A 72,089-nucleotide genomic window follows, 5' to 3' on the forward strand; every position below is an offset into this window, starting at 1 on the left:
ATTAGAGTACACAATATAAATCAGCTATACAAATGAAGAGTTATAAAGAGCCAAATATCAGATGTCGAGGATGCAATGCAATATACAGTTCCGGATGAGTTCACGAATACCATCAGCCATATCTAAATACTGAAACATAGTAACCTGAAATGCTAAATGTTACTAATGTAATGCAATATGTGGTGCGAATGAAATGACCATGCTGGTTTGAAGTCGGGATGATAGTACGTAGTATCGCAGACTATGGGGTCTATCACAAAGGACTTCTATCTAAACTAGTCTCATACCTAATTTGGATAGTCAGACTCAATGTGGTAAACTCCTGATCTCAGGTTAGTCGCGTGCCCCAATCGAAATCCTGGTCATTACGAAGGTACACGTAACAAATAGTTGTGCACCACCAGCCCGAGTGGATCGTGAATGAATGAATGAATGAGTATGCAACTCCTGATAAATAAGTCCACATATCAGTATAGTTCATCTCTGGGATCATCACCGAGGTTTAGTACACTCCAAATGGCACTGTCTCTCTCCCAGCAGCATAGTCCAAGTGAGCGTAAGAAACCTCACTATCCGCCTGGCTAATAGTCTGCCAATACCTATCCGGCACGTCGATAACAGACCCATTCACGAGCTGGTCAAACTCAGCCTAGTAATGCCCCCTACCCTCGGGTGGGTAAGGCCACACTCCCTCCCAACCGACCATGACATAGTGGGAGACGCGACCTCCTGGTATTCGGCACTCGAGCGCTCATGTATCCACTCAGTCTCGACGTTGGGGTCTCCTGGCCTCAGAGGTTTAGGAATTTTCACCTAGGGACATTTATGGTGCTCGTATGCTAGAACCAAACATTTCTGGTATCTCATCTGGCCATCCACGATATGCCTGTGGAGGCTATAGCCCTGATGTCGCTAGGGCACACATTGCAAGATGCATGAGTCATACAATACAGTCATGCATTAATCCTATGCATACCGTACACTCATGTGAGATAACCTCCGCCTATCGGGGAGTCTCATAACAATCTGCCCAACGACATATGCAATGGCCAACCACATCTCATAACAAACATGTAGATGATGCGTATGGGCATGTATAATGATGCTATGCTGTCACATACTCATAATCAGTATCAATAACCGGCCTCAACAATCGGCTTCGACAATGTGGACGTTTAACCAACATTGCCCCCATGGAATGGCCCACATAAACATCAATACATACATCATGGTGAAATCACACATCACATCGGTCCTCAGATACATCGCTTTGGGTCTCACACAAGGGCCGCACATTCATCGCATTGGGCCTCACTCATGGGCCGCATATACATCACATTGGGTTGTATCATATGTGCACTACACATCGCAATGGGCCTCGGCTTATGGACCATGAATACACCACATCAGGCTTCACGACCCATGGGCTTCAAATACACAATAGGTGGGTCCAACACATGGGCCTCAAATACATCACAATGAGCCTCATCATATGGGTCGAAAATATATCTCAATGGGCCTATGATCAATCTGTCACAAGTCCTAAGTTCATGTACCCAGGAAGTTACACCATCGGCATAGTCCATGAGTCTGAGTAATCACACAATTTCTTATATGCCCACATAGTCTTATGGCCACTCCATTATCAGAAGTCTGTATGGTTGAGTGACCGCACAAATGTCACTCTACTTGTCATAATAAGGGACTTAAGGTGAGATGGTTACTTATTATTATTATTATTATTATTATTATTATTATACCATATTTCGCATAATGGGGCAACCGCTTTACTAAATTTTCACGTAGCCGGGCGGCCAGTACCACAATTTCACATAGTTTAGTAGTCACCAAAGCACTACTTGTCATATGGTTAGGCTACACATTCCCCATATACCCACATGATTTATGGCTATCCACGTCACGCATGATCACAAGATTTATGAGCTACATATTTAGCACCATTTTATCAAATCTAGTTATCACTCATCTCGTCAATAATCATATGGTTAATGGCCACAACAATCATAAATCTACTTAAACAAGTAGTCACATGATTGCCCCAATTTTCATACAGTTAATTGGGCTATAGAAAATCAAGCACTCTCATGTGGTGGTCCACACAACTTCCACCAATCCACACTACTAGTTGGGCCACTCGAGATCCCAAAATCCTATAGTGTAGTGATCCACATGATTCCTACCAACTGGCGGACTAAATAAGGAATAACTATTACAATAGGCACCATGAAAACGACTTAGATTGCCGTAAATATATAGGCAGCCCCACACTCTAAAATGATCTATTCAAAATAGATGAATGACTGGTAAAACATGTATATTAGGTGGTCCATGATCGATTAAAAGGAATAGATGGATAGATTTCTCACAAACATTACTGTAACTCTAGGAAATATTTAACGGCGGACAAGTGATCAATATTGCTCCCGTGGCATGAGATTTGGGTCTGACTAGTCTATGGAACCATACCCTAAAATGATGAGGATAAACCGATGAAAGGCATAGATCTATATTATACTACAAAGTGGAGTCCATGGCCAAGGAAGCATCCCAACATATAAGGGCATACTAGAGCCTAAGAATTTCTAATGGTTATTACATTGTTTCTACTTATAGCATGGCCTGGCCCACCTAAAATTGAGTTCTACTTCATCTCGTGTCCACAGGCAAGAGGTGGGCTCACTTCCTAAGTGACTGGAAAATACATAGGCAGTGTGGGTATACAACACATGCACCTAGGTGGGCTTCATATGCATCACATTATGTCCAGGGAAGCTTTCATTGGTAAGCATGCAATTTTCTTTTCTTATTATTATTATTTTATTTTGTATAATTATGGGTCTCATTGACATGGTGGGGTTCACCCCATGAACAGTTCATATAACAAACAACATCATAGCTGATACCACCCACTAGATGAATGACATGGATATAAGGTACATACGTCGAGTGGGACTTATGACACATGGATGGTCTAAATGATGGATGACTGGGATGTAAAATACATGTAACGAGTTGGCTCCATGATCTAATGGCTAACTCAACTTTGGTGGCAGTCACACGTCACAGTAGAACTCAAATGATTTAATAGTAGGGAATTTTATTTCCACTATTTCTTATAGTGTGGTCCACCTAAGTTGTGGATCTGCCTCATTCTTTTACTTATGACTTAAAATGGTCTGAAGGAGTGAATGAATGGCCCAGATATACCTTTCATCACCAAGGTGGGCCCCTGAAAAAAAATCTAAGTATTTTGTGTACAATTTCCACTGTCCAAGTGGCATGGCCTACATGAACTTCTAATCGGCCTGATTTTTGGGACCATACAATAAATGGTGCTAGTAAGATGGATGAATGGTGTGGATTTAGCACATACATTGTGGTATGGCCATGATCGGCCCACAAAATTTTACCCCAAATGTGGACGTCACTTCCTCACACCATTATTTTATTTTGATATTATTATTATTATTATTTGTATATTTTCTCATCAAGGTGGTTTACTTGAGAGATCCAGTCCATCCATTGTGTGTGCCTCACTTGGTGGAGGGGCAGTCCAAGTTTCAGATGTATTAAAGTTTCAGGTGGGCCCCATCAAGTACTTTAGTATATTTTAGCATGTCTTTACATGATTTTTGATGGTATGGGCCACCTGAGTTCCGTGTATGGCTAAAATTTGGAGGTGGTCCATTTTTAAATGGGACCTATCAAATGCATGGGATTGATGTTCGACACACATCATGGTGGGGCCTGTGGTGGGGCCCACCTCTTTCCAACGTCAGCAGAGACGCTGCTTGCTGTAGCATCAGACGCTGGTAGCAATAGCGTCATTGCTGTTTTGCATTTTTTTTTTGTTTTTCATATTTGGGGCCCACAACGGGACGATCTAATCCATCTATTGCGTGTGTCCCACTAGGTTAAGGGGTCATTCCAAGTTTTAGATACATCAAAATTTTAGGTGGGCCCCCAGAAAGTACTTTTATATGTTTTAGCATGTTTTCACATGATTTTTGATGGTGTGGCCTACCAAAGAACTAGATTGGCTTCATTTTTTTTGGTTCAACGCCTAAAATGATCTGAAAAAGTGAATGGACGGCGTGGATTTGATACATACATCATGGGTGGGGCCTGCTGTGGACCCACAGTCCAAACCCCTTCATTTAAGCAGCCAGGCGCTGCCTGCTTCAGCGTCCAGAGGACACTGCAGTGTATTCTTTTTTATTCTTATTTATTTATTTATTTATTTTGTTTGTTTTTGTGTTGTGTGCACGTGTGTGCATGGGCGTGTGTGTGTTTGGCCAACACAATGGGCCACACTTTGGATGATTTGGATGGCCTACAAAATTCTAGTGGGGCCCACAATCAATGGGTCCCACCAAAAATATATATATATATATATATTTTCTATTATTATTCTTTTCATATGTATTTTTTTCCATGAATCCACACCATTAAACACACCATTATCATCATATCATCACCATTTTTTTTATCATCTTTTTATATGTACTCTCCTACATATCCACACCATTGATCACATCATTATCATCAACATCATTTCCACCATACAAAAACACAATAAAGATAAAATAAGAATGAGTAGGGTGGGTGTACTCACCTTGATGAATTAGATGGATGAAAGGGATGAGATTGATGGAGTTGATGGCCCACCAAGATCACTCCTCTCTCTCTCTCTCTTATGGAAAATGGTGAAATACTAAGGGATGGAGGGGTATTTATAAAGAAATGGATAAAATTTTGGTTAAGTTAAGCTAATGTGATTAATATTAGTTTAGGCTAGGATTATGGTACTTAATTCATGCTTTGTAATTAATGGTGGATTAAAGGAGCATGGGATGGCATGGTGTGGTGATGTCATGCATAGTGTATGGCATGAAGAAAGGTTGACTTTTCATGCACATGAGAGAGAAGAGGTATGGGTATGTGACATCACGCACATGGGTAGAGATTCTCTCACCCATGTGTGGCATGTACATGTGTGCATGACATGTGTTGTGCACATGTGTAGAATAAAATATATGGTGTCATGCGCACATGATACACTTATTATTCTTCACGGCGTATCTCGCTAACGGAGTATCGTATAGACGCACGGGTGGTACCTCCACGATTGCGGCGACGGGGCGGTCGATATGAGATAGGTTTTGAGGTCTTGGGGTCCCGGTCAGTCGGGTATGTACTATGAATGGCCAGTCCAGGTTTAGTTAAGGGCGTAGATTATCATGTACATAAACATAGAAAGTCGTACGGAATAGACGGGGTCTTACACTTGTGGTGGGACCCATCTTGATATATGATTTGTATCAAAGAGGGGCCCATAGTGGCGGGGTCCCTCCACCATCCCACGTCCCTCTCTCTCTCTCATTTTCTCTTTCTCTCTCCCTCTTGTGATGCCATGTGGCCCACCTGATTTATGTGTTTCATCCAGCCGTCTAGCTGGGACGGTGGAGCCCACCTGATGTTTTTATTTTGCATCCACACCATCCATTACGGGACGGTGTTGTGAGGGACACCAAGATGTATGGGTTTTTATCTTGACCGTCCAACCACCTAGACGTGGTTGTGGACCCCACCATTAATGCGCGTGTTTCATCCGTCCATCCATCTGTGTGGGACACACCATGATGTATGTGTTTCATCATCAGCCATCCATCTGGACGCTACTTGATGGATGTCCAGCAGCTGTGAAGGCCACCATTGTGAGACCCGTATCCTAGACCGTACCGTTCCATAGGCTTCCCCAGTCCTCCCGGTCAAATTTTGGTGACCCGCGACGAGTAAATTGTATTTGCGCGTGACCCTGAGTTGCGTCATGTCAATCTGAGTTAGCTCAATCCGAGACTTGTACCTTTACACCGCATCATCATTGCGGTTCCAATGCTGCATTTCACGCACCGAAGCAATACCCTGGCCAAGAGATGTAGGCCTGCGTTCAATTCGAGAAAAATGTCGTGCAATTGCAAAAACCCAAGAGAACATCACATCAATCCCACTAATCACATCAATCAAGTACACATCACTCCTATCACTCACACCCATCCCCAAGTACAATCATCCTCCCCAAAGTTAACTTTCCCATCACTCACCTTTCACCCACCACCCTCTTACATCACTCACATCTCTCATCTCTCTAATTTTTCCCAAGCAACACAAACATCCAACATTTCCATGGGAGAGAGGAGAAGCTTTGTGTGGCCCACTCCCTACCACTCAATCCAACCTTCGAAACCGATCTCAACCATTAGATCGACCCCCTTGGAACTCTAAAGCCTATAGGTGGAAGGAGGAAGGAAGGAATTCAAGGGGGGTGTTTTCTAGAGTCGATTTGTGTGATTTTGATGGATTGAAGGTCCACTTGTAGTGGGACCCATCTTGATGTATGCATTGTATAGAGGGGCCCATAGTGGCAGGGTCCCTACACCATCCGACATTACTCGCTCTCTCTTTTTCTCTTTCTCTCTCCTTCTTGTGATGTCATGTGGCCCACCTAATTTATGTGTTTCATCTAGCCATCTAGCTAGTACGGTGGAGCCCACCTGATGTATATTTTGCATCCACATCATCCATTACTGGACGGTGCTATGAGGGACAGCAAGATGTATGGGTTTTATCTTGACCGTCCAGCCTCCTGGACGTGGTCATGGGCCACCATTAATGCTCGTGTTTCATCTGTCCATCTATCTGGGTGGGACACACCCTACACGTGGGGCCTATCTTGATGTGGGAAAGCAGATGGGCCGGTGTACCTACAACAGCTAAATAGCTGATGTACTAACGTCATCAATAATGGTGGACCCCATCATGCGGTATGTATTATATCCCTACCGTCCATTTATACGGACCCCACCATGATTCATGTGTTTTACCCACGCCATGTGAGGTGGCCACGTGTGTGGGACTCACCGTGATGTATGTAAATCCACACCGTCCAGCGTCTAAGGTCTGGACGCTGGCTTGTTTGTTAATAATAATAATAATATATTTTATATATATATATATAACATCCATGACATGCCCCACGTGGGACCCACCTTCCTGATTGGCTGGTGCATCTCACACCAGCCAGCTGATGAAGTGGCGTCAACAAGTTCTATGGGTCCCATCTGTACTGTGGGCATCTCATGTGTATTTATTTAGTATCTACACCGTCCAAATGATCTGGACGGTGCCATGTGGGATGCACCTATGATGTATGTGTTTCCGCACTGTCCAGCTGCTACTGGATGGTGGGGCCCACATTGGTATATGTGCTTTATCCTAGCCGTCCACCTCCAGCTACATGGGGCCTACCTTGAAGACGTGCTACCTCTAGCACGTGCAACTACTATTGTATTGGCTGGTGTACTGTGCAACTATATAGCTGTTGTATTATCATCTGCAAGTTTTGGGGGCCATTGTAATGTATTTGTTTCATCCACACCGTCCAGATGATTTGGACGGTGCTGGACAGTGTTTGGATGGTGCTAATTTACATAAATAATGTTTGGTTGGTGCTGATTTACCTGGATAATGCTTGGACAGTGCTAATCATCATTAGTGGGCCATGTGCCCCATGGAACGATAGTGTACAGTGATACACATGTTACACCTACAACTATTGAAATGATTTTTAGTGTAGTCCAAACCCATTTGAGGCCCACCTTGATGTATTTTGTGGCCCATCCATGAGGCCCATCATAATGTATATTAGGCCCATGTGTAGGGCTCACCTATTGTGTATTTAAAGCCCATGGGTTGTGAGCCATTGTGATGTATTTGAGGCCCATGGGTGTAATGCCCTGAAATTCAGGGGTCGAGCATAACTCAGCTCCCGAGTTTCAAAACATCACTTATGCAACATATTTAAGGATGGATGTATGTTGTCTATATGAGTGCATAAAACATGGAATAGATTAAGCCAAACTGCAAAAATAATTCAGGGATAAGTGAAAGACGCAAGAGGAAGACTTAAGGAAATATATGTGTACATGTGCAAGTCCCTGTAATATGTGTACTCTGCCAGGTCATAATTACAAGTGTCGTTTTCAAAATATAAATATCGAAAAGAAATCATTTATTATAAAGAAAACCTAGAATCCCCATAAATCAGGACATGGCTCACATGAACCCGCCTGAGAACTGCATAAAAGAAAACGCGTCCTCATCATCCTCATACTCCTGCTTTGCCTCCGTGGTCGCGTCATCATCTGCATCTAAGACAGGGTCTGGTTGGTGTTGAAACACCGTCCCAGAATGTGGGAGTGAGTGATCAACTCAGTGGAACTATACAGTAAAAGTTAACATGTTATCAAATCAATCAAGCAGTAATGATAAGACAATACAATCAAACACGTCCTAATTACTCTTGTTAATGCAAGGATGTATTTAGAAATGATGCATGCTCTCGCCTGCACTCCCTCAGCGTCTTCATCTTACGGTACGCATGACAACCTCCCGCAGTGCCAATGACTCCAACGCACATACATTGCAGTGCATGAACATGATTGCCAAGTTGTTAGTAGTTCTTTTCATACAGCAGGATTGGGAAGCTAAGGTACTTTCCTCATATCACTTTCCAAATAGTGATCAATTCTAGGGTCGTCAATCCTAGACAATCTCATACGATCATAGGGTTTTAGGTCGCTGCAAAGGGCTCGTCACCAATCAATGCATGCCTATCATACCTTAGTTACTACCCTAAGGCTCGTCACCTCAATGCAGTATCAAGGTATGCTCAAGGTCACTACAAAGGGCTCGTCACCAATCAATATAGGCCGACAACATGAATATAGTGTCCCATACCACCATAATCGGCTCACGAGTCAGGTTTGCTCACTGGTCACTACGGGGAGGCTCATCACCCCAGTGTAGGCCGACAGCTTGACCACGGTGTCTCATACCACCATGCCCGGCTCATGAGTCTTAGCGGATCAAGGTACAATGGTTAACGGAATTGCAATGGTAAGTTTGGTACCCTAGATTCAAGCAATAGCGTCCATACATGGTGTACATCCACCGGGACAATTGGGTTACTTGACGAACTCGACTAGCACGAGCGCACGTTGAGTTGAACGACATAGAGTGCACAAACACTCCGTGTAGCCAAACCACTGCCGATAACTATAATACGACTCAGGTTCGTCAAACACGTCCTACGTGGCGAAAACAACCTCGGCCATGAACTCAAGGTTTGTTACCGATTTTCTGGACTATTTCATAGTCTCAAACATCTTCAATTATAGCAGATATTCATACAAACAATTTAAACAGTAACGGAACAACAATTATAATCATACAATATGGAAGCATTTAATGAATATCAACTTAACATGGATTTACACATAAGTAGTACTTGAAGTTAAATAGCAGAGAATGTAAATTGCATGTAGGAAATCATACACACCAATAGGAGAGTTGAGAATCTCTTCTCAACACCCGTAAGCAGGATAATATATTACACCCTAAATCATTCAGACATTTCTACAAACACTTAGACTACATATTCCAACATACACGACGTATGTTGGTGATAACACACATTTGGACAATTCCTTTCGCCAAGGAGTTGACACACATACAACTACCACAAATACACGACAATTAATCATGGCAAACACATGTTCGTATTTCATATGTATACGAAACTTTCTACATATACACGGAATACACAAATCTCAATATATCTCATATATAGCAGGAACGCAATATAAACATTGCATTTAACATGTGAAGTTGCACCCACAACAATAATAAATCATTAACCTACATTGAAAGCCTTGAAAACCATAACCTATACGAATATAGTCCGCACCTTAAACCAGAAAAAGTGCACAAATCTGATTCAGACGATAAGTCTTCATTAACGGCGACTAGAAAACCTAAGGCACGAATAGAAATGAGCTACATCAGCACTTAGACAAGTCTAAGCTCTAAAAAAGGTTAGGGTTTGACTGACTTACCCAAGAATGAACTTAGAATTGCCGGAATAATGATTCAGAAGTGACGGTTTAGGTATGCAGAGTAACAAGGAAGAATCTCAAGATGATTCACCAACTTCTCTCTCACTTTCTCTCTCTTTTCCTCTCTCTTTCTTAGCTAGGGTTAGAAAATTCAAATGGAATAGAGAGTGAGGGTTTTAAGGTCTTTATATAGGCTTAATATGGATGAAAATAGCCCCAGGGCCAAGGTATACTTAGGTTATAACCAAATCAGGTCTATATTGGTTCAACAGAACACTTCTGGTGGTCCTTTTTCCACGTGCGGTCGGACTTAAGCTCACTGACCATGGATCTAGGTCAGGCTGAGTTTTTGTACCGATCGGATTTACAGATCAGCCGTGGCGGACCACTCTTAATTCAACGGTCATCGAAACTTGATCAGGTCCACAAGCACTAAGACATGCTTAGGCCATCTTCCCTGATCTGAGGGTGAAATTAGGTCAGAATCCAACAGTCAGAAAGCTTAGAATCGGCGCGCAAGCGACACGACTCAGATATCATAAATTCATATTTAATTTCTCAGCTTTCTCACACTCTTTACTCCGGATTCAAGCAAATCAACTCAGGACATCATCTGGTCTTGATTTTTGAGGTGATGGTCAACCCCAACAAAGAGATTATAATTATCTATGATCACCGCTATCGGACTTTCAACGCGCGGTCCAGGTCCGATACAAAGTTTCAAGTACTCCCGAGAGCAACTGGATTCAGCGTTGAATCCTAGATTTCGGGGTAACATAGCGCTAACGATTCTATAGGTTTTGAGTCCTACAGATCAGATTTAAAGTGATTAGTGCAAATTTCACAAGCAATTGAGTTTAACGCTAATTAACCCACATTAACTTCTAAGAAATTTCAGGTGGTACTCGAGTCTTGGCACGAATTTTTTCGGGTCATTACAATGGGCAAGGCCATAGTGATGCGTTTATGGCCCATATGATGAGGCTCATTGAGATGTATTTTCATCCCATTAGTGCGGCTCATTGATGCAACCCACTTGATGTATATGAGGCCATGTGCAGGGCCCACCTGTGATGTATATTTGAGGCCCACCAGTTGGATATTTGAGGCCCACCTGTTATCTATTTATGGCCCATACGTCGTGGCCCATTGTGACGTATTTTTAGCATGTGAGAGAGGCCCATGGTGTTGTATATTGGGCCATTGTGCGAGGCCATGAGCCCACTTTATGTTTGGCTCTATGTGGGCCACTCCTTGAGAGTAATGTTGGTTAAATGTCCACATTAATGGGCAATGATGGTTGAATGTCCACATTGTGACCTTCCCTTAGGCCCTTTGTTAGGCTGATTCCGATTGTTGAGGTTGATTCCGATTGTCGAGGCCAATTGTCGAGGCCGATTTCGATTATCGAGGTCTATTTCGATTGTCGAGGCCGATTTCGATTATCGAGGCTGATTCCGATTGTCGAGGCCTATTTCGATTATCGAGGCCGATTTTGATTATCAAGGCTGATTCTGATTGTCAAGGCCGATTGTATAGGCCGATTATCAATGTCGATTATCGGTGCCGGTTGTCGGTACCAATTATCAGTATATGACAACATAGCATCATGATACCTATACCTTAGAGCCCACCTTGTTTATATATTGGGCCCCATAGGGAAGTCCAGTTTATTGTGCGATAAAGAGGGTAAGGAAGCTCACTTATTATACTTAGACTTGGATCTACCCTCGGTGAGGGATATTGTGACGCTCCATCACTATGATCACATGTGGGTGGGTGCATGTGGGCGGACACTAAGTGGGCGGGGCATGAGGACCTGAGCGAGCTACCAGTGATTGGTAGGCTACGGTGCTGGTAAGCTACTGTGCACACAGTGAAGGCGGAACTTGTCTCACACCGGGAGCATCATCTAATATTGTGGTAGCTATAAGTTGGATTCTTTCCTTAACTATCATGACATGTTTTAAATCAGTGAGCTTATCTTGATATTTGGGCTAGATCCGCCATCCTTTTATGGACCCCATCATTCGTATGCATGTTATGATGGATGATTGATTAAAGCAGATGTTATTGGGTTGAGATGTTTATGGGACTCCTTGTGAGACGGAGTTATCCCCACATGATGTATGTCCTAGATGAGGTTGATGGTATTCGTGGCTCTTCAGGATTTGGATATCGCATTGCATCATCGACATCTGATATTTGGCTCTCTATGATTCCGCATTATATAGCTGATCTACATTGCTCCCTCAGTATATGATATTGACTTATTATGTTTTTAAATCGCATAGCCTAAACAAGGTTGATGATATTTATGGACTTACTAGCATGTTTCCGCATTACTCTGATATTGTATGACTTATGGACTTACTAGTATATTCCCGCTTCTCTGATATCGTATGATTCATAATCTTGTTAGTATTTTCGCTTATTCCGATATTATATGATTTATGGCATTATATTGCATACTTGGCACGTACCTTGTGCACACACTTTCACCACCCTCTAAGCTTTCTATAAGCTTATACACGATAGATGCGTGCAGGTGGCGTTAGGTTGCGGTGGCGTTGAGCTTGGAGCATGCAGCTATCTTCTAGAGCTTTGATTTTATTTCGACATATGTATTTCCCTTTCAGCATTGTATTCAAAGTTTATATTAATTGATATGTGATGATGATGTTGCTTTTGTGATTTGAGTAAACTCGTGGTTATGCTTCTTACGAGATAAATGTACGTTGGAAAATCTGATCCCAGGATCGGAACATGGCATATGGGTGCTGAGAGCCGAGATGGGGTACTATGGAGGCTGTCGGCACCGGATTCGGTGATCAGGATTCCTGTGAGTCCGATTTCAGGGTTTGGGGCATGACAACCATGATGTGCGCGTCATCCGCACCGTCTAACAGGTCTAGACGGTGGGTCCCACTGCATGATGTTATCGTGTTCTGTGTGTCCGTCTGACCATGGGTATGTGTTATATCAACACCGTTCATCTATGGGCCTCACACACAGCTACCGCTACTTTTGCGTCAGCAAGTGCTATGGGGCCTGCATGATGTATGTATTTTATTCATCGTCCGTCCAGGACGTGGCCATCCCATATGTGTGGGTGGGATCCACATTGATGTATTTATTATATCTGCACCGTCCAGATCTTCTAGACGGTGGCCACACCTTGATGTAAACGTTTTATATCCCCGTTCTCCATCTATTTTTGCTGGGACCCACCTCGGATGTATGTGATCTATTCAAGTCGTCCATCTGTTTTGCCAACTTAGGACCACCGTGATGTATTTATTTCACCACACCATCCAAATTATGTTGGACGGTGTTGGACGATGTTTGGACAGTGATGATTTACATGGACGATGTTTGGATAGTGCTGATTTACATGGGCAATGTTTGAGCGGTGCTAATCATCACCGTGCACCATGTGCCTAATAGAATGATGGTGTATAGTGATACACATGTTGCACCTGCAACTATTGAAATGATTTCAGGTGACCCACATCATAGTGGGACCCATCGTGATGCGTATGTTATCCAGGCCATCCTTTAGCTGGACCACTGGTAGGCCCAGCTGTGATGAGTAGGCCCACTTACTGCATGTGCAAGGCCCACCCGTGATGTATATTTGAGGCCCACCTGTGATGTATATGTATCCAATGTATGCGGCCCTCTTGATGTATAAAGGGGCCCATTGGTGTGGCCCACTATGATGTACATGAGGCCCATGTTTGAGGCCCAAAGTGATGTATACCCGGCCCACTGTGATGTACATGAGGCCCATGTTTGAGTCCCAAAGTGATGTATACCTGGCCCATGTGATGGGGCTCACCCGTTATGTATTTACAACCCATATGTCGTGGCCCATTGTGATGTGTATTTATGGCCCATATGTCATGGCCCATTGTGATGTGTATTAGGCCCATGTCATGCCATCCATTGTGATGTGTATTAGGCCCATGTCATATGGCCTATTGTGATGTGTATTAGGCCCATGTCATGTGGTCCCCTGTGATGTGTATTAGGCCCAGGTATGCGGCTCATTGTGATGTATTTGTGGCTCATTTGATAAGGCCCATTGTGATGTATTTGTGGCCCATATGGTAAGGCCCGATGTGGTGTATATGTGGCCCTTGAGTGAGGCCCAATGCGATGAATGTGTGGACCAATGTAATGTGTGATTTCACTATAATGTATGTAATGATATTTATGCGGGCCATTGCTTGGGAGCGATGTTGGTTAAATGTCTATATTGATGGGCAATGATGGTTAGATGTCCACATTGTGACCTACCCTTGCGCCCATTGTGAGGTCCATTCTTGTTATGAGTAAGCTGTCTAGGCCCATCCTTGATATGAGGAGAGTACACCATCATCTTATAACATGCTTAGTATAGCTTCATGATTCATGCCCATACGCATCATATGTATGCTTGATATGAGGAGTGATTAATCATAGCACATGCCATTAGGCAGATTATTATGGGACTCCATGATAGGAGGAGTTGTCCACATAAGTGTGCGGTACGCGTAGGATTGCTGTATGACTAGATAGTGTAGCTCATGCATCTCACATTGTATGGCATGACCATCGTACGCCCTAGTGACATCAGGGTCGTAGCCTCCATAGACATGTCGTGGATGACCAGATGGGACATTGAAAATCTATTCTACATGGGGTGTTATAGATATCCTTGGGTGAAATTCTCTAAACCCTATTGGTTCCAGATGTTGCTCCCACGTCTAGACCGAGTGGATGCATGAGTGCATGAAGGTCGTATACCATTAGGCTGCGTCTCTTACTGTGTCGTGGTCGGTTGGAAGGCTAAGTTTGACCAGCTCGAGGAATGAGTCCGCTATCGACGAGCCGGGTCCAATATTGGTAGGCGAAAAGTGAGGTCTCTTCCACTCACCTTGTTGCTGGCGATGGGAAGGCAATCTGGTTTGGAGTGTACTAGACCCTGGTGATGATCCTAAAGATGTACGTTACTGATATGTGGACTTACTGAGCAGGAGTGGTATACTCAGTATTTTACTCATTCAGTCATTCATTCACTATCCACTCAGGCTGGTGGTGCGTAACTAATTGTTATGTGTACCTTCGCAATGGCCACGATTTCGGTTACGACGCACGACCAATCTGAGATCAGGAGTTTACCACATTGTGTTTAACTATCCAAATTTAGGTATGGGACTAGTTTAGATAGAATCCCCTTATAATGAACCCCATAGCCTGCGATATTACGTACTATCATCCCGACTTCACTCCAGCTTGGTCATTTCATTCGCATTGCATATTGCATTACATTCGAGACATATGACATTTTGAGATGCTACGTTTCTACATTTATATGGCCTAGACGGACTTAGCAGGATTTGCATATTGCATTGCATCCTCAGTATATGATATTTGGCTGATTATGATATGCATTGCGTACTCTGATATCGTATGATTCATGATCTTGCCAGTATTTCGACATTGTATGATTATGGCATTGTATTGAATACTTGGAACTTATCTTGTGTACACACTCACACCACCCTCTAAGCTTTCTATAAGCTTATGTACGATAGATGCGTGCAGGTGGTGTTAGGTTGCAGCAGCGTTGAGCATGGAGCGTGCAGCGGTCTTCTGGAGCTTGATTATCGATATATGTATTTCCCTTTTAACATTGCACTCAAATGTTTATATTAGTGGACATGTGATAATGATGTTCCCTTTGTGATTTGGGTAAACTTGTAGTTATGCTTCTTACGAGATAATGTATGTTGGAAAATCCTCCTTATAGGATCCCAGGATCGGAACCTATTGTATGGGCATTGGGAGCCGAGAATTGGGTACTACGGAGGCTGTCAGCACCGGATTTAGCGATCGAGAATTTTATGAGCCTGGTTTTCGAGTTTGGGACGTGACATAATATCTTTAAAGCGAACTGTTGTCGTTTCAAACCATCCATTGAGAAATTTGATTCAGATGACATGTCCTTCCCTCTGATTGATCCTGTGTATCAAGATTGACCTTCTAGTCTGATGGATGTATAGTTACATTTATTGCTTTCTAGGAATTTAAGACTATGATAGTCTATTTCTAGTTTTGTTTTTTCCTTGCTAATCCCTTTAGACATTAAAGACTTCAAACCAATTCATTCTTCCTCATCATGTACTATCTCTCTAACTTATCCTCTTTTATTTTCATTGTCTAATGTTGATTTAATTATATATCTTTTACATTAAGGATAATGTAGATTTTAGGTTGGAGGTGAGATTAGATAGATCTAATCAGTATTTTCTTAGTTTTGAGCAATTTTTTTTGAAAAGTTTTCAAATTTTTAGTTTTAAAGTTCTTCTTTTGAAGATAGTCATGCTGTGTATCTAAATATGTTGTGAGTATTAAGAAAAGATATGTAATGAAAATTTTGAAAATCTAGAGTTTAGTTAACTCAATAAACTATTAAATAAGTTCCTCTAATGAATTGATTGATAGAAAGTTTAAACACCAATTGCGTCTAGCTTACAACTCATATTTAACTCATGTTCTGTGAGATGTACTTGAATTTCTGATTCTATCTCAATTATAACTTATAAGTGATTAGAAACCAAGTATGGAGATCCCTATCTACCTTAAATGAAAATAAAAAAGAAAGAGAACCAACTAGAAAATAGTTACTAATGGCTAATTGATATATATTCAATGATAAAGAAGGAAAAGAAGAATGAAAATTAAGTAATAGCCATTTGTGGAAAATTAAAAGCTGAAAAATAAGTGAGAAGGAGATGGGTTCAGAATAAGTTACTTGTGTTGATTTATTCACTTGGAAGGTAATAAGCATGGCTAACATCATGAAGGAAGGTTAACTTGTATAGAATATGAGTTGGGAACCACTGAACACACTAGGAACTTGATGTTTAACTCGATACTACTGATTAATTAATAAAGAGAACTTAACTCAAAAGGATTGCTAGGCATATTGGACTTTAAATTGATGATATTGCATTCATATGTCTTTGAATTCTACTCACATAGATAAAGTTGCACAGGATGTTATTTTTTAAGAGAGATTTGAAATTGAATGTTTGAAACATTGATTCTTTATATGTTTTGCTCAGGACTAGCAAAATACTAGTTGGGGGTGTGTTGAGTATGAAATATTGTATATTTTTTTCTTGTTATACACTGGTTTTGAGAACATGAAGGTGTTTAGTTGATCTATTTTTACATGTTTACTCTTGCGAGGTGATTTTGAGAGCTTAAGGTGAAAATGATACTTAAAGAATGAATTTAAAGCTCAAAGGATTACCAAAATGAAAAATGGATCTTTGGATGTCAATATTGAAGAATTCAAGAGTCCAAAATCCAATAAAACCAAGTGAAGAAGGAAGAAATTTAAAGTTACAAAGTGTAAAAAATCGAAAGTGCTGAACTTAACAGTTCGATGCCATCGATAACACCATCAATGAAATCAAAGTACGTATTCGATGGCTTTGAAGGATGTTCGATCCCATTGAAAAAATTGAAAAAAATCAAGTTTAATCGCTCGACACATTGGTGCAATTCTCGATGCCATTGAAGACCTCTTCGATCCCATCGAAGACCCGTTCAATGTCATCAAAGCCAGTTCGATGACATCGGAAAAATCAGAGAAAAATCAATTTTTTTGGTTGGACAGTTTGGAGCATTATGCGATCCCATCAATGACATGTTCAATGCCATTGAAGCCAATTCAATGACTTCAAGGGACGTTCAACGACAATGAAGGAATTTGCAAATTTAAAAGTTCGTTGTTGGACAATTTCCCAATATGAAGCAGATTCTTCGATGGTACTTCGTTGCCATCGAAGCTGCCATCGAAGTGCCATCAAAGTTGCGATAGCTGCATAAATTGAAGTTAGTTTTGAAGTTGGTCCAATCCAAGCCTATTTAAAGGGATATTTTAAGAGTTTCTAAACACAATTAGGGTAGAAGGAGTAAAGCAATGACTTGTGGAGCTTCAAGGAGTTCTTCTTCTTCTCCAATCCTTCGGTTATAGTTAGTTTTTATATTTTTCTTTAAGAGTTTTATCTCAATTATATCAATGGTTGGCTAATATCTTATTTAGAGGTAAGAGGCGAAGCTTGTAGTTTATTTTAAATATTTATTTTATTTTGATTCAAGTTACGTTGATTTTATGTTGAACAATTCATGGGTACTTGGATGCTTAGGAATGCTTTTAATATTTTCATACATATTTTGCAATTAGGTGATCTGTAAAATCAATTGATCCATCATTAACTCCAGATATGATAGATGCTTTAAATTCCCCATGATCATTACATTTATGCTTGTTGATGGAACTAATCCCATGTAGTTTAAAATCTATTTTGATATGCTAAATTATGATTTAACTGCTCAATCATCCAGCTAGATAAGACAGGACTTTGATTCCAATTTTGTTTTTGATTGAATAAGTAAAGTGATATTATGATGACTATAAGTGAATCCTTGGCACTGTAATCTTCTATTATCATTGATAATTTATTTACAATTGATCTCTTTTACTCCAAATTTTAGTATAGTGTGGATTTTAGTTCCAATTCTAATTGATTTAAGAAAGCACACAAGTAGAAAGTCGTCCCCATGGATTCAGCATCGGTTTCAACGAGTTATTACTGTATCACGACCGACCCTGCATTTGAGGTTGTTAACGCATTGTCTTTACAAATTTCAATTTATAAATGAGACCTAAATTTAGGATGACATTGACTTCATATCAAAGAAGCTGCTTATTTTTCGTTTTAATAAGCGGTGGAGTACTATGTCCGTGGTGGTGACTCATTCAATGTACTCAAAATGTCGGTACACGTACACATCAATTCAAAATACCCATACATGTGATTTCGATTGTTAATAGACGCGTCACCAGAATTGTTCTTACGAAATGATCCTAACCATCCAATTGCAGCTATTGAACATAAGGTTAAAGGAAAATTTGTCGCAACCAATAATTACGACCGCTGGATCAACTTGACTTCTGTGATATGCTTCATCCAGGACAGTGGTAACAACGTCGGTGGCCTGGTTTAGTTATACGTATGGTTGATGAGTCACCACCATATAAGAAGTTATGTGCAATGCCATGGTATACATTTCTCTACATAATTTTTTTGTTGTTTGGGTAGCTTTTGTAGGCAGGCAATTAATTCTCAACTCAAGAGCAGTTTGGCCACTTGCTGTTACTGTCATTATTTAATATATGAGGAGCGGCAACCGCACTATTTTGTATAAATTTGGAAAAATGCAAGAGGAAATGAAACAATACCCATGCATGAGATAATAAAGATACATGTTCCCCATATACACACACACACAGACACATTATATATTAGTACTTTGGGGCTGAGAGATAATGCACGGAGAGATGTGTGCACCACGTTCTCATAAAAGTGATAAAAGCACGTTCCAACCTATCTAATGTTTATATATATATATAGGAATGCTCACCTGCATGCCTTCTTATGTGAGTACCCGTCCACACCTATGCCCATGTGTCATGGGCAAAAAATCTGAATAATCCATGTGATTCAGCACCCTTCATAAGCCCAACTTTCAGCTCGATGCATAACTCTAGTGAGCAATGGAAAAAGGAAACAGTTTGAATCAGGCTTGAAATTGGGCGCCTGAAATTGGGCTTGTGAGGTTTCAAGGGGTACCACATCACCTGGACCGTTCAGATTTTGTGCCATGACACGTGTGCAAAGGTGCACATGGGTGCTCATGTAAGAATGCGTAGGTGAGCATTCCTCTCTCTCTCTCTCTCTCTCTCTCTCTCTCTCTCTCTCTCTCTCTCTCTCTCTCTCTCTCTCTCTCTATATATATATATATATATATATATATATATTCGCCGGCTACCCTAGTAAAATAAAAGCTAGAGAGATGGAAAGGGGCCTCAACCACCTCCTTTAGATTCATTAAAATGAAAATAATGAAAATAATACAAAAGGATAGATTCCAATGATGGTTAAGGATAGCCTCTTGTAATTAAAGGAGTACAAGAACCGTGTTACTTCGGTTAACTCGCTCGACTTGATTCGAAAAAGCTTGATAAACTTGGCTCAATATTGGGTTCAAGCCAACTCAAGATAATTTTTCGAGCTTGAAAATATTTTGAGCCAAGTCTAAGCTAGACCGAGCTCGAGTTAACTCAAATTGGAACTTGACTCGAACTTGATTTGACATGAATTGACTCGACTCGGATTATGCTCACTTAATATATATTAAAAATTCTAAAACTTAATTTCAAGCTCAGCTTGTAGGCTCGAATTCAAACTCGGTCAAAAGATCGAGCTCAAGTTCGACTTCCTGCTGGTCGAGCTTGGCCAGCTAGACTCAATTCGGCTCATGACAACTCTTCCGGTAATAGTTCATCACCAACTTGAAAATGTTAGTGCTCTTCAATAATACACAAGGCATAGTTTCTAAAGCAATCAATGCCTATCAAAGTCATTGACCCAACTGTAGATGCAAGAAAAAAAATATATACATTAAAAGATGACAGTAACCAGAGGATTTATCTCTTTGAACATGGACCACTCATTATTTATCTTTAGCCATCGCATGGATGATTAGGAATTTTTTTTTATTATCAATGTTGTTTGGAGACATGCTCCTTTGACGATGTGCCCACAATTTGAATACTCTGTATAACGTCAATTCCATGAATGCCATATAAGAGGAGATGATTCACCACCAGTTTTGACAATCGAAAATATCACAGTGGTCTACCCATGCAGACCTTAAAGAGCCACGTCATGGAAGGATGTGTCATGACTGTGTCACATGCCAATGATTTTTTAGCGTGGGACCACTTGTCCAACTTGTGATGATGGGACATGGACTTGTGGATTGGATGAGTAAGGATAGAGGTGACGGTACCTAAAATCCACAAATGCCTTCATGATTGGATGGACATGTAAGTGGTAGGCACGTGTGAGTTCTTATACGTGAGACCTTTTTATGGCATTTGATTCACACCCATGTGCTACCTCCATGAGATGGCTGATTGACACCCTTACACTTTTTACACCAGAGAAAACCTTTGGTACTCCAAAAGAGCGTGATGGTGTTTATACACGAGATTGTAAGCGTATGCATATCATCATTCAAATTAAGCCATCCCGATAGAGGGCCTCATTTTAAGTGGGTCATTATCCAAAAGATACCCCGGATTGACTATGCTGATTGAGATCGAGAACCGTGTGGCTATTGTACATACGGATAGGGATGCTTAATTACGTAAGATAATTATTTAGGACGCGGATTAGCTACTGACTGGTTGAGTAGCTATACTCGCTACTGAAATGAGGTCACCAAGTTGTGGGCCTCAAAATGATGTATGTGTTATATCCACACCGTCCATCCATCCGGAGAGATCATTTTTACACGTGACACAGAGAATGAGTCAGATCCAAAGCTCAAGTTGACCCCACCGTAGAAAACAGTGGGGAGAGTGATGAACACCTTTTAAACCTTCCTATGGTCCTCCATGATGTTTATTTGAGATCCAACCAGTTCATGTGTTAACGCACACATGAAAGAAGGGAAAACTTTTGTGGCCCTTACAAGTTTTTAATGGTGGGCGCCACTTTCCCCACTGCTTACTGTGGTGGGGTCCACTGGAGCTCTGGATCTGACTCATTCTTTGGATAATTCCTTAATTTGATCTCTCCAAATGGATGGTCGGTATGGATATAAAACATACATCATGGTGGGGCCCACAGAACTTGGTGACGTCACTTCAGCGGTAGTCTCGCTACTCAACCTGTCAGTAGATAATCCGTGTCCGATTATTTAATGGGAAAGTTCTCAAGTTCAATCGATTGCACGACAATTTGCGGTACACCTATAGAATAATTTCCATTGTATAATTTTATTTATTTATTATTTATTTATTTATTTATTATTATTATTATTATTATTATTATTTGTAGCATCCAACCCTTCTAATAGGTTGCACTGACCATTAGGATCTCCTAATTAAAAAATCAGTCCCATCCACTGAACAGCTGGGCCATACTGTAGAAAATAAGTTCCATCAATCGATAAATAACAAGATAAAAGTGTGTCCACTCGATAAGTAGACGTGGCTATTTTTGCACGAGCTGATCTTCATAGTAAGGAAAACCTATCGGGGGGTTGGATTTCATACATACGTGAAAGGTTCAAAGTTATTTGCTGGGTTACGGTAGGTTGCTTATATTTAATAATATCTCAAGTCCTTAAAATATGGCATGGTAGGTTATATGCTTGTGTATTGGTATGATAGAGGTTAGCTTGGATATCCGCTGTATTGCAAGAGGATGCATCACGCCTTTACCCACGGATTGCGTACCGAGTATACTCCGTGGGGTCCATTGTGATTTAAATATTTTATCTACTCCGTCCATCCACTTTAACATATAATTTGAGCGCGAGAAAATTACCACTGTAGACCCCACCTTTTATCCGGCATCTTTTATGAAGGATCCAAAACTTACCTTCCCAACTTAGACCTTACATGTATGCTGGATAAAAGGTGAGGTCTACAGTGGTAATTTTCTCTTTGAGGGCTTAAGCCCAAAAGTAAAGTATGTCTAATTCTCAAGTGGACCTCACCATGGAAACGGTGTGAATTGAAATTCTACCGTTGAAAATTTCTTGAGGGCCACAAAAGTTTTAAATCAAGCTTATATTTGTATTTTCCCCTCATCCATGTCTATGTGATCTTGTGAATAGATTGGAAAACAAATAAACATACTTATATTTTGAACTTAACAACTAAAATGAGCTAAAAAAAATGGATGTACGGCGTGGATAACCCACATACATTCGCTGTAGGCCCAACTGAGTTTACTCAGTATGATAAAAGCGTACCGAGTAACTCAGTACGCAATCCAATTCATTTACCCTTTGGATTGATGTGCTTTTCATTGACCCAAAGTGTTTATACGATGGTCTTGCATGTGGATACTAGATAACATAATAAAGTTTCCGATCGAAATATATTAACCTTTCAATTCTTCAAGGGTTAAGTAGACTGTCATATATTTATAGAAGGAGAGACAAATGTCAAAACATAAAAAATATTCCAGTGTAAGAGCTTCTATGTTTTTTAGATCCTTCGTCCAAGGTGAAGTACGTAGTCTAAATGGATTGAATCTGTTGCAGTTGAATCAGACATAAGCCTATATGTGTTAAATCAAGGACCTATTCCATCAAATGTACCTATTCCATCGAATGTGTACCATTAGGATAGTGTCGGGCATACTGGAGTTGTCCTCAACTCGAGTTCATATTTGGTCAAATGTGTTATTAAAATAGCATTGGGCATGGTAAATCAATAGTAGAATTAGACTCATGAAAGTTGACCTGGTTTTCTAGTCACCAATGTGCAGTGTTTAGGCAATTTAGAAGAGGAGAGTTAATCATTCAATGTGATCTTTCTGCCTCAAGCTAAAGATTTTACTTTCAATGGTGATCACAGTTCTTGGGTTTCACAATAATGTGATAATGAACGATTAAAATTAAAAATAAATACTGGATTACCGATTTTGTTGCTTTAGAAGTAAAATAATTAGCAAAGAAAACTAAAATAAGAAAAGAAAATAAAACATAAAATAACTACGACCATTCGTATGAACAAACAATCGAGGTGTACAACCTGTAGGAAGTGATTGGTGTAATCTCCCAAGGACTTGGTTGATTGGGGATCCGATGATGGATGTCGTAGATATGTAATATACTCCTAGGCTTACTGCAGCGACGACGCTAGATAATAGTGCTTTAAGCTATACTAAACTTTAAACATGATAAGGCAAGGGCTCGACAACTGGAGGACCGAAGGCTAAAATTAGGATAGAAGGTATTGCATTGTGAGAGAAATTATGTTTGCATTGGCAAAATGTTGCCTTAAACTCCTCATTGAGTGATACTTTTATAGGTTTCTGAGTGGCGATGGTCATATTGTAATTTCGTGTGAATCTTTGATTGCGCACTGAGTGTGCAAATTTCCTTGATTCTTCCAGATAAGCATAACCTGTTGTATTAGGCTACGTCCACATGAAAGATCCTATAGGCCTCTTGCTATTTTGGTCATGCAAACACCTGTAGAATGTTTTGCTCGATAGCTTTTGTAGTTGGACTCCTCCCTTTGCAGGAACTTGTTATTGCTGTACTCCTTACTTTGAAGATACTTAATTTTTTTGGACTTTAACATTAAACGCTTGGCATAGAGTTTCTTTTGTGGGACTCTTGTTATACAGAGAGTTGGTTCTCAACACAAACACGTTTTTACCAAGTTGCATCTTCTGGAATATTATGTATGGTCATGATCGGTCAGGTGTAAACAATATCCCTACGTCTCTTTACAGTCAAAGAATGTATTTGGAGAATACGAAGAAACATTGAATGTGTTGACAATTCTTCATCTAATATGCCGTTGGGATGGCCATTTTGGTCATTAAATCAGACATTTTGGCCATCAATTTACTCATTTTCATTGAATTGGCCATGAAATTAGATATTCTGGTCGTTCATATGATAATTCTGATTAAATCAGCCATTAGGTTGGTCATTTCAGCTGTCATTAACCATGGTCAGCCATTGAAATTTTCTTGTTGGCCATTGTGGTTTGCTTGTTAGCCATTGTGGTCGTGATGTTTCTGTATTCAGCCTTGAGGGCCTTGATGGTTCTCCATGTGGTTATTGGGCTTCGATTGGAGCAGTGAGTTGGTTTGCGGCATAAATCTTATAACAACATCATTCATATAACACATGCTTAGGCGAATAATCTTTTAACATGTTATCTTTGTGATACACTAGCTTTTAATGTGGACGATGTGGCCATGGTGGTTCATCGCTTGGCATATTTGAAGCATAATGTTGGTCAATCACAAGATATTTTGGTAGTATCGTTCGTATAATAAATGTCAGTGGCATATCTTTTGGAGGATCTTCTTCACGAGGGATTGGTTTTCGGCTTTCTGCCCTAGATGTCTCTGAACTCGACTTATTCATTTTATTCGGTTTTAGTGGAGGTCAGTTTTTTAATGTCGATCTACTACTTATTGTCATTGGTTATTTTGATTTTTCTAGATTTTTTATAACAACATTCACGTCCGTTGAGTGTTCAATAATCCTTTGGTCATGAGACTGAAAGTTTACATTTTGCGTCAATTTGATTAGATCTTTTTGGCATACTTGTAGTAATTGTGCTACAAGTTACAGAGTTCGAGCCATGGGATCAAGGACTAGTGGGTATCGAGGCATGGGAAGTTGCCCCTAGTTGGATCGACCCTTGCATAATTTTGTAATTTTCTCAGTAAGATCAGCTGTTGCCCCTTGGGGATATAGAGATTTAGGGGTTTGACAATTCCTAGTGGTCATTTTTTCGGCTGTTTTGGCTATTCCTCCATGCCATTGGTGGAGGTGGTATAAGACATCCTTGAAATTCATCCCAATTGATCCTTGTGAGGAGTTCAAGTGGCTGTTCTATTTCAAGATCCACTAGAGAACTGGTACCAGGTTAAAGGTTCATCGTCATCAAAAGTCTCTCAAAGAAGCTTTAGAGTGCTTTGGTGAACATCCTTGTTAGGGCCTTATTACCCTCTATAATTTGTTGTAGATCTCCTTGCATCTTGTCGAGTGTGAAATATTATATATTTCCCCCTATTTATTCCTTAGTTTTATGAACATGATGCTGCTTAATCGATCTATTTCTACATGTTTTGTATAACAAGGTGATTTTGAGAGCATAAGATGAAAAGGATGTTAAAAGCATGGATTTGATGCTTTAAGATTTCGAAAGCAAGGATTGGATATTTAGAGGTTTAGATTGAAGATTCCAAGAGTCCAATATCTAAGAAAACCAAGTGAAGAAGGAAGAAAATCAAGATTGCAAATGCAGAAAACTGGAATTGCTAAACTTGACAGTTCGATGACTTCAAACACAGCTTCAATTCCATCGAAGTAAGTGTTCGATGCCTTCGAAGGAGGCTCGACCCCATCGAAAAAAATTAGAGAAAATCAAGTTTGGTTGTTTGACAATTAGGAACAATTCTCTATCACATCGGATACATGTTCAATGCCATCGAAGCTAGTTCGATGCCATCAAATTTATCATGAATTTTGGTTTGAACTCACTGGATAGTTTTGAATGTTTTTTTATCCCATCAAGCATATGTTAGATAAAATCGAAGCTAGCTCAATGCCATTGAAGGTCGGGCGATCTCATCGAAGGTTTTACGCAGAATTAACAGAATACGTGCGGGACATTTTCCAAATTTGAATCAAACACTTTGATCAAACTTTGATCACATCGAAGCTGTGCAATCTACATAAATTGAAGTTAGTTTTTGAAGTCGGTCCAAACAAAGCCTATATAAAGTGGTTTTCTGAGTTATTGTAAGAACAATTAGGGTATGAAGAGTAGAGAAAGGAGTGTTGCTGATCCGAGTGCTTTCTTTCTTTACTAGTTATTTTTTATGTTTTTTTTAAATTTTTTTTTTAATTTTATAGTTTTAGTTTAATCATGTGTCTGGTTAACTAATCTCTTTACTATAGCTAAGAGGTAAGGATTGTAGTTTATTTTAATGCTTATCTTAGTTTGATTTAGGTTTATGTTGAACTTCCATTAATTTTTTAGATTGAATGAAGGAATATTTTTAGTTTTCTATGATCTATTCTTGACTCCGGTCATAGTAGATGCTTAGGAAACTTTTGATATTTTCTTACCTATTTTGCAATTGTGTGATCTATAAAATTCTATGATCCACCATTGTCTCCAGGCATAGTAGATGCTTTGAATTCCGAGTGATCATTACATTGGTGTTATATGAGAGAACTAATCTAATGAAAGTTCAGAATGTCATTATGCTTTAAACGCTCTATCATCTAACTAGATAGATTATGACTTCGATTCCTATTGATGTACTGATTGAATTAAGTAAGGTAACATTAAGATAACTACAAGTGGATCCTTGGCGCTCTAGTTCTCATTATTTTTTACAGATTCAATTCACAGCACCTTCTCTCTAAATTTTTAGATTTTAGATTCTAGTTCTAGTTCAAGTTCTAGTTTATTTCAGAAAGAACACATATAGTAAGTCCTTATGGATTCAACCTTGGTCTCACCGAGATTATTACTACAGTGTAGCCCTACACTTGGGGTTGTGAGCAGGTTTTTGGCACCATTGCCGGGGACTTCAGTTGTGTTTTAATGAAATTGATTAGTATTGGAATTAGTTAGGATTAGGATTACTTTCTACTGTGTTCTTCTTTGTTTAGATTCCTGACCTTATTTTCTGTTTTGTAGTAATCAACGTAGAAACTCCAATCTAGTAACTTCTTTCCAACCTTCCCTCTTTTCAAATTTCTTATCTCTATGGTTTTTTTTAAAGATATTAATTTAGTTTTAGAACTTGAGGGCTGAGAGTGTTTCATGCCCAAGTGGGTTCGCAACAACACTCTATGTCTCTTAAGTGAAGGAGGATTGGTCGAAGGATTACCTAACCATCACCGGATTAGACATCATATGAGATCTCCTAAGCCAACAAAAATCATAGCTGCGAATCAACCATATCATCCTATTGAGGAACATCAAGATGAGAATGAGGTGCCCAATGCCCCTCGACTAAGAATGCTGAGAGATTATCTTCAACCAGTGAGGGCAAGTACACCTTCCTACAATGTGTTCTCACATAATGTAGGAAACGTGGACTTCAAACCGGGAGTAATCTAACTACTTTCGAAGTTTCATGGACTTGATTATAAAAAGTCCATATTTATATCTCAAAGAGTTTGATGAGATCGTAGCAACCTTGCACTTCCCAAACGTGCAAGTGACACTGTGAGACTTAAATTATTTCATTTCTCTTTGAAGGAAAAGGCTAAGTCATGACTACATCCCTTACGAGCAAGATTGACAAGGACATGGGCTGAGATGACTTGGGAGTTCCTTAAAAAGTTCTTCCTAATTCATAAGAACAACACCTCGAGGAGAGCAATAATGAATTTCTCCCTAAAAGAGGAAGAGACCTTCTTCCAAAGTTGAGAGAGATTCAAGGATCTCTTGAACTCCTGCCCACATCAGCGATACAAAATTTGGTGGGTTATAAGCTTTTTCTATGATGGACTGACTTTGCTTATGCACTAATTTGTAGAAATGAAGTGCAATGGAGAGTTTATGAACAAAGAAGCTGTAAAGCCCTGAAAATCGAGGGTCGAGCAAAGCTTAACTCCTGATTCCAACGCATCACTTATGAAACATAGATAATGATGATTAAATGTTATTCATATTAGTGCGTTAAACATGAGTGGGATTACACTAAAACAACATATCATACTCCAGAGTTACTTAAATTGAGCAAGCAGAAGACTGAGATGAATATCTAAAGTATGTAAGTGTTTATCAATCCCTAGAGTATGAGCATGTTACCAGGCTAAATAAATACATATATGGTTCTAAAATTTACAAAATATCAAGTGTAAAGGTTTAACTAATCCATAGTCCCAAAATCCCGGTGATGTAACTCTAGATCTACATAGACCCATCTGAGAGGTACACATAGGAGAAATCCTCCTCGTCAAAGAAGTCAGGCTCTATTGCAAAAGCCTCGCCATAATCTGCATCTAAAATAAAGTCTGGTTGGTATTTTAAAACACCGTCCCAGAGTGGGAGTGAGTGATCACCTCAGTGGTAATATAAGGTAAAGGTTAACATATTATCAATTCATTCAATGAGTAATGATAAAGTAGTACAATAATCATGTTCTAATTACTCCTGTTAATGCAGGAATGATTTGCGTAATGATACATGCCATCGCCTGCACTCCCTCAGCGACATCATCCCATGATCGTGCATGGCAAACTCTCTAAACGTGCGCTTCATCGCCAAAGCACATGCAACATGGTGCATGATCGTGTTAGCCAAGTTATTTATTAGGCCTTTTCATATTCGGGAAGCTAAGGTACCTCCCTTTATGTCACTTACCCAAAAAATGATCCATCTAGGGTTGTCAATCCTAATTAATCACATACGATAGGCAAGTTGTAGGGCATCACCCCTGAAGAAAGCAGTGGATAGGTAAGTTCACGAGTTTACGCTCGAGGTCACTACAGAGAGGCTCGTAACCTCAGCGTAGGCCTATTTTATACTTGAGGTCATTACAAGAAGGCTCATCACCTCAGTGCAGGCCGACAGCTCGAATATAGTGTCCCATACCACCGTATTCTGCTCACGAGTTTGGGTTGCTCACTGGTCACTACGGGGAGACTCGTCACCCCAGCGTAGGCCGATAGCTCAACCACTGTCTCATACCACCATGCCCGACTCATGAGTCTTAGGGGATCTTGGTACCATGGTTGAAATGGGTTTGCATTGGTAAGTAGTACCTTAGATTTAAGTAGTAGTGTCCATACATGGTAAACACACAATATGCCAATTGGGTTATTTGAAAAGTTCGATTGGTATGAGGGCACGCTGAATTAATCGACATGGAGTACATAAGCACCCCACGTGGCCTAACCACTGTCGACAATCACCGTACCACTCGGATTCATCGAGCTTATCTAATGTGGCGAGACTAGTTCGGCCACTCAATCGGTAACTGTTACCAATTGCCTGGACTACGAAGTAGTCCCAAACATACTCAAACGCAACATGTGGGTACATGTAATTTTCATAACAGCATTTAACAGACAATTTAAATATAAATCTTATTCAAGCATTTTATCGAACACATTGAACATATTGTTATACATATGCATTTCAACTATAAACCACGTAGTAGCAATTTACATTACATGAAAGGAACTATAACTGTGGACAAGGTAGTTGAGAATCCTATCTCAACACCCTTGTTGGAAGCGATTTATTGAACAAATTCTCATTCAAACATTTTATCAAACACTTAGGCTGCCTAATACTATATACATAAACTAAGTTACATCATATATTATGGCAGATCCTTTCACAAAGGAGCTGTCATACATACAACAAACATGTATTCCAGATTAATATTCATGGCAAGCATAAATCATAATAGCAATTTCATTCAAACGCTTCAACAAGCATATGGAATGCATTATAAAATTATATAGTTCACACACATGTATAATTTATCGAATATATCGTAGCTAAGATCATATGGCAGCAATCAAGTTAGATATGAATCATTACTGATATTGAAAGCCTTGAAAACCATAACCTAAACGTTTATAGTCCGCACCTTTCGTCAGATTGCTCGTATGAACTTGGTTCATATCCTGTGTCTCCGTCTACAAAACAATAGTTACCTGAATCACGAAATAGGTTAGCTATTTTGTCTATTCCCCTATTTGGATTCCTAAAACAAGATTAGGGTTAGGATTCCATACCCAAATCAAAGCTAGGATCATTGGTGTAGTGATGGTGGGGTGGTGATTCAGTACGTGGAGTAGTGGAAGTGAATCCCATCAACGATCCACACATCTCTCTCTCTCCTCCTCACTTTTTCCCCTCTTTTCTCTCTTCTCTCTCCTAGGGTTAGAGAATTCGTATGAAATGAGAGAGGGGTGGTTTAAGGGCATTATATAGGCCTAGAACTGATGTCAATGGCCTTAGGGCCATGATATACTTAGGTTATAGCCAAAGGGTGTCTGTTTCGGACAAACAAGACTCATCTGGATGCCCATTTCTCACCTAAGTCATGGAGTAAATTTCCTAACCATGGATCTAAGCCAGGTTAAGGTTTCAGTCTGATCGGATTTATGGATCGACCGCGGAGGACCTGTATCAGTTCAACAGTCATCATTACTCGATCAGGGCCACGAGTAAACTGCCTTGTGCAGGGAAATTTCCCTAATCCATGGGTGTATTTGGGTTAGAATCTGACATTCAGAAGTCTTTAATTTTGCTCGCAAGTGAATGGTCCAATTCACTTAAGTTTCAAGTCTATTTCTAAAGATATTCGCGTTTCTCACACACTTCGCTCCAAGCTCAAGTTGTGAGTTTTTGGGTACTATTTGGGCTCGATTCCCACAATGCTTGTCAAGCCCAGTATGGTGATCGTAACCTTATAGTTTCTCGGTAATCGAACTTTCGATGCGTGGTCCAGGTCCGACACAAAGTTTTAATGTGCTCCCGAGAGCAACTGGGTTTTCAGATTGCTTTAATGTTGAGTTAGCGATTCCAATGGTTTTGGGTCTTGTAGGTCATATAGATAGTGGTTCAAGATAATGCACCAATTAACTTAGTTTAGTACTTAACTAATTTTCGTCTAATTTTGACTGAATTCGATCCTTAGTAATTTTTACCTGAGGTGATACTCGGGTCTTTGTACGGATTTTTCTGAGATGTTATAATCTAACCCCCTTAAAGAAAGATTTTGTCCTCGAAATTAGTACCTTTTCGTACTCCTCGAGAATCTGAGGGTAGTTCTTATGGACTTTGGCTTCCGTTTCCCGGGTCGCCTCTTCCTCAGTGTGGTGTGTCCATAATACTTTCACAAGCGGGATAACTTTGCTGCATAGCACCTATTCCTTCCTATCCAGAATATGTGTTGGCCGCAGTACGTAGGTAGCATCTTCACTCAACTGCACCTGCTCCCACTTGATAATGTGAGTAGGATCAGGAACGTATTTCTTTAGCATCATTACGTGAAATACGTTATGCACGCCTGCGAGTGGTGTGGGCAAAGCAAGGCAGTATGCTACCACACCCACTCGGTCTAGAATCTGAAATGGGCCAATGAATCTCGGCGTAAGCTTCCGTTTCTTGCCAAATCGAAGGACTCCCTTCATGGGGGAAACCTTAAGAAACACATGGTCCCTAACCTCGAATTCTAACTGATGCCATCCGGTATCAGCGTAGCTCTTTTGTTTGCTCTTTGCTATAAGAAGTCAATGCCTGATAACATCGATCTTCTCTGAGGTCGCCTGTACTAAATCTAGGTCAATCAGGCTCTTCTCACTAACTTCTGCCCAACAATGAGGTACTCGACACGAACGCCCATACAATGCTTCGTAGGGAGCCATGTTAATACTTGCTTGAAAGCTATTGTTATAAGTGAACTCTGCATAGGGAAGATAGTCATCGCAACTATCCTTGAAATCGAGCACACATGCCTGCAACATGTCTTCTAACACCTGATTCACCCGTTCCATCTGCCCATCAGTCTGTGGGTGGAACACGGTACTGAACTTTAATTTTACCCCCATTACTTCCTAGATTCGAGTCCAGAAGATAGACATAAATCACGTGTCTTGATCCGACACAATCTCCATAGGCACTCCATGCAGACGAACTATCTCCTTGATGTACAGCTTGGCCAAATCATCTGTTGAGTTTGAAACTCTAATAGGGAGAAAATGAGCCGATTTCATTAATCGGTCCACAATCACTCAAATGGAGTCATGTCCCTTCCTTGTCTTCGACAACCCAGAAATGAAATCCATAGATATGAAGTCCCATTCAGCTATGGGCATGGGTTGAAGCAATCTAGGAGGTCGGTGATGCTCGGCCTTGACCTACTGGCACGTGAGACAACGGGATATAAAATCTGCTATCTGGGCCTTCATGCATAACCATCTTCGAATTGTGAGTAGCTTCGAGAACTTCCTTTCTCAAGTCATGAAGATTTGGGACGTATAGGCGGCCACGATAACGTAAACCCCCATCCGAACCAGCTCTCCATTCAAAGTCTTTTTCATCAGTTGCTTGCGCTCTCATCTTCACCAACAGTTCGTCCTCTTTCTGAGCCACAATGATTCAGTCATCAACAAGTGGCTGCATGCGGGTGTGTGGGACACTCTCAAACGACTCCTCTAATGTAAGCTTCTATTCGAAGTCTCATACAAACTCGACTATATTCCATTCCTGTATCATCAGCGGAGCTGCAAATGCTATCGTCTTTTTGCAGCTCAATACGTATGCCATAAGGTTAACCTTACTGAGATGGTAGGAGACTTCAAACTTAAAGTCTTTCAAGGTTTCTATCCATCGCCGCTACCTCATATTCAGGTCTCTCATCGTGAATATGTACTTGAGGCTCTTGTGGTAACAAAAGAACTTGAACTCCTCTCCGTAGAGGTAATGTCTCCAAAGCTTGAATGCGAAGATAACTGCTGCCAATTCTAGGTCGTGCATAGGGTAGTTTTCTTCATGCTTCCTCAACTGTCTCGAGGCATAGGCGATTACTTTGTCCTTCTACATAAGAACACAATCCAAACTAACACGAGACGTGTCAGTGTATATCGTATATCTAACCCATTGCGCTGACAATACTAGCACAGGTGTGGACGTCAACTTGTCCTTTAATTCCTGAAAGTTTGCTTCTGCCTTCTCATTCTAGGCAAACTTAAGATCCTTTCAAGTAAGCTGAGACAACGATCTGACTATCTTGGAAAAATCTTTAATGAATTGGCGATAGTAGCCAACAAGTCCCAAAAAACTCCTCAATTCTGTAACCGAACCGGGCTGCTCCCAGTCTTGAACTGTGGCCACCTTAGCAAGGTCCACAGCGATACCTTCCTTAGACACAAACTTGACTTCTTCCTTCTAGAAGTCTCATTTCTTGTACTGAGTAAATAACTGGTTCTTCCTAGGAGTATCGAAGACTGTTCACAGGTGCTCTTCGTGATCCTTTTGGGTCTTAGAGTATATTAAAATGTCATTTATAAATACGATGATGAACCGGTACAGCTATGACCGAAACACTGGGTTCATGAGATCCATGAACACTGCTGGTGCATTTGTGAGTCCAAACAACATCACAAGGAATTCATAATGCCCAAAACTAGTTCTGAATGCTGTCTTCTGCATGTCTTTATCCCAGATGCATAACTAATGGTACCTGGACTGTAAGTTGATTGTCTTAAACACTTCCCAGAAGTCCTGGATGACAGGCGTATTTTTAAGTGTCAGACCATTATGATCTTTCAACAAGAAAGCATAACAAAGAACCCAAAAGGGGCAACTGACCTGAACAGGGAAAGTGAAGGTCGTGTTTTCGGGCTCGTGTGCCATCACCAGTCGGGTTTCGTAGTCGATCTCAGCCTTCATTTCAGTAAGCCAATCCATGCCGAGGATGACGTCGTAATGGTATATCATCGTGACGATCACGTCGATGGACACCACCCTTCTTCCTAAGTCTATTAAGTAACACTTATAAAGCTTAGTAGCATCTGTGAAGGTTCCTTCTACTGCATTGACTCTCACCCCAACCATAGGGGTAGTATTCAACCCCAAATGTTTGACCATAGAGTATGATATCATCGAAATAGTGGACCCGGTGTCCACCAAGAGAAGAACTGGTATACGTTGGATGTGGGCAGTGACTTCAAAGGCTGAAGGTAATGTAGCTGCTGACTCAGATGCTTCAGCTGCAAGCGCATGCACACGTGCTTATTGAGGATGATTTGGTTGCACTACTATAGGTCACTGAGGTGGCTTATTTTGAGGTACATTAGGTCTGTAGAAAGGTCGTGCTGGCGGTGCTGATCATAGAGGTGGAGCTGAGATGGCTTGTGGCAACTGACGGTTAATCTTTTGAGGTGGCGTAAAGCCGTTTTCCCTCATCTTGGTAAAGTAGTAAGTCCGTATGGTCCATCCTCTTACAGTAGGTGCACCATAGATCAGATCGTCTAGGTTAGGTCGGTCGAGTAGTAAGCCTAGGAGACGAATCTGCATGTGGCCTCTTGCCGAGGAATGGTCGGTTTGGTAAGTCTTGTCGAGGCCTTGGCCCATGGGCACATGTGTACGAGATAGTTTATCCCCATCCTGCTCCACTCACAGGGACATGTTCACTAGCTCAGCATAATTAGGAATGCTAGTGTAACACGTCTTCATACGGATATCAGGTCGCAGGCCCTCTCAACATCGTCACATCTTCATCGGCTCGTCTGCTAGTATCAAAAGAGTATATCTGGCTAGCTCTGTGAATCTGTTCTCATACTTTGACACCGACATCCCTCCCTGTCGGAGGCGAAGGAATTCACCCTCCTTTTGATTACGGTAAGTGAGGGGAAAGTATTTTCTATGGAAGTGAGTTTCAAACGCATCTCACGTCCATACGTATCTAAGGGCAACTATTCGTAGGACGCTGTCCCACCAGAGACTGGCCTCCTTCTCAAACATATAGGTAACCAACTCAACCTGCTCTGCCTCAGTGCACTGCAGCGGCTTTAGCAACTTAGAGATGTGGTCAAGCCAGTATTCGACCTCCTCGAGCCTATGAGTGCCTGCAAAGGTGGGAGGTAGGAAACATTGAAAGTGTTCGAATAAACCGCATACATTCATATTCCCAACAAGCTGCACAGGTGGGCCAGGCGGGACTATATTCACGTTCTGGGCAAGGGCCCCCACGATCGTGGTCCAAACTTGTTGTTCCTTCTGCATTAGGAGCATCATCTTCTCCAACGTATCAGGAGGAGGAGCCTCCAGAGGCATGCGTGGCGTCGAGGTAGACGCACAGTTCTGTACTGGAACCAGTGGTGCACTAGGTGTTGACCCATTGGTGGGGCCAGTGGTCAGTTGTGAATCCGGCGTGGTGTCACTATCAAGGCCCAAACTGGGGTCCATGTGGCTATCGCTTAGGGGAGGTGCCCCATCAAACAATCCACTAAGTACGAGACGTGCAGTGCTCCGAGTGCTCTTAGGTGGCATTCCCTATATACAACATAGGGTGTAACCCGTGTAAGATTTAGCATAATAACACACACTTATCCAAACATCATTCACATTCCAACCCAAAAGAAGCTTCATGTATTTCATTTAAGCAAAATCATTACAATACATGAGATGTAGTCTTACATGGATCATAACAGAAGATGCATATGAGCTAGTCTAACACAAGTTTTAAACACTAAACACACTAACAACTAACCAAGCTTACCAAGGCTATTATAAAAGAAAGCAAGAAACAAATCATACTAAAAGACGACTTCATCGTATGACTAGTCGTCCAAATCTGGTGATGGTAAAGGAGCACCCTTGTCCTGCATACAGCACAGGATGGCCATCAGAGTGCGGGACATCTTCTTAAATCTCTGTTTCATGTAAGCCTGACTCTCTTCAAGCTTTTGCTTCAGTTTAGCCTGGGTTTCCTTGACCTCTTGTCTCAGGGCATCCTGGTTCTCTTTAATCTGAGCCAAGCGGGCTTACAGGGTAGCCTGATCATGGCGGTGCTCAGGTGTAGCAGTAGGAGGTCCCTCATTAGAGTCTTGGGCTTCCTCCTCTTCTTCCTCACTTCCTCACTTCCTTCTTTTATTTCATTTTCTTCCTCTTCTTCATTACTTTCTTCCTCTATTTTATCACTTTCTTCCTCTTCACTTTCTTCCTCATCGAGTCGGGCTTGACGTTGTCGAGGGCTAATTCCTATGTTGTTGAGCGTAGTGTCATTAATGAAGTGAATTGGCACGAGCTCATCCATGTTAAGTCTGTAGTCAAACTCTCGAGCAATCTTGCATATGAGTCAGCTGAATGAGAGTGAAACATCCCTCTTAACAGAGTGTACGGTCTGGATTATCTGTAGTAGGGTGAACATAGGCAGACACAGCTTGTCTCCCTGCCCAGCTCTATACTGGAAGTCCACCATCAAATGAGTGCATTCGGTATGGTTGCCCCACATAGGATACACATTATATGTGAATATGTTGTGGAGCATGCAGAAATCTTTTGTCAATTTGGTCAATGGGAGGAAATTGCCTCGCTTCCAGTGAACCAGTCGGCTGCAAAGAAACCACATGCGGTGATCTCTTTCTCGCATACTCTTAAGATGAGATTCATTAGCATGCACTTCACCACGTGAAATTTCAATAATTCGGGCCATCACATCCACATTGACTATTACTTCCTACCTTCCCACAAGTATAGTAAACTGTAGAGGTTCCAGTAATAGATCCCTTATGTGGGCATAGAAGGCTCGGACAGTGGTTTCCCATGCATAAGACTTGCCCTCGAATATAGGACCCCACCCGGATTCCAATAGGAGGTCCATCACAAGATATAGTCCGAATAGCCTTTTGTCAACATGTGCTTCAAACACTACTTTACGGCCATGAAACTTACCATGTTCGATGCCCAATAGTAGAGATCTTTCGAGTAAAATCTAGGGATCAAGATCTCTCTTCGTCCTTTGCTCTCGTGTGGTGCTTATACTTGCTTCTACGCCCATTTTCTTCCTTGGACGCATTAGGTGGCTAGGCTCAGCTTCAACTGTAGATGCCCTTCTCTTTCTCATGAGAGAAAGGAGTGTGGAGAGCGAGAATATGGCGGCCACTATCTCAAAGAGGGCCATATGGTTGGAAAAGCTTGCAAGGTGAGATAGGTTGGTAGGTTTTGGGGGTTATGAGACACAATGAGGGGTTTGTGTGCTCAAATGAGAGGAAATAGGGAGGTAGAAGGTGGTAAGTGATGGGTTTTCAGGAAAATGGTGGTGGGTGTATGTGTATTGAAGAAGAAGAAAAAGAAGAAGATAAGTATGGAATGAAGATTTGAGAGGAAAATGAGGGTTTTGAGAGCTAGGAGGCTTGAAATGGGGGTGAAATGAGCAAAGGGAGTAAGAGGGGACCCAAATAGGGTGGTCCTACATGTGTACAGGGCCCCACATGAGTAGGTTAGGGTGGCTGGCCGCCAGACCCTCTATAGAGGACCACGATGTGCCACAGTTGGTACGGTGCCACCGCGGTCTACTGGACCGTGGGCGGTGTCGTTGCCCTGGGGCGGTGGCCACCCCCTCCCATGGTGTTGAAAACACCCGGGGGCCCCCTAGTTCCCGCAGTATTTTGAGGTTCGGCCCTTATGGCCATGAGATGTGTTTTCTCACCCCATCTCACACATAATCATGCCTTTTGGTGTGTTTCAAGTTTGTGATTCACCAACTAATAGCTCCAACCCGCCATTTAATAGCCTAGGAAGGAGTTGAGATCATTTTATATGGTCTCAATCGCGTATGGGCTATATTCAATGGGCACTTTCGCCCGTTAGTGAAACTTGGGTTCTTATGTCTATTTCTACATTTCATAGCCCCCACCTATATCAAAGTACGTCAGTGTGTGTCATGTTACCATAACCCAGGTCTAGTTTAATCCAAATTATTCTCTGATACCAACTTGTAACGCCCCAAAAATCGGAGATCGAGCAAAGCTCAACTCCTGAGTTCCAACGCATCACTTATGAAACATAGATAATGATGATTAAATGTTATCCATGTTAGTGCATTAAACATGAGTGGGATTACACTAAAACAACATATCATACTCTAGAGTTACTTAAATTGAGTAAGCAGAAGACTGAGATGAATATCTAAAGTATGTAAGTGTTTATCAATCCCCATAGTATGAGTATGTTACCAGGCTAAATAAATACATATATGGTTCCAAAATTTACAAAATATCAAGTGTAAAGGTTCAACTAATCCATAGTCCCGAAATCCCGGTGATGTAACTCTAGATCTACATAGACCCATCTGAGAGCTACACATAGGAGAAATCCTCCTCGTCAAGGAAGTTAGGCTCTATTGCAAAAGCCTCGCCATAATCTGCATCTAAAATAGTCTGGTTGGTGTTTTAAAATACTGTCCCAGAGTGAGAGTGAGTGATCAACTCAGTGGTAATATATGGAAATGGTTAACATGTTATCAATTCAGTCAAGGAGTAATGATAAAGCAATACAACAATCATGTCCTAATTACTCCTGTTAATACAAGAATGATTTGCGTAATGATACATGTCATCGCTTGCACTCCCTCAGCGACATCATCTCATGATCGTGCATGGCAAACTCCCTAAACGTGCGCTTCCTCGCTAAAGCACATGCAATATGGTGCATGATCGTGTTAGCCAAGTTATTTATTAGGCTTTTCCATACAGTAAATTCAGGAAGCTAAGGTACCTCCCTTCATATCACTTACCCAAACAATGATCCATCTAGGGTCGTCAATCCTAGTTAATCAGATATGATAGGCAAGTTGTAGGGCATCACCCCTGATGAAAGCAGTGGATAAGTAAGTTCACGAGTTTACACTCAAGGTCACTACGGAGAGGCTCGTCACCTCAGCGTAGGCCTAGGTGATACTCGAGGTCACTATGGGAAGGCTCGTCACCTCAGCGCAGGCTGACAGCTCGAATATAGTTTTCCATACCACCATATTCAGCTCACGAGTTCGGGTTGCTCACTAGTCACTACGGGGAGGCTCGTCACCCCAGTGTAGGCCGACAACTCGACCACGGTGTCCCATACCACCATGCCCGGCTCATGAGTCCTAGTGGATCTTGGTATCATGGTTGAAACGGGTTTGCATTGGTAAGTGATACCTTAGATTCAAGCAGTAGTGTCCATACATGGTAAACACACAATAGGCTAATTGGGTTATTTGACAAGTTCAATTAGTACAAGCGCACACTGAATTAATCGACATGGAGCGCATAAGCACCCCACGTGGCCTAACCACTATCGACAATCACCGTACGACTCAGATTCGTTGAGCTTATCTAATGTGGCGAGACTAGTTCGGCCACTCAATTGGGAACCGTTACCGATTGCCTGGACTACATAGTAGTCCTAAACATACTCAAATGCAGCATGTGGGTACATGTAATATTCATAACAACATTTAACAGATAATTTAAATATAAATCTCATTAGAGCATTTTATCGAACACATTGAACATATTGTTATACATATGCATTTCAACCATAAATCACGTAGTAGCAATTTACATTACATGAAATGAACTATAACTGTGGACAAGGTAGTTGAGAATCCTATCTTAACACCCTTGTTGGAAGCAATTTATCAAACAATTTCTCATTCGGACATTTTATCAAACACTTAGGCTACCTAATACTATATATAGAAACTAAGTTAGTTACAACATATATTATGGTGATTCCTTTCACAAAGGAGTTGTCATACATACAACAAACATGTATTCCACATTAATAGTCATGGTAAGCATAAATCATAATAGTAATTTCATTCAAATATTTCAACAAACACATAAAATGCATTATAAATTTACATAGTTCACACACATGTATAATTTATCGAATATATCATAGCTAAGATCATATGGCAGCAATCAAGTTAGACATAAATCATTGCTAACATTGAAAGCCTTGAAAACCATAACCTAAACGTTTACAGTCCGGACCTTTTGTTGGATTGCTCGTACGAACTTGATTCATATCCTACGTCTCCATCTATAGAACAATAGTTACCTGAATCATGAAATAGGTTAGCTATTTCGTCGATTCCCCTATTTAGATTCCTAAAATAAGATTAGGGTTAGGATTCCTTACCCAAATCGAAGATAAGATCGTTAGTGTAGTGATGGTGGGGTGGTGAGTCAGTACGTGGAGTAGTGGGAGTGAATCCTAGCAACAATCCACAGATCTCTCTCTCTCTCTCTCCTCACTCTTTTCTCCTCTTTTCTCTCTTCTCTCTCCTAGGGTTAGAGAATTCGTATGGAATGAGAGAGGGGTGATTTAAGGGCATTATATAGGCTTAGAACTGATGTCAATGGCCTTAAGACCATGGTATACTTATGTTATAGCCAAAGGGTGTCTATTTTGGACAAACAAGACTCATCTAGAGGCCCATTTCTCACCTAAGTCATGGAGTAAATTCTCTGACCATGGATCTAAGCCAGGTTAAGGTTTCAGTCTAATCGGATTTGTGGATCGACCGTGGAGGACCTGTATCAGTTCAACGGTCATCATCACTTGATAAGGGCTACAGGTAAACTGCCCTGTGTAGGGAAAATTCCTGATCCATGGGTGTCTTTGGGTCAAAATATGACGATTAGAAGTCTTTAATTTTGTCCGCAAGTGAATGGTCCAATTCACTTAAGTTTCAAGTTTATTTTTAAAGATATTCGCGTTTCTCATACACTTTGCTCCAGGCTCAAGTTGTGCATTTCTGGGTACTATTTGGGCTTGATTCCCGTAATGCTTGTCAAGCCCAGTATGGCGATCATAACCTTATAGCTTCACGGTAATCGGAATTTTAATGCATGGTCCAGGTCCGATACAGAGTTTCAATGTGCTCCCGAGAGCAACTGGGTTTTGAGATTGCTCCTAGGTTCTAAAGTAATGTTGAGTTAGCGATTATAATGGTTTTGGGTCTGCAGTTCGTATAGATAGTGGTTCAAGATAATACACCGATTAACTTAGTTTAGTACTTAACTAATTTTCGTCTAATTTCGACTGAGGTGATACTCGGGTCTTTGTACGGATTTTTCTAAGATGTTATAGAAGCTAATGACACATGGGACTATTTTGATTCACTCGCTAAAAACGTGCAGTCATGGGACACCTCCTTAAAAGCCACAACTTCTAGGCCCAATCAATCAAGAGAAAAGGGAGGGATGTGCATCTTATAAGAAGAGGATGACATGAGTGTAAGGGTGGCCAATCTCATAAGGAAGATTGAGGCCATGGAACTAAAAGAAGTAGAGATGATCAAACCTAATGAGAGCATTGAAATTGTATGTAGGATTTGTGCTACTAACATACATTTAACATAGGAATGTCGCACAATTTTTGCGTTTTAAGATTTGTTACCTGAGCAATCGAATGCCTTAAACAACTACCAAAGGCTGCTCGACACCCCCATCTCAAATACTTACAATTTCAACTGGAGGAATCATCCCAACTTCAATTACACCCACTTACATACATGATCAGAGTACTAACCATCAAGTTTTTCTATTTTTTAACACGTCATATGATAATCCATTATGTTGGTTGATATATGTACAATCCCTCAATTAATTTGGTGAATAATTCTTTATTTATAATGATTTAGATATAAATTTTTTTGTAAAAATTAATTAGAAATGTGCCTATAACCATGTAGAACCATTAGATTTCCAAAAACTCTCATATCACCAATAATTATGAAAATGCCATTAACCTAAACCCTTGAATTCTAGATCATATGGTTCTCATGATCCGTTTGATGTAAAATTTTATACCATTCTTATGTATGATAAATTAACCATACGTGCCAAATTTCAGCCCTTAGATCATTGTAAAATTGATCCAATTGGAAAATCAGCCCCTTAACCGTTGATTTTGGTGTCCATCGAGTGATTAAACCTCATGGGTAGTCGTAGTAGGATATTTTTCTTCATATAAATAACTTGGATTACACATAATATAGATCAAGTGTGAAATATGTAATCCCACTTTGGTAGGCTTTTCCTTAGGCGTGAAGTTATCCTTTCGATGTTTACCAACTCCTTATAAATATGGATCTTCCGTTAACCACTTCTTGCCGTCCATTGCAACAAAAATTTGGTCTACACTTTGATCTCATATGACTATGATGTTATACAAAATTTAAAACCCAATCTATGATCCTACACTGTTGAATGTTGAAGTTAGTTGCTTCCTTTTAGTGTAAAAAGTGAAATTTCATATTTAGGACTTTTCTACCATTCATCATCCAACAACTTTTGTCCAACTATTTGCCAATCCTGACTACACATTTCTCCCAAAATTGAACCCTGATTATGAAGTGTGGACCATTAATTGAGATCAAGTTTGTTTTGGCACCCGTTATGAGAATTTTCAAGATAGTCCAATCTAAATTTCGCATCACCAAGAAAATCATATACCCTAGTCCTATTTGATGAGCCCGACACACTGGATGAATTAGATTTAAATAAAGATCGCTAGAAAATGTCAAATTGGAGAAATCCAATCCAAGTGGGATGTGAAACACACCACCTCTCAGACACCCGCTCCTTTATAAAAGGAGGAGTGCGTCCCCTTCTCCTCTCACACGCCCATGATCCCATGTCCAAGAAAGAGAATGGAAAAGGGAAAGAGAAAGAGAAAGGGAAAGGGATAGGGAACGGGAAAGAGAAAGAGAAAGAGATAGAGAGAGAAAGCGTAAATGCACATCATCCTCCTCCTCCACACGTGTGGTGTCTCCCTCTTGTTCAAGCAATGCCATGATTCATGTAGAAACCTTCCTACATTGAGATCTACCTACAATTTAGATCTAAGACTAAGGTGAAGGTGAATGTGCCCTGGTTTATCAATTAGCATGAGCATTGAGTCAGCTAGACAGATGAGACCTAAAGGAAGATTGATTAAGCGTCTGCCTCAACTGGATGTGTGCCAGAACTTACCACAGCTAAATCTTAGCCTCACATCCCATGTCCCAAAACACTAGGTACTTAAATCCCTTAAAATTGAATAGAGCACCATAAGTTTTTGTGGTTTGAAAACTTTTCCAAACTTCAGAAAAAATCTTTAAGTTTTTTACCTTTGTCGATTTCTTGATACATGGTTTGATGAAATCGAACATAGTTATCGATGTCCTTGAAAGCTCACTCGATATTATCGAAATGAGGACATAAGATGTCCATCAACCACAAAGATCTCTGGATGAAATTATTGATGTATCGATAGATGGTTCGATATCATCAAAATTTGAATCTTAAGTCCAACGAGTAGACTCGATAAAATAGACATCAGGTCTATTGTGTCCAAAGTTCTGCTAAGGAAAATCATGTAATCTTCGATATATCGAAAACCTCCCGATATCCTCGGAATTCAAATTTCGATAAAATCGGAAGCCCTTCAATGATATTGGATTGGACACACATTTATCTAGCAAAATTTTCAGGTTGTTTTCTCTCGGATCGAGGGTCACTCGATAAAATTGATATTCAAATATTGAGCATATCGAGACATGGTCAATATCATCAAATGTGGACATAAACTGTCCAGCAAGCTTATAGGAAAATTCCTTGGAATTATCGATGAATCGACACTGTCCTTAATATCATCGATATTCAAATTCCAATGATATCGAGTGATGCTCAATCATATCATTTACTTGAAATATTTCAAAAGCAATTGCTCTCGCATGTTCAAATGTCGAGGAATCGAACCTTGTGTTGATGAAATCAGAGTTTGAAATCTGATGACATCGATGCACGTTCGATTTCCTCGACCAGCTAACAAAAGGTTTCAAAAGAGTTTGACGTTTGACATACGCTCGATGAGATCGACCCTGCTCGATGATATCGAACCTTTTCAAACATGTGACCATTTTATATCTGTTGGAACTTTCTGTCTATTTAATGAGAGCTTACCCTTGGTTGTTGGATAAACAAAATAGAGAGTGCATTTGAGTGTTTAACCTTACATCATATACCTTAAGCCTTTTCTCTCATGGAAGTTCATCCTCCAATCCACTCTCATCATTGACATTCAATATAGTGGATTGGGCAATGAACTTCTGCATTCAAGGATCCTGCAGCTACCACCTTAATGATAAATTATTAAGTTGAGATGCCTTGAATGCATAGATAATTGGAATCGCTCTATCTGCCTTATAGGAAAACATTTAATAGAGTAGAATTCCATCATAACCTTGACCCAACCCATCGCCATGTATTTGTACATCTTCTAAGTTGCAGTTCAAGGAAGCAGAAGATTCTTCATCAACAAAGGAGGAGATCTACGACAACGCGCTGAATGGGGCTCATCTACTTACCTATAAGTCATTAGAGTTCAGAAGACCCTTTTGATCATTCCTTCTTTAGGATTGGGTCTAAGGTATTTCTCACCCCTTGTAAGTCCTCATAAGAGGCCTCCGGCGGGAGTGTACGTGGGGGGTGCTTTATGTTGACCCTTGCTCTATGGAGAGCATAAAATGGTTAGAGGTGAACTATTTAAAACCTTAGGTTAGAGGTAAACCTATTGTGAAACCTCCGTTAGGCTCCTTGTGTGGACCCTTGGCCAGTAGGGCCTAAAAGTCGAGTGCTGTGTGTTGACCCTTGCTCATGGGAGCATAAACTGTGTTTTGTAGACACGTTGTGTCAACCTAAGTGTAAGTTGTACTGGTTAGAGGTGAACTTGATTTAAAACCTCCAGTTTGAGGTGAACCTATTGTGAAACCTCCTTTAGTGAGATCCGGTGTACACTTGAGGGTTGAGTGCATCCGCCGAAAGTGGAGTAGACAAGTAGTCAACCCACTATAAAAATTGACTGTGTTTGAGATTGATATTTATCTTCTATTACTTATGTGATTTCCTTAAATGCTTTTATATCTGATTATCTAATATCACACCTCACACATAGTCACATCCATCATAAACTATGATTTGTATCTTATTTACCTATTAATTAGTTTTATGATTGGATCCTCTATTTGGATTGGAAGCCATTAGAGTTACTTTGAAGAAATCCTGATGCATGCATATTTATTTAGGATTAGACTAATAGGATTTTAAATAATCATAAAATATTAAAAAGTCCTATTCACCCCCTCTAAGACATATTGGCATATTTTCACTTCAACTAAAGTGGCCATTACCGTAATGTCAGAAGGCTTCGTTTAAAGCTTACACTAATTTGAGTTGAAATGATTTATCTTGTTTTTGCATACTTTCATATTACCATGATTTTCCATCCAAATGATTAATTTACCTTCGTCAATTATTTATCCTTTTGTAAATTATGGTTAAGGTACAATTTTAATTATGCATGATTTTTATGAATTTATGTGGGGTGATGGATACAAGCATTACCCTTTTTATCAATTTTGAGGGTGACGCGTGCTTCCACTCTATATTGAGTTGGTCTTTTGCTCCTCTCCCCTTATTTTTGTTGAGTTAGCCTATTTACTACTCTTCTCTTTTATTGAGTTAGCTTATTTCTATTTCTCCTTCATTAGGTCAGCCTTGTACTAAACTCCCTTTATGACTTACGCATGTGTCTTGAAATTTTAAAACCCTCATGGTTTGGACTTATTTCTCTATTGATGCAAGTGATGTGTTATATGACTCATATATAGTGGTTCATAAATATTATTGTGTATATAATGTGTTTTAGGTAGCAGCGAGTTAAATTTTCTATGAATTATATTCCACATTGTGATGATCACTACGTATGATGGACCACACAAACTTTGCTAGGCATGCATTCATATATATATTAGTTGTGCATAGTGATACCACTCGTAGTGGTGGAGTACGAGACGTATCAGAACCCTCACGTTATTTCTATGAATCTCTTGAATTATTGTTAATCTTAAAGGATAACCATCACCATGAGTAGGGAATTGACCCTCTCTAACTATACAGATGTTGCAGGTGAATTACAAGTTGATGTACGAATGACGGCTGTATTGCAAAAGACGAGTTCGAATAGAGAAGAAGAATAATGCATGATGTTGAGGGTCAAATATTGCATATCAAACCCCAGTTATTGCCTGGGTTTATGAACATGGTACTGTTTAACAACCTAATTTAATTGTGTTTATGCTGCAAGATGTGTTTAGGAGCTTGAACTGAAACAGGGTGATAAAAGCATGAAATTAATGCTCAGAAGTCACCAAGGCAAAGAACGGACTCCAGAGGACCAAGATCGACATATTTACTCACCAGAGATCCAAGGAAATTGAGAAACTGAAGCTTAAGTGGCTTGAATGTCAGCCAGAATGCAAGATCACAAGGTTTCCATCATTCGTACGGCTAAAAAATTCTTACATGGACTAAGGATCATAAATTAACCGTATATATCAAAATTAAGCCATTGGATCCTTGTGGAAGTCTCCCAACAGTCAAATCAGCTGTAACGCCCTGAAATTCGGGGGTCGAGCATAACTCAGCTCTCGAGTTCCAAAACATCACTTATGCAACATATTTAATGATGGATGTATGTTGACTGTATTAGTGCATAAAACATGGAATAGATTAAGCCAAAACACAGATATAATTTAGGGATAAGTGAAGAAAGCAAGCAGAAGACTTATAGAAATATATGTGTATAAGTGTAAATCCCTGAAGTACATTCACATACCAGGTCGTATTGAAAGTGTTACTTAACAAAATTACAAGTATCAAGTTACATCATTTAAATCCCAAAAATAATCCCAGAATCCCACGCATCAGAATAAGGCTCGCTAGAACCCGTCTGAAAACTGCATATAAGAGAAAGCAGCCTCATCATCATCCATCTCCCGCTCTGCCTCAGAAGTCGCATCAACATCTGCAATATCAGAACCTAAGACAGAGTCTGGTGGGTGTTTAACACCGCCCCAGAACGTGGGAGTGAGTGATCAACTCAGTGGAACAATAAGGCATTGGTTAACATGTGATCAGTTCAATCAAGCAGTTATGACAAAGCAAAACAATTAAACAAGTCCTAAGTACTCTTGTTAATGCAAGGATGTATGCAAAATGATGCGTGCCCTCATGCGTTCACCCTCAGCGTCTTCATCTTGTAAGTGCTATATTTTATATCCCTGTAAGTTGTCAAATTTGTGGTGACAAAATCTCTGTTATGTTTTATATAACCTGCTTAAGTGAAGCTCTCTCAAGGATCAACATTCATGACTTCATGAACAAACTAAGCTCACATCAAGCAAAGCTCTCAAGTACAAGACTCAGGATCTTGAATGAAAGAACTGATCACAAGACAAGACTCTTGAATGCAAGAACTGCTCACAAGACTCAAGCTGAAAAGAAAAAGAAAGTACAAGGCAAGACTCAAGCTGAACTCAAGACTCAAGTTGAAAGTCAAGCTGAACTCAAGACTCAAGCTGAAACTCAAGCCACTTTCATGATTGAGCTACTTCAAGGTTTAGTTTACATCAAGACTTCAAGGCTCATTCTTCATGGTCTCTTGTTTCAATGTCCATACTTCATGATTGAGGTTTGTTTGACCATAGGATGACCTTAGAAGTAGGTCATTTCGGATACATAAGTCAAATGTTATTTTACATGTGATTGGTCTGTTCTTCGACCAGTCTTAGGTCTGCTTCGACTAGTCTAGACTTGCTTCGACCAGTCCTAAACATTTCCTGGATCGATCGTAAGTTTGTTACAAATTCGGATAAAATCATAGCCTTCGACTAGTCCTGGAATGCTCGACCGATCGTAGGTCCATTTTTTGCATCTTCGACCAGTCGTAGAATCTACGACTCGAAGTCCAGCGAACCTTTGTAGGACCTACGACCAGTCGAAGGAAACCTACGACTAGTCGTAGGTGACGTACGACCAGTCGTAGGAGGGCTACGACCAGTCGTAGAACGGTCAAAGTATATCCCGCCGAATTTTTCAAATATCTGTTACAGCTTCGACTAATCGAAGAGCACTCTAGACCAGTCGAAGACCTGATCTTCTCACCTATAAATAGAGCACGAATCTCAGAAGAAATCATCAATTTAATTATAGTATTCAAGCCAATCTTCGTCGAACTTCTGAGAGATAATTCTGTGCTCCATCTAAGCTAAGTGTGCTTATTTAATATCTTCTTTTCTTAGCTTTATTTTAATTGATTTTGTTTCTGTTATTCCAATCTGATTTGAAAAGAGGAATTGTTATTCCCTTTCTTTGGAATCAAAATCAATTAAGGCAAGCCCTGTTTGGTTTAATTTAAAATGAATTAGATCTAGAACCATTGTAATCGAGTACTGGACATTGAACTTGGACATTCAATCATCTACTTTGATTTGGTTCTACCGGGCTGCTACAACGAAGAAGATATTCAGGTATTTTACATATTGTAAATTCCTTTCTATTATTTTGGTTTCTTTCAAGATTTGCCAGAAAAATCTTGTTATTTTGGTTACTGAGGAGAGCCAGGAAAACTCAGAAGTGGGGGTTTTTTTAATTGTGTAAGCCCACATACAAAGACACAATTATAAGGGTTTTGGGTGAACCTGGGAAAACCTATCTTTAGTGAACGCTAATATCCCCTGTGTGAGGATATTAGGAGTGGAGTAGCTTTTTGTGTGGCTGTTGGATAACAGTTGGTGAACACACAGGCGAACCACTATAAACCCTTGTGTTGTGGTTGATTGTTTTACTCTTCTAATTTTTATTCTTTTTGTGGGATGTATGTATGGTGGTGAATGTTGTAATTATTTCAAGCTTTGTGAGAATGTTGTAATAGCTTAGAATTTACTTTCTGCTATTCCTTTATAAGCTTGATTTTCAATTTCATTTGAAAGTTGTTCCAGCAAGGTTGCCCTGCCATTTTTATGGTGTATGGCTGTCCCTAGAACAATACATCTTTAATTACAAGTTATTTCATTTCAGTTTATATTATTGTATTCCTCTTCGATTTGAGACTTGATACAAAGACCTTTCTAGAAATAAGGTTGTCCTACCATAAACTCTGTTTTTGGTGTAAGGTTGTCCTTAGAATAACGTTTGTATCAACCTATCAAGATCTAAATTTTGAGGTTGTTTTACTTTCTTGCATTGTTATTTAATTTGGCTATCATTTTCTTTATTATTCCGCTGTTATAAGTTTTTATTTGGCATTGTCCTATTCACCCCCCCTCTAGGACATATAGCTTGGCCTTTTCAAGTGGTATCAAAGCCTAATAGCTCATTTTTTTTTGGATTTACTTCCTGAGCTAACGATTTAAGCTATTTAAGATGTCAAATTTTGATAGCCTTTCAATCACTAGGCCTCCACCCTTTGATGGCTCCAACTATGCTTATTGGAAAGCCAGAATGAGGATCTTCCTCAAATCAATGGATGAAAATGTGTGGCAAGCCACAGTGACTGAATGAAATCCTCCTATCATGGAAGTTACTGGGGTTGATGGTTCAAAATCTATGAAAACCACACCATATTACCAATGGACCACCCTTCAGAAAAGTGAGAGTAGTGCAAATGCTAAAGCACTAAATGCAATTACTTGCGCACTATCACCGGATGAGTTCAAAAGAATCATCTCTTGTGATACTGCAAAGCAAGCTTGGGATGTATTAGAAATGACACACGAGGGTACTACAATTGTCAAAAAATCTAAAGTCCAACTCCTCATAACCGGATTTGAAGAAATTCATATGGAGGAAAATGAAATGTTTATGGACTTCTACACTAGATTGAATGACATTGTAAACTCAATGTGGGGTCTTGGCGATAAAATCCCAGAAAGTAAAGTGTGTGCAAAAATACTACGCTCACTTCCTGAACGGTTCAATTCTAAAGTAACCGCAATCCAGGAACTTCGTGATACGGATAATATGAGGGTTGAAGAACTAGTTGGTTCTCTACAAACCTACGAGTTAAACTTTAAAGCTCTTAAAGGTAAATCTATCGCACTAAAATCTTCTAAATGTAGTTCAGAAGAAAATTCTGATTCAGAAGATGATATGGCTCTTTTAGCTAAAAAATTTTACAAAATTTTCAAAAGCAAGAAAAGAGTTGATTTTCAAAAATCAAATGACAAAAAGAAGTTTAGACCCAAATCTCGAAAATCTTTGAAAGATAGTCAATGTTACAACTGTCAAGAATATGGACACTTAGTAAATAAATATCCTAAAAGGGACAAACCCAGGAAGAAGGGTATGTTGGCTACATGGGATGAATCATCTGATCCTGAAGGTTCATCTGAATCAAAAGATTCTGAAACTGAGTCGGGCAATGAGATTAAAGCTCTTATGACTCTAACCAAATTCACATTTTCAGATAATGACTCTACAAGTGAAGAAAATCTGAATAGTGAATGTGAAAATGAAGATGATCTTCAAGATGCTTACAATGCCCTATATAAGGAAAGTTGTAAAATTGCTGTCAAACTTAAACTTCAAAAAGAAAAGTTTACTAAACTCAAAAATTGTTTTGATTCACTTGTCTTAGAAAAATCACAAATTTCAGATAGTTTTGAAAAATCAAAATGTGATTTGGAATTCAAAAACTCACTAATTGTTGATTTAAAATCTGAAATTGAGAATCTTAAAACTGAAGTATCTTCTCTTCTGAGTTTAAAGGACACATGGAAATATGCCCAAGGTGATCCAAAGTTAGAAAAACTTTTATCCGGATCAAGAAAATGTGGCGATCGATCCGGGTTGGGGTATGATAAAAATCTACCTCCTAAACAAAAGTATACTCCTCCTATGTTTGTTAAAGGAGAGTCCTCAAACTCAAAAGGGAAAAGTACTTATCAAGATTTTTCTAAAAATTCAAAAACTTTTCAAAAACCTAGAAACAGCCATGTCAACTTTAATCAGAATCAAAATCCACTAGCTGAAAAGATAGTTGATTTACTCAAGGAGCTATTAAAATCTAACTCTATAGGTCATTCCTACAAGTATACACAAAAGAAGACCAACTATGTTCCTAAACCCAAAACAGTTATGAAATGGGTTCCTAAAGTCACCTGCTTGGTTGCTCACACTACTTTCAAAGCAACAAGTCATTCAAAGTGGTACCTAGATAGTGGATGCTCCAGGCATATGACAGGTGACAAAGCCTTATTCACCGATCTGAAAGATATGACTGATGGTTCAGTCACATTTGGTGATGGAAGCAACTGCAAGATTTTAGGCCAAGGTACGGTTTAACTTTTTAATCTTCCAGTGTTTAAAAATGTTTTATATGTTGAAGGCCTAAAGCACAACTTGCTTAGTATATCACAAATATGTGATAATAACCATAATGTTCGGTTTTCTAATCAAAGCTGTGAAATACTAAATAATAAGGGTTCTGTAATATTAACTGGACGTAGAACGTCTGAAAATTGTTATATTATTAGCGAATCCAGCTCATCTAATCAAACATGTTACATGGTCCATACAGACGAGACTGATTTATGGCACAAACGTCTTGGACATGTACATTATCGAAATCTATATCGATTGAGCAAACGAGAACTTGTAAGAGGTTTACCCAAACTACAGAAATTAGATAAAATATGTGGTGAGTGCCAGATAGGCAAACAAACAAGGAATTCACACAAAAAGGTGAATTCAAATACTACATCTAGACCACTCGAACTTCTCCACATGGACCTGATAGGACCTACCAGAACGGAAAGTCGTGGTGCTAAAAAGTACATCTTGGTAATAGTTGATGACTTTACCATATTCACTTGGGTAGTCTTCTTAAGGGATAAATCTGAAACCCTTGAAGAAGTAAGAAAAGTTCTCAAAAGGATTCAAACTGAAAAATCTTCTCAAATCAGTAAAATTCGTAGTGATCATGGATCTGAATTTGAGAATAGCAATTTTGAGAAGTTCTGTACTGACCAAGGAATATTACATGAATTCTCTGCTCCCAAAACTCCACAACAAAATGGAGTTGTAGAAAGAAAGAATAGGGTGCTTCAAGAAATAGCTAATGTCATGTTGAATAGCATGAAGCTCTCTAAAAATCTTTGGGCTGAAGCGGTCAACACAGCTTGTTATATTATTAACCGAGTCTACACTAGAAAAGATAATAATAAAACGGCTTACGAATTGTGGTTCAATAAAAAGCCTACTGTTAAATACTTTCGAGTTTTTGACAGCAAGTGCTATATTTTACGTGATCGTGAAAATTTGGAAAAGTTCGATACGAAGAGTGATGAAGGTATTTTTCTAGGATACTCTTTAAACAGTCGAGCTTATAGAGTTCTGAATAAAAGGACTGGTGTGATTCAAGAATCCATTAATGTTGTCATTGATGATCACTTAAACACACTAATCTCTAATTCAGATAATGATGAAGTACTAATCATTGATAAACCCGATACTTCATCGAATTAGACTGATTCTGAGTTAAGGACTGTTAAAGATCATCCAACAACACAAATTCTTGGAAACCCTCTCACCGGTGTTCGCACCCGTAGACAACTTGAGGATATATGTAATTATGTATGTTTTACATCCCAAATTGAACCATCTAACGTAAAAGAAGCTCCTGCTGAAGAACCGGATTGTTGCGATGCAAGATGAACTCAACCAATTCGTAAGAAATGATGTTTGGTATCTCGTACCAAGACCTAAAGATAAACACATCATTGGAACAAAATGGATTTTCAAAAATAAGTCTGATGAATGTGGAAATATAATTAGAAACAAGGCTAGACTGGTGGTACAAGGTTATACTCAAATTGAAGGGATTGATTTCGATGAAACCTTTGCACCAGTAGCACGTCTTGAATCTATCAGACTATTTATATCCATTGCATGTTTTAGAAAGATAAAGATCTATCAGATGGATGTGAAAAGTGCTTTTCTAAATGGCGATTTACATGAAGAAGTCTATGTTGAACAACCAATGGGATTTGAAGATTTCAAAAATATTGATCATGTATATCGGCTTAAAAAGGCACGTTATGGATTAAAACAAGCACCTAGGGCATGGTATGAGAAACTAACAAAATTTCTTTTAAGTCATAATTTTCAAATGGGATCTGTTGATAAAACTCTGTTTGTTAAGAAACATAATGATCATATCTTAATGGTATAGATTTATGTTGATGATATCATTTATGGATCAACTTGTACTGACTTGACTACTGAGTTTGCAGATTTAATGAAATCACAGTTTGAAATGAGCATGGTTGGGGAATTGACTTATTTCCTTGGATTGCAAGTAAAGCAACAACCTGAAGGAATATTCATTTCTCAATCTAAGTATGCCTTGAATCTAATCAAGAGATTTGGATTTGAAAATGGCAAAAATTTTGATACTCCTATGAGTACTACCCTGAAACTATCAAAAGACTCTAATGGTAAAAATGTTGACTCAAAACTTTATCGGAGTATGATTGGTAGTTTGTTATATTTAACTGCTAGTAGACCTGATATTTCTCTAAGTGTTGGTATTTGCGCAAGATATCAATCGATCCAAAAGAATCTCACTTGATTGCCGTCCGAATTATTAGATATCTCGCAAGTACTGTAAATCTCGGTCTCCGGTATCCTCATGAAACCAATGTCCAATTAGTGGGTACTCGGATACTAACTGGTAATCTAGATGATAGAAAATCAACCGGTGGTGGTTGTTTTTATTGGAAATTGTCTAGTTTCTGGTTTAGTAAGAAACAAAATTCTATATCACTTTCAACAACTGAGTATATTGCAGCTGGTAATGCATGTACACAGCTTGTCTAGATGCAACGAATGCTAAGTGATTATGGAATTAAACAGGATTCTATGTTATTACACTGTGATAATTCCAGTGCGATAAATATTTCAAAAAATCCTATTCAGCATTCTCGTACTAAGCACATTGACATTAGATTTCATTATATAAGGGAATTAGTAGAAGAAAAAGTTATATCTCTAAAATATATTCCTACTGAAGATCAACGTGCTGATATTTTCACAAAATCTCTTGATAAAAGCAGGTTCAAAAAGATGAAATTTGATCCTGGCATGTGCATTTTAAATTGATAATTTATACCTTTTTGTATAATATTGTATATATTTGCTAGATTGTATTTCAATTTTTGTAAAAATTGCAAGAAAATTGAATTTTTGGGGTTTGTACGACCAATCGTGAGTATACATGACCAGTCGTACTACGACCGGTCGTAGATACCCATGACCAGTCGTGGAGCACGGGTTTCACTTCAAATTGGGGATTTTTCTCTTTTTTCCTCATTTCTTCTTTCTTCTCCTTGGAGCCGAACTTCGACTCGTCGAACCCATCCTTCAAGTTCTTCAAGGTTAGTGTTCCAAATCCGTTTTTCTTGCATATTTGTGTCAAGATTGCTTCCTTTTCTCTCTTGAAGCTTTCTATCTTGAAAATCATTGAGATTTGGGGTTTGGGTTGTGAAAAATCTATTTTGAGCAAACCCTCTTCTCAATCCTTTGCAACCTCTTTATTCCTTTAATTCCTTGTTGCAAATGGCTTCTAGAGGAAGAAAAACTACTTCACGTGGTCCTTCTTCTTCCTCCAGATCAACTCCTTTATCTAAACGTCATCTTCTTGTTCCCAATGATGATCCATCATTTGTTAGGTACATTAGATCTCGTAAGGTTATCGTTGAACATCCTGTTGATGTCAATCACATTGCTCCATTTGACATCCTTCCTATGCTTGAAGCTATAGGTTGGACTAATTTATTGCATTGGGGTGGGCCTGCATACCGGTCCATTGCCCAATCCATGTTTTCATGTATTAGTGCATTTTCACAGGATAATTTAACTTTCCAAATTTCTACTAGAGAAGGGCCATTTGACGTTGATCGTCATTTAATTTCAGCCCTTATGGAAATTCCTGTGAATGATGAGGGTATTCCAATTCATAATTTAACTGATAAACCCTCAATGGCTGAAAAACGTATGCTAACTAAAGACTTGTGCAATATGGATGTTCAATGGACTCAAAAAGGGAATGCGCTCCCCGCAAGGTATTTGTTACCCAAATACGAGTTCTCCAGAGAATCTTTGTGTCTAATCTTTATCCTCGTTCGGGTAATAAATCTGATGACTTCATTTATGGTTCGTGTTATCCATGCTATCTCAAATGGTACTCGGTTGTTTGCCTTCCTTAATCTATCATTTCATTCTTAATTTCGCCTCCATCCTGGTCATAGTGACATTCCATTTGCATATTTTATGGTATTGGCTACTCATATGTTAGTCGATATGCTGTTGATGAAGCACCAATCCATCATCGATCTTCAACAATACAAATATTAATAAGATGAAGTTGGATCCGCTTCGAACAAGGTGGTGGTGTTGATGGTGGTCTGAAGAAGCTAGTGTTGATATTAATATGGATGATTTTTGAGGAACTGGATTCGACTCTGCTAATGATCCAGATTTTGTACCATCGGATTTGATGCACGTCGAGTGCATTAGAAGGTAGAGTTGAGGATATAAATGTTAAGTTGGAAAACATGTATTTTGCTCATGATTTGCAATTCAAGTATATGCGCAAATATCTTAGGCGCTTGAACAAAGGCATGCACCAACTTGATCCTTCTATTCCTGCTCCATCTTCAAGTTCTAATTCTGACTAGTTTTTATGAGACTTTTTGGTCTGTAATAACTTTCTTACTTAGCACTTATTTGCTTGGGTATGAGTTGGATTCTATTTATGTATTATGCTGAATATTTGTTCTTGATGTAATGCTGAATATATGTGATGCTATCTTGAGTATCTCTATGTCACTCTGAATATTTCTTTTGCTATACTCTCTTACTTCCTCATGTTTCCTCTCATGACTTCCTTTATTTAGTTCTCCTTTGTCATATTGTGACAAAAAGGGGGAGAATGGTTTGTTCTTAATGTGATTGTGTGAGGGGAATAGCAGTGGTTATGTTACCCAGGGGGAGTTAGGGGGAGTATATGTTTGATTAGGGGGAGTATATGTTTGATCTTGTTGAATGAAGCTGAGCTGGTTGAATGTTAAATGTTGAATAATTTGCAGGTATTAACCAGTTGTTTTACTTTATGTTTATCTTGGTTATGTGTTTTGTCACTAATTTGACAAAGGGGAGATTTTAAGTGCTATAGTTTATATCCCTGTCTATTGTAAAATTTGTGGGGCCAATATCTCTGTTATGTTTTATATAACCTGCTTAAGTGAAGCTCTCTCAAGGATCAACATTCATGACTTCATGAACAAACTAAGCTCACATCAAGCAAAGCTCTCAAGTACAAGACTCAGGATCTTGAATGAAAGAACTGATCACAAGACAAGACTCTTGAATGCAAGAACTGCTCACAAGACTCAAGCTGAAAAGAAAAAGAAAGTACAAGGCAAGACTCAAGCTGAACTCAAGACTCAAGTTGAAAGTCAAGCTGAACTCAAGACTCAAGCTGAAACTCAAGCCACTTTCATGATTGAGCTACTTCATGGTTTAGTCTACATCAAGACTTCAAGGCTCATTCTTCATGGTCTCTTGTTTCAATGTTCATACTTCATGATTGAGGTTTGTTTGACCATAGGATGACCTTAAAAGTAGGTCATTTCGGATACATAAGTCGAATGTTATTTTACATGTGATTGGTCTGTTCTTCGACCAGTCTTAGGTCTGCTTCGACTAGTCCTAGACTTGTTTCGACCAGTCTAAGAAATTTCCTGGATCGATCGTAAGTTTGTTACAAATTAGGATAAAATCTATTAGCCTTCGACTAGTCCTGGAAGACTTCGACCGATCGTAGGAACAGTGTCGACTATCGACCAGCCGTAGAATCTACGACTCGAAGTCGAGCGAACCTTTGCAGATTCTTCGACCGATCGAAGGAAACCTACGACCAGAGTCGTAGGTGACCTACGACTGGTCGTAGGAGGGCTACGACCCGATCGTAGAACGGTCAAAGTATATCCCGCCGGATTTTTCAAATATCTCTTTGCTTGGACTAGTCGAAGAGCACTCTAGACCTGAAGACCCGATCTTCTCGCCTATAAATAGAGCACAAATCTCAAGAAATCATCAATTTAATTATAGTATTCAAGCCAATCTTCGTCGAACTTCCGAGAGATAATTCGTGCTCCATCTAAGCTAAGTGTGCTTATTTAATATCTTCTTTCCTTAGCTTTATTTTAATTGATTTTGTTTATTATATTCATCTGATTTGAAAAGAGGAATTGTTATTCCCTTTCTTTGGAATCAAAATCAATTAAGGCAAGCCCTGTTTGGTTTAATTTAAAATCAATTAGATCTAGAACCATTGTAATCGAGTCTTGGACATTGAACTTGGACATTCAATCATCTACTTTGATTTGGTTCTACCGGCTACAACGAAGAAGATATTCGTATTTTACATATTGTAAATTCCTTTCTATTATTTTGGTTTCTTTCAAGATTTGCAAAAAATCTTGTTATTTTGGTTATCCGAGGAGAGCCAGGAAAACTCGAAGTGGGGGTTTTTAATTGTGTAAGCTCACATACAAAGACACAATTGTAAGGGTTTTGGGTGAACATAGGAAAACCTATATTTAGTGAACGCTAATATCCCTGTGTGAGGATATTAGGAGTGGAGTAGCTTTTGTGTGGTGTTGGATAACGGTTGGTGAACACACAACGGGCGAACCACTATAAACCCTTATGTTGTGGTTGATTGTTTTACTCTTCTAATTTTTATTCTTTTTGTGGGATGTATGTATGGTGGTGAATGTTGTAATTATTTCAAGCTTTGTGAGAATGTTGTAATAGCTAAGAATTTACTTTCTGCTATTCCTTTATAAGCTTGATTTTCAATTTCATTTGAAAGTTGTTCCAGCAAGGTTGCCCTGCCATTTTTATGGTGTATGGCTGTCCCTAGAACAATACATCTTTAATTACAAGTTATTTCATTTCAGTTTATATTTAATTCTGTATTCCTCTTCGATTTGAGACTTGATACAAAGACCTTTCTAGAAATAAGGTTGTCCTACCATAAACTCTGTTTTTGGTGTAAGGTTGTCCTTAGAATAACGTTTGTATCAACCTCTCAAGATCTGAATTTTGAGGTTGTTTTACTTTCCTGCATTGTTATTTAATTTGGCTATCATTTTCTTTATTATTCCGCTGTTATAAGTTTTTGTTTGGCATTGTCCTATTCACCCCCCCTCTAGGACATATAGCTTGGCCTTTTCACATCTTACGTTACGCATGACACCACCTCAAAGTGCGCCACATCTACAAAGCACATGCAAATGCGGTGCATGGATATGATTACCAAGTTGTTATTAGTCCATTTCATACAGCAAGATTGGGAAGCTAAGATACCTTCCTCATATCACCATCTAAACAGTGATCCATTCTAGGGTCGTCAATCCTAGGCATCTCATATGATCATATGGTTTCAGGTCGTAGCAAAGGGCTCGTCACCAATCAATGCATGCCTATCACACCTTTATTACCACAGTTCGGCTCGTCACCTCAATGCGGTAGCCAGGTATGCTCGAGGTCACTACAAAGGGCTTGTCACCAATCAATGTAGGCCGACAGCACGAATATAGTGTCCCATACGACCATAATCGGCTCACGAGTTTAGTTGCTCACTGGTCACTACGGGGAGGCTCGTCACCCCAGTGTAGGCCAACAGCTCGACTACGGTGTCTCATACCACCATGTCCGGCTCATGAATCTTAGCGGATCAAGGTACCATGGTTAATAGGATTTCACTAGTAAGTTCGGTACCCTAGATTCAAGCAGTAGCGTCCATACATGGTGAACATACATCGGACAATCGGGTTACTTGACGAACTCGACTAGCACGAGCGCACGTTGAGTTGAACGACATAGAGTGCGCAAACACTCCGTGTGGCCAAACCACTGCCGACAACTCTAATACAGCTCGGGTTCGTCTAATGCGTCCTACGTGGCGAAAGCAACCTCAGCCACGATCTTAAGGCCGCTTACCGATTTCCTGGACTAATGCATAGTCCTACACACATTACACTACAACAGATAATCGTATTGAATGTAACACAATAAAGAAACAACAACTCAAATCATGTGGTACTCAAGCATTTGAAGAATATCAACTTAACATAAATGTAAGCATAAATAATGCTTGAATTTAAACGATAAGGAATGTAACTTGCATGAAGGAAATCATACACACTAGTGGGAGAGTTGAGAATCGCTTCTCAACGCCCATAATAGGTTCAAATATCACACTTTAGATCATTCAGACATTTCTACAAACACTTAGAATACATAATACAACATATATGACGTATGTTGAAAAACACACATTTGGACAATTCCTTTTGCCAAGGAGTTGTCGTACATACATCTAGCATACATACATGACAAATAATCATGGCAATCACAAGTTCATATTTTATACGCATACGGTACTTTATACATACACGTAGAATGCACAAATCTTAATATAACACATGCATATCAGGAACGCAACATAAACATAACATTTGGCATGTGAAATCTCATCCATAACAAGAATAAATCATTAACTGGCATTGAAAGCCTTGAAAACCATAACCTATACACTTAAAGTCCGCACCTTAAGCCAAAAAAGAAACACCGAACTGATTTCAGACGAGTTGTCTTCGTCAACGGTAATAGAATACCCTAAAGCAAGAATAGAAATGAGATACAACAACACCAAGACTATTCTAAGCTCTAACACAGATTAGGGTTAGGTTAACTTACCCAAGGATGAACTCAGAATCGTCAGAATAACGATTCAAAGTGAAAGTTCAAGGATGAAGAAGAACAAAAAAGAATCTAAGATGATTCACCAACTCCTCTCTCACTTTCTCTCTCTTTTCCACTCTCTTTCTTAGGTAGGGTTAGAGAAAATTCGTATGGAAAAGAGAGCTAGGGTTTAAGGACTATAAATAGGCCTAATATTGATGAGAATAACCCCAGGGCCAAGGTATACTTAGGGTATAACCAAAACATGCCTCTCACGATCCAACGAAGCACTTCTGGTGGGCCTATAACCACGAAAGGTCGAACTTAAGCTCACTGACCATGGATCTAGGTCAAGCTGAGTTTTCGTACCGACCAGCTCTTCAGATCAGCCGTGGCGGACCACACTCAAATCAACGGTCACTGAATCTCGATAAGGTCCACAAGCACAAGGATATGCCTGGGCCACCTTCCCTGCTCAGAGGGTGAAATTGGGTCAGATCCAACGGTCAGATAGCTTAAAATCATCGCGCAAGCGACACGACTCAGATTTCATAAAAGCTTAATAAATTTCCAACCGTTCTCACACTCTTCACTCCGAACTCAATCAAATCGACCCAGAACATCACATGGACTTAATTTTCGAGGTGATGGTCAAGCCCAACACGGTGACCGCAACAACCTAAGATCATCGCTATCGGACTTTCGACGCGCGGCCCAGGTCCGATCTAGATCTTCCAAAAATTCTCCAGAACAACTGGATTTAGCAATGGATCCTAGATTTCAGAGTAACATAGCGCTAACTAATCTACAGGTTTTGAGTCATGCAGATACAATTTAAAGTGATTGATGCAAATTTCACAAGTAATTGAGTATAACGTTAATTACCCCAAAAACAACTACTTAAGGAAAGATTAGCACAAAAATTCTTGGGTCATTACATTAGCCCACAAAATCTTGGATTTGGGGCTCGCCTGGTATCTGGATACACTCCAGTTTTGGTCCTAACTGTTTAAATGTTATAAGAAAAGTGATGGACAGAGCGAATTTCTTACACGCATCAAGGTGGGACTCATTTGTGTGAGAGAGAGTACACACTAGATGTGCACTCACATCACACTAAGCCAAACACGCAGTTTGACTGCGTTTGACCCGTGCCTGCCCAACTTCTAAACAGAGAACGAAAGGTCTCTATTTCCATTTCGTAGGGCCATTCGCTGATCAATCAATGGCCCACCATCATCGTGAAAATCGATGATCGGATCCGTTCATCATATCTAGCGGCGGGATGTGACCGTCAACTAGGTGGAAATTTTTCAAGAAGTAGCATGTATCAGATTTCAACCGTTCAAATATAGGACGAACGGTCGGGTGAGAATTTTGTGGGCCACACTGAAACAGATCTAAAATCATCCATATCCGACATGTTTTTCGAGGGGAATCTAGTGGACGGACTGGATTTTCCATATGGCAGTGATCAGGGGCCCACCGACTGCAACAGCGTAAGGATTGCGCATTACACGCACCTGAAGACCCGGCCGATCTGGGCCATTTTACAGTCGTGGTTAGGATCGGTTGGACCATCTAGACTGTCCAAAAGTCTCCCAAGGTGGGACCGACCATAGCCAAGATGAATGAACATCTCAGATCTCGCATGTGCGGCCGCGATGTTGATTCCATAATGTACGTCTATTGCTGCGTATCACTTTACGAAAGCCTCCACCGACAGCGGCAATGTTGGTTCCTTGCAGCCGACCTTCCTACCACCCTTTACAGTTATAAAGAGAGAAGAAAGGAGAGAGAAGGAGAGGCACGGTTGGGACGTTAGGAGAGAGATAGAGAGTAGTTTCTATTTTCTATTTTCTTATGTTTTTCTGAGATCTGGTCCAATCATGTTGGGCTGAACTTCTTAGCTAGGGCTAAGAGGTGAAGCTTATAGCGTGATGGGGAGACCTTTTGCTTGTGTCTTTTGTTTAAACTGAACTGATATTGATTTTAGTTTAATTAAGGGAATGTTTTTAGTTTTTAATGGTCTGTTGTGACTAAAATTACAATGGGTCTGCGAGAGCTTTGAGCATGTTCCTTTCCTTTTTTATGTTTACAACGTCAGGAAGCCCTGTTGTTCACCATCGTCTCCTGGGCATGGTCGGATGACGGTACCCTTCCTAACCTTCATACATTGTTGATTGATTGGTAATTAGTTTAATTCTATTATTTACTTTGTCTCCTGAGCATGGTTTGGTGATGGAATCCATTCTAATTCATATACTTTTCATCTCTTGAAAACTATATCAAAGGAAGTTCAGTTTTGATTTCCATGGTTACACTCTTTAACTGGATGAAGATGGGACTCTAAGTCCAGTTGAGTTCTTGAAGCAGGCACAAGATCTCCCTGATTTCTACAAGTGGATCCTCTGAATCCTTACTTTCCTACCTCTGATCTCTCTAAAGTTTAGATAAATATTTCACCATTACTCCTTAAATTTATTGGATTTAGATTTCGTCTTAGTCTAGTTCTAGTTCTACTTAGTTTCAGATAACGTACAGGTATTAGTCCCTTGGGATTCGACTTCGGTCTCACCGAGTTTATTACTACATCACAACCCTATACTTGGGGAGTGAACACACGATTAGTTTTATTTATTTTCCATCGCAAACTTCGATAATGTAATAAGCTCCCATTAAGAGGGCATTTAATGATTTATTGAATTCTTTTACTTCAATGGAATAATGAATATAGTTGATTTTACTCTTTTGAATGCAACTGGATGTGATTAAGAAAAAAAAAAAGACAAGGTGCAATGTTGAAGCAACCAAGTTTTACATTATTAATTGTAACACCCCGCACCTCTGGTACGTGGGTGTCACCATTTAAACCCGTATCAGTGGAATTTCAAACTTAATTAACAAATTTTTCTAGTTTAACTCATACAAGAAGGGGCCTCCATTCATCATTGAAGTTGTCCATCAGAGACCCTAGGAGCTAAGAAGGACCCTACACTAGCTACAAGGGTAAGCCTGACTGACCATCTCAAGTTAGGGTAATTTTCAAATCATCTGATCATAGAATAACGGGACGCCCACTAATAACTTTAACTATCGAATCACCAACTTAGGATCCACCACTCCCTATGAGATTAACCCAACCATTGGATTTTAGATCCAACCATAGACTCCTTAAGAAATGAGCGTGCATGAGCTTGGGTAGGTGGCCCACATCGATGATTTTGATCAAAGGTAAGATCCCACCAATGGGTAGGCAGACAAATGTACATCCCTGCATGGTGACAGGGCTATTAGAAGTGGCCATGAGGGAAATAATAAGGTCTAAGCACACCAACGACCCTTGGAACCCTTTTCAACCATCCATGTTCGAATCTGGAATAATTTGCCCTTGGATTAGTTAGATCAAATGACGAATGGCACACTTGGACTTTGGGTTAGCCTGATCAACGACCTAAGATCCCAAAGTAGGACTCCCTAGAAGAATGAACGGAGGGAATTTATCACAAACATCACGGTGGACCCCAGATAGGGTGTGCGTGCACCCCCAGTCTTTGTGCACAAGGTGCACAGGACAGCTTAAGCTGGTCAAACCAGCTTGGACTTGACTGTTTTTGAAAAGCTAGGAAATTCTCCCACCTGAGCTATTTTTAAACAGATGGAAGTCTGATCTCGTGATGGTCCACCTCGGGTCACTGTCCGATTGATCCAAACTGTCCATTAATCATGTGGACCCTGGATGACCAAACCCTAGTGGTTTGTCTGGATCCATGCAAAGACACACGTATTCGGGCTGGTGCTGTTCAAAGCCATGGGATTGGTTATGTCCAAGGATGGTGGGCCGAGCCATTGCCACGTGGTTGATCCACAACCGCTCTACCATTGCATCCCAGTTGTCCGTTCAGCCATCAAATCACGCCTTTCTCCTGTTGCCAAAAATGGGCAGGCAGCCGCCTGCATCAATAAAAGAGAGAGGATACAACACCACTTTTAGCAAGGGCAGTTGGCTCGATCCAAGCCCTCCCTGGGCCACATGGACAAGTTCCGACCGTCCCTCCTAGGGTGGCACGGTCTGAGAGCAGAGATCATCTCATCTAATGAGAAGATTGTGAGAATAAGGATATTTCGGGGGAAGTTTTGAAACGCGGATGAACGGCCCAAAAAGTGGGCGCCGTGGTGATCATCAGTCCCATCTAATCCGTTCAAACGGACCAGATCTCGTTGAAATATCGTAGGCGGAGATTTGCCATTAACGGCCATCTCATCTTCTTCGTTAACTCGTCTAACCCACTCTAATGAGATGGACCCCACAATAGATAAAAATGTACTTTTCTGATGGGCTAGATCAGCTAGATCGCATCCCTCTTGATGGATGGAACCCATGTATTCAGGAAATGAAGATAGGTGCGAGAATACGATGGCTTATCTCAGCCGTTAGATGAGCCATGCAAGCAATTTCCTCAGCTATAAAAAGAGGGCACTCATCTTGGGATTCGCACCAGAGAGAGAGAGAGAGAGAGAGAGAGAGAGAGAGAGAGAGAGAGAGAAAAGGGAGTGAGCTTGCTCGAGTGCTGGATCGGTGCCGCACTGCACTGAGTCACTCCATTTAGCTTGGACTGAGTCAGGTCAGTGTGGGCCAGGGGCAGCCAAAGAAAGAAAGAGCCATGAGCTGGTACTTTCAACCTTGGAGGAAGGAAGATCTACCAGCCATTGCAGCCATCGGAACGACTCGGCCAACTCCGAGTTCGCTTCGTTTTCGCTTGGGATTGAATGACTCGTTTATGATGACCGATTGGTCGACTCAGCGGGCACTTAGATCAAGCCAGGTAATCTCTCAGTTTCTCAGTGGGCTACACCACACACACGATGGGACGCACCTGAGATGGAGCTCGGTGGGCCCCACAATGCACACAGCGGGCCGCACCTGAGTGAAAACTCAGTGGGCCACACCACATAACATAGTGGGCCTCACCCTGCACAAATGCAGTGGGCCACGCATAAGGCCTATAGGCTGTGCACATGATGAAGTTGTTAGGCTAAAACAACCTAGCCCTTGGGCTATGCACATGATGATGTTGCTGGGCCGGAACAACTAGCCCAGCCAACTTTGACTACCAGCAACCGTGTTGATGGGCCAAAATCGGCCCAGCCCAGCCAAATTGTGGGTTATATATGGGTCACATGGTTGGGCCAGGAATGGTCCAGCCCAACCAGTTTCTGGGCCTTGATGGTAGGTTATATAATGCTAGCCATCCCTACATCAACCCTCTTTTACATAATCATTCAAGTCGTAGTTTGAGTTGTGTCATAACCTATCGTATTCATTAGAAATCTAAGGTGGTTCCGACAAATCAATGGTAGGCACTGATTTGTTATTCATCCATGATTACATGATATTTCATTGGATGGTTAGGATCATCCAAATGATGGGACTTCCTTTTGTTGGTGGTCTATAAGAAGTCGCTTGGACCAAATGAGCGATCCCGACTAACAACACTGAAAGCTGGGCCTTAATTGTATAACACAGACTGGGCCAAACCAAGTCTAGTTCGGGCCTCAAGTGTTGGGAGAATTCAGGCCCAAAATACATGATTAATGGGCCCTTGCAAATCTCACCTAATTGTGGGGGCTCCGGTAGTTAGAAGCATTAGAAAGCAATTGTCTAATACGAACTCTTGGTTTGGGAATAATCCTAGGTAATCAATCGTGTGACGTTGGGCTGCTAGTTAACCACAGAAATTTGGATCAAGGAAGAATCTATGACCTGCCAGGTGATGATTTCTCCCCTTGGGCTTTCCATCTCTAAATTAGATCAAGGATAGCTCTTACATTAACTATAAATGATGTCTTAGAGTTTAATCAATCATTTGATTAGCTTACCTGAATATATATTTGAGAATTGATAATCTATGATCATGAATATCAAATGCAAATGCTAGACCTTGATCTGTTAAGTGATTCTTGAATTATATTTGCATGTGTACTTAAGTCTTACCTTAATTATTAGAATGATGTCTTAGTGTCACACCCCAAACTCAGAAAATGGGCTCATAAAATTCCCGATTGCCGAATCCGGTGCCGACAGCCTCCGTAGTGCCCCATTCTCGACTCTCGGCATTCATATGCCAGATTCCGATCCTGGGATCCTACAGGGAGGATTTTCAGTATGATTTTTTTGGAGTATAACCACTAGCATAACTAAGTCACAAAACAACATCACCATGCATCCACTATATCAAAAACTTTAAGTACAATGCGGAAAGAGAAATACAAGGTGATCAAAAAGCTCTAAAATAATCTGATACGCACTCCTACATCAGCTCTGCTGCGATCCAACGACACTTGCACACAACGGTTGTGCATAAGCTTACAAAAACTTAGAGGGTAGTGTAAGTGTGTGCACAAGGCAAGCGTCGAGTATGTAGTATCAGAGTAATGCAGAAAAATGCAGATAAGTCCATGACTACAATCAGCTGTATTAAGGCTATATGATGCAAGGTATGAATGCTATTGGCCATACCAAGGCCATGCGATGCAAGGCCTACGTAGCCAAATGTCATATGCGAGATGCAAAGAAAGCATGCCAGTCCTCATTAAGTATACATATTAGTATAATTTCTCTCTAGGATATCACCGGGGTCTAGTAAACTACATACTAACTGCCGCCTCCCTAGCCACACAGCCTAGCGAGTAGAAGAGACCACACTATCTGCCTGACCAGTAGTCTGCCAATACTTACCCAGGTCATCGATAGTGGACTCCTTTGTGAGCTGGTCAAACTCAACCTAGCTTACAACCCCCTCACTTGGGCGGATAAGGCCACTGCCCCTTCCAACCAACCACGACATAGTGAGAGACGCGGCCTACTAGTATTCGGCACTCGGGAGCTCATGTATCCAGTCAATCTAGACGTTGGAGCATCTCCTGGTACCAAAAAGGTTCTGAGACTTTCACCCAAGGACATCGTAAGTGCCCACAGTGCTAGAACTAAGTATTTTGGTATCCGATACGACCATCCAAGATGTGCCTGTGGAGGCCATGACCCTGATGTCGTTAGGGCATATAATGATCATGTCACACATATGCGAGATGCATGAGTCACACCGACCAGTCATGCAGCAATCCTACGCGTACCGCGCGATCATGTGGGGCACTCCGTCTTATAAGGAGTCCCGTAAATGTCTCAGCCCAATGGCTTATGGTATGATCAAACATTCCTAATATCAAGCATACATATGATGCGTACGGGTATGAATCATGGAGCTATACTAAGCATGTTATATGGTGATGAACTATCCTCACAATAAAGATAGGCCTAGACGGCCTACACATCACAAGTATGGGCCTATCAATGGGCTCTAGTGAGAGTTATAATGCAGACATTTAACCAACATTATTCTTATAATGTGGACGTCAAACCATCATTGTTCCTAAGACATGACCCGTCATAAACATCATCACACAACCATGGTGGAATCACACTTTGCAATGGACCTTTAGGACATCCCGTTAGGCCTCGACCCATGGGCCTTAGATACATCAAATGGGCCGTATCACATGGGCCTTATATTCATTAAGTGGACAGCACCAATGGGCCTTATGTACATTGCAATGGGCCATAACCCATAGGCCTTGAATATATCATAATGAGCCCTCATATGGCAAGTGGGCCACATCACATGGGCCATATGTACATCGAATGGGACACACCAATGGGCCTCATGTATATCAAATGGGCCACATCTAAATATAAGTGGTGACAATGATTTCCACCATTAAAATTCCCAAGGCCCACCATAACATTTATTTCCCATCCAATCTGATCATAAGGTCATACAGACCTGAATGAAGAGGAAAAACAAATTTCCTACTGATCCAAAACTTCTGCACTCCCAAAGGATTTCAATGGTGGACGTTTAATCCCCACAGTGCAGTGTGGTCCACTTGAAAAATAGACCTGTCTTATTTTTGTTTCAAGCCTTAAAATGAGCTTGCCAAAAGGTTAGACGGTTTGGATGCAACACATGCATCATGGTGAGCCCCACCGTCCAAATAGTGGACGGTGTGGATAATACATCATAGGGTTGGGTCCCACCATCCAGTGGTGTGGACGGTGTGGATAAAACACATACATCATGGAGTGGCCCACATGGTGTGGACCAGCATGTGCATCACGGTGGGGCTTGTCTGGCAGCGCACTAGGCAGCATCACCTTGCTGCACGTCCTCTGGAAGTTAGCGATAGCAGGTACTGCTGCATATATATTTTATTTTATTTTGTTTGTTTAGCTTTTTCCTAGGTGGGGCCTGCATTAGGAGAATCCACCCCGCCCACTGGATCCTATGGCTCAAGACAAACCAAATAATCTCAATATTCGATATGTTTTGGTGTGTAGAAACATTGGAGTGAGTTTTAACAGTAAAAACCATTGTTTTCTATGTTATGGTCCGCCAGATAATCGGATTGGCTTCATTTTTTTAGCTCAATGCCTAAAATGAACCAGGAGATGAGATGGACGGTGTGGATTAAATCCATATATCAAGGTGGGGCCTGTTGAGTGGCCCACTTAAAAGTTTGGAATCAAGATGATACTTTTGTTTTTCACAGAGCATGTCCAGACGTGCTGGACCTCCCATGGTTGTTCACACTTCACTGGACATCATCCAGCATTTAGGGCCGATGGACGGATGGCTGAACATGTTTCATCAAGGTGGTTCCCAGGTGGATGTGGCCCACTTGATTTAGATCAACCTAATATTTGTGTTTTCTCGTCATCCAGACCCTCCAAGAGGGGTAGCAAAGTGGGTTGGTTCCCATGTTTGGACAGCCATGGGGTCCATTTGATGGACGGTCTAGATATCACATACAGTCATCATGTGGGCCACAAAATAAAGGGAGTATAGAGAGAGAGAGAGAGAGAGAGAGAGAGAGAGACGTGATGATGGAGGGCTCCGCCACTATGAGCCCTCCCTTTCCATGCATTCAATCATACATCAAGTGGGTCCCATTACATGTGAGCCTACCAATTCAAAATCAATGGTGGAGATTCATTCTCCACCAAAATGAAAGGTCTAGATGACCCTATTTATGCAAGGAAAATAAACTTCATGATGGGGTCCATGGAGAATGGCCCCATCATGGAATGATCATGAGAATCAAGGTGGGCCATCGGTCACACCTAGGGTCCAAAGTGAGATCCATACCATCAATCGGTAGGCCTCACTTGGCCCATCATTAAAAAGTGAAATCTAGGCCTATAGAAGCACCCACTGTCATGACCCAGAACTGAAAATCGGATTCATTGGAATCCCGATCGCCAAATCCGGTGCTGACAGCCTCTGTAGTACCCCATTCTCGGTTCTTAGCGTCCATACGCCAGATTCCGATCTTAGGATCCTACAAAGAGGATTTTCCAATGTACATTTAACTCATAATAAGCATAACCACGAAATTACCCAATTCACAAAAGCAACATCATCATCACATATCCACTAATATAATCATTTGGGTACAATGCTGAAAGGGAAATACATAAATTGAAAATCAAGCTCTAGAAGACCGCTGCACGCTCCAAGCTCAACGCTGCTGCAACCTAACATCACCTACACGCATCTATCGTGCACAAGCTTATAGAAAGCTTAGAGGGTGGTGTAAGTGTGTGCGTATGGTAAGTGCTAAGTATTTAATGTAATGTCATATTCATACAATACTGAAAATACTGGTAATCCATAAATGGTACAATATCGGAATAAGCAGAGATACTGACAAGATCATGAATTATCAAAGTAAACAGAAATACTGACAAGATCATAAATCACATGATAACAGAGTAAGCGAAAATACAAATAAGTCCATGAGTCAAGCAATATCAGAATACACGATATAGGACAACTATGCAAATGAGGAGTCATAAAGAGCTAAATATTTGATGCTGAGGATGCGATGTAATATGCAGTGCAAATGGAATGACTATGCTGAAGTGTGAAGTCGGGATGATAATACGTAGTATCACAGGCTATAGGGTCCATCACAAGGGACTTCTATCCAAACCAGTCCCATACCTAAATTTGGATAGTCAGACTCAATATGGTAAACTCCTGATCTTAGGTTAGTCGCGCACCCCAACCGAAATCTCGGCCATTGCGAAAGTTCATATAACAAATAGTTGCGCACCACCAGCCCGAGTGGATAGTGAATGAATGAATGAGTGAGTATGCAAATCCCGCTCAATAGTCCACATATCAGTACCGTTCGTCTCTGGGATCATCACTGGGGTCTATTACACTCTAAACCAGATTGCCTCCCCATCGCGCGCAACAAGGTGAGTGGAAGAGACCTCACTATCCGCCTGCCAATATCAGGCCTGGCTCATCAATAGCGGACCCATTCCTCAAGCTGGTCAGACTCAGCTTAGCATTGCCCCCTCCTATCGGGTAGGTAAGGCTATACCCCTTTCCAACCGACCACGACACATTGGGAGACGCGGCCTAAAGGTATATGGCTCTCATGTGCTCATGCATCTACTCGGTCTAGGCGTTGGAACAACCTCTGGAACCAAGAGGGTTCTGGGACTTTCGCTCAAGGATATCTATAGCAACCCATGTAGAACAGATTTTTGGTGTCCCATCTAGCCATCCACGAAATACCTGTAGAGGCTACGGCCCTGATGTCGATAGGGCGTATGGTGGTCATGTCACACAAATGCGAGATGCATGAGTCACACAGTCTAATTATGCGTCAATCCTATGCATGCCATGCTCTCATGTGGGGCAACTCTGCCTACCAGGGGGCCCCATGAACAACCTGCCCTATGGCATATGCAATAGTCAATCACATTTTATAACAACCATGCAGATGATGCGTATGGGCTGTATTATGATGCTATGTTGTCACATACTCGTATTCGATATCAATAACTGGCATCAACAATCGGCCTCGACAATGTGGACATTTAACCAACATTGCCCCCAAAGAATGGCCACATAGAGCCAAACATATAATATGGGTTCACGGCCTCACACAAAGGCCTAATATACAACACGATGGGCCATACTCAAGGGCCACATATACACAACATGTGGACCCTGCTCATGGGCCTAATACATATCACAATGGGCCTTGCCCATAGGCCATGAATACGTTATAATGAGCCTTACCAATGGGCCATGAATACATCACAATGGGCCTTGCCCATGGGCCTTAAATACATGACATGTGGGCCCTACACATGGGTCTTGAATACATAAAATGGACCATGCATCATGGGCCTAATATGTGTCACAATAGGCCTCAACTACGGGTTGCATGTACATCACATAGGTTACGACAATCGGCCTTGGCAATCGAAATCGGCCTCGACAATCGAGGTTGGCCTCAACAATCAGAATCAACACTTGGAATTGGCCTCAATACTCGACCTCGATAATCAAAATCGGCCTATACAATCGGCCTTGACAAATTGGAATCAGCCTCGATAATCAAAATCAGAATCGGCCTTTATAATCGGCCTTGACAATCGGAGTTGGAATCAACAATCGGCATCGACATCGATAGACCTCAACAATCGGAATCGGCAAATCAGCCAAGTCAATTGGAATCAGCAATCGGTCATGATAAACGACCTTGATCGCTAATCGGCAATCACCATGACAATCGGAATCAGTCAATAATCGGAATCGACAATTTAGTCACGGCAATGGCACCGATAATCAATAGATAAACAAAGTGGGGTCCATAAATGATCAGCCAATCAACCATAGTATAAAGAACGACACTCGGCCGTGGTTATAACATGGAGCCATCCGTCTATGGCGAATGGGGCCCACTTATTTGGGTTAACCCACTAAGGGAATGATGAGAATGGGCCTAAAAAGGCCTAAGGGAAGGTTACAATGTGGACATCCAACCATCATTGCTCATCAATGTGGACATCTAACCAACATTGCTCCCAAGGAGTGGCCTACATAGAAACATATAGTGGGCCTATGACCCCACGTTACAATCATGATGGGCCTCATTTACGTTACATAGGCCTCATCATATTAGCCAACATACATCTCATCGGCCTCGAATCACAACAGGTGGGCCTTGCACCTTGGCCTCAAATATATCATAATGGCCTCGCACCTAGGCCTCGTAGCTTAAGTGGGCCACATCACATGGGCCACATTATATGGGTCGCACCATCGGGCTTCATGTATATCAAATATGTTGCGCCGGTGGGCCTTATACATATCAAGTCGCTGTGGATCTAGGCATGGGTAGATATCAAGGATGGCCCCACACGGACGTGGGTCCCACCGTCTAGGG

Source organism: Magnolia sinica, chromosome 6 (genome assembly GCF_029962835.1).
Source record: "Magnolia sinica isolate HGM2019 chromosome 6, MsV1, whole genome shotgun sequence".
Lineage (NCBI taxonomy): Eukaryota > Viridiplantae > Streptophyta > Magnoliopsida > Magnoliales > Magnoliaceae > Magnolia > Magnolia sinica.